Source organism: Chiloscyllium plagiosum, unplaced genomic scaffold (genome assembly GCF_037043375.1).
Source record: "Chiloscyllium plagiosum isolate Xiang-an unplaced genomic scaffold, Cpla_swu_hap1 HiC_scaffold_13, whole genome shotgun sequence".
Classification (NCBI taxonomy): Eukaryota; Metazoa; Chordata; class Chondrichthyes; order Orectolobiformes; family Hemiscylliidae; genus Chiloscyllium; species Chiloscyllium plagiosum.
The window spans coordinates 78,766,959-78,827,906 of NW_028270151.1; the positions used below are offsets into that span (position 1 = coordinate 78,766,959).

The following is a 60,948-nucleotide window of genomic DNA, read 5'->3' on the forward strand; positions in this document are numbered from 1 at the left end:
CTGGCTCAAAATATGAAATGTTCAATAGCATTGGATCTGTATGCATAAACAATGAGACCAAGCAAGATTGAATAATAAATTTTTATGACAGAAATGGAATCCCCTCACCTTGCTATACTTGTACCTCTCTGAAAGAAACCTGCACTGCTTCATTCAAATACACTTTCAATTTTTTTTTTCAAAACATTTATCAACTTCTTGATTTCTACACTTTTCTGGTCGGGCATTTTCTGGTCCCAGGAATGGTGCCTCAGTGGTTAGCCCTGCTGCCTCACAGCACCAGGGTCCCAGGTTCAATTCCAGCCTCGGGTGACTGTCTGTGTGGAGTTTGCACATTCTCCCTGTGTTTGCATGGGTTTCCCTCCCACAGTCCAAAGATGTGCAGGTCAGGTGAATTGGCCACGCTAAATTGTCCATAGTGTTTAGGTGCATTAGTCAAAGGGAATTAGGTCTGGGTGGGTTACTCTTCGCAGGGCCGGTGTGGACTGGTTGGGCCGAAGGGCCTGTTTCCACACTGTAAGGAATCTAATCTAAAAAAAAGTCCTCCTTATATTAATAATAACGTATCTCTCAAACCTCCAGTGGGCTTTTGCTATTAATCTTTACAAGCATCTTTGTTGAAATTTTAACTTGTTTGTGGTGTCTGGAAAACTGCAAATATCACCAAAAGCACCGGAAGTCCCTTCTGCCACCTTGTATTAAGAATGCAAAAAGATGGCAAAACTGGCTCAATTAATTTTTTTATATAATCAAGGTATTCTGTGACTAGTGGATTGTTATAGGGATCAGTGTTGGGCCCACAATTATTGACAATCCGTATTACTGTCTTGGATGAGGAAAGTGAATGCACAATCAGCAAGTTTGTGGATCATATAAAAATAGATGGGAAGTCAAGTGGTCAGGATAACACAAAAAAAGTGTTAAAAATCACACAACACCAAGTTATAGTCCAACAGGTTTATTTGGAAGTACTAGCTTTCGGAGTGCTGCACCTTCATCAGGTAGTTGTTAAGATGAAGGAGCAGCGCACTGAAAGTTAGTACTTGCAAATAAACCTGTTGGACTATAATGTGATGGTGTGTGATTTTTAACTGTATCCACCCCAGTCCAAAACCAGAACTTCCACAACAAAGAATTTGCACAGTGATATTGAGAGGTTAAGCAAACATTTGGCAAATGTGAGGTGACGCTGTTTGGCAGGAGGAAAAAGAAGACCTAAATATTATTTAAATAGAAAAAAGAAACTACAGAAAGCTGCAGCACAGAAGGATTTGTGAGTCCTCATGCATAAATGACAAAAGGAAACATACAATTCAGGAGGTAATAGGGTAGGCAACTGGAATGATTAGATTACTTTCAGTGTGGAAACAGGCCCTCCAGCCCAACAAGTTCACACCGACCCTCTGAAGAGCATCCCACCCAGACCCATTCCCCTAGACTAATGCACCTAACGCTATGGGCAATTCACCTAACATTACAGGCAATTTAGTGTGGCCAATTCACCTAACCTGCACATCTTTTGGACTGTGGGAGGAAACCGGAGCATCCAGAGAAAACCCATGCAGACACAGGGAGAATGTGCAAACTCCACACAGACAGTTGCCCAAGGCGGGCATTGAACCTGGGACTCTGGCGCTGTGAGGCAGCAGTGCTAACCACTGTGCCACCGTGCTGCCCCACATTGACCTTTATACCAAAGCAAAAGGAGCTTGACAATAGGGAAGTCAAAAAAAGAACAGGGAAGTCATAAAACAATACAAGAACACCAGTTAGACTACAAGTGGAATACTGTTAACTGTTCTCCTTATCTTCTGGCATTAGAGACAGTCCACAGAAGGTCACTATGTTGATCTGGGTGTAGAGAGATTGTCTTATGAGGAGAGGTTGAGTAGGTTGAGCTGGTACTCTTAGAGTTTGGAAGAATAAGAGAACACCCTAGCGAAAAACACAAGTTTCTCAGAGGACTTGACAGGGTAGAGACAGGCAGGTCTTTTTCCCCATATGGTACACTTTAGGACTGAGAGGGCATCATCTCAGAATAAGGGGAACAGAATTGAGAAGGATTTTTTCTCCCTCTCTCAGTGAAGTGAATCTGTGGCATTCTTTACAACAGAGGCTGTACTGTTGAATATTCAAGGCGGAGATAGACAGATTTTTAATCAAGTGATTGCACATTTAAGGCAACTATGAAGAGGGAATTCTTGTCTCAAAGTGTAATGAATCTGTTGAATTCTTTACTGCAGTGGGCTGTTGAGCTGTTTTCTTTAAGTATATTTGAGGCTAAGATAAAAATGTTTAACTACAAAGGGAATCAAAGATTATGGGGAAAAGATTGGAAAACAGAGTGAAAGATGATCAAGTCAACCATGATCTCACTGAAGGGCTGAACAGAATCAATAGACTGAATGGGCTACTTCTGTTCTTATGTCTTATGGTCCATGAGCTTTGCTTATTAATGACTGTCCTTGTAAAAGCTGTGCATTGTATGCCAATGCGAATTATGTAAATAAACCAATTTTGGCTTAAAGACTTGATAGAATACCTTTCAGTAACTCTGAGCACGTTTCTTAATTCGGTATCCAGTTTCTGAAGGAAGAATTCCCTGTTTTGTACCTGTGGGACTGCCTTCATTTAACAGATATTGAGCGGAAAGAGGTGAAGTTGAAAAATGTGGTGCTGGAAAAACACAGCAGGCCAGGCAGCATCCGAGGAGCAGGTGAATCGACGTTTCGGGCATAAGCCCTTCTTCAGGAATGAGGCACACCAGCCTCATTCCTGAAGAAGGGCTTATGCCCGAAATGTCGATTCTCCTGCTCCTCGGATGCTGCCTGGCCTGCTGTGTTTTTCCAGCACCACATTTTTCAACTCTGGTCTCCAGCATCTGCCGTCCTCACTTTCTCCCGGAAAGAGGTGAAACCTGGATGAAGGGGTACTTGAGGTCTGTTTATTTGAATTGGGTCTGTCAATTCTCCAAGATGATCTGACTTTCTCCATAAATTATGCAGAAACTTACGAGAAAAATCTTGAGCTAATCATAAATGAAAGTGGGCTGTTTAGCCTATTTGTTTATAAAAAGTCTCACAGGGGGTTTAAAAGGTTGTTTGATGGATTGTGCAAGTGGAGCTGGGAGACTATGTGAGAAATTATCCTGGAATATATCCAACCAGTGCTGATAACATTAATTAGAATGACGAAAGGAAGCAGCCAAAGAGAAGATTTATCAAAAAAAATGAACAAAACGGTGTTGGGACCGTGAATTAAAGGAGAGTTTTTGTCTGTGCAGAGTAAATTGTTAGGAGCATTTCCCTACAATATATTCTCGCTAAGTATGCAAGTGCAGATTGTGAGCTGGTGAGAAACTTGAAGTTTGAATCTATTCACCTCATTCTGAACTTACCCTGGAGCATTTCTGCAAGAAATACAATAAGGGACTTTGTCATTTGAAGCATGCTTCCTTAATTAACTGGGAGTTACATGAACTTTTTTAAAAGAGTTGCTAGATAAAGGAGAAAGAAAGGTTCAAATCAGAGTGTTCTCTGCATTGCAACTTATGCAATTTATTTGACACAACCACAGTTGCAAGTGTTCCTGACATTAATGTAAAGAAAGGCAGGTGGAATTGCACAGCGAAACCCAAAAGGGAGTAAAGTGAGCAGAATGGAATCTGCAATCATAGCCATATTGAAGCAATACATTTCAGCTTTGAGGTTTCACATTTCCAAACCATAATGGGGAGGGGAGAGCAGGAAGGGTCATGGTAGACGGTACTGCCACAACGGGACTCTATTTAAGGGGATAATATGCAAAAGGAGTTTGGGGCTCTTGCAGTGCATTATTAATATCCCTGTCTCTGAGCCATGAAACCTGGGTTCAAGCTCCACCTGCTCCAGAGGTGTGCAATAACATTCCTCAACAGATTGATTACAAAATATCTACAGAAGGAAATTGGAGAAGCCAGAAAACTACATATGATGGATGCTACATATTGTGAAAGTGCAGCATTCCGATTTCATGATTCATCAGACATTTATTATTGGGTACCATGAGGACCAGGAGAGATTTATCGCCCAGCGATAGGGGGAAAACCTCTGCAGTTCTCATCAGGAGAAATAGCAGAGGAGATGAATAGCTTGCGTTAAATACACATCAACAACTCAACCAGATATTGACAGGCATGTCACACATAAAAGAGATGGTGAAGAAGCCCAACTTGATCATAAGTGGAACAGGAAAAGGAATTGGGAGAATGTTTGCCATGGAGAGAAAATGGCTATCTCTGTGTAGCTCCACGTGTGGCTTTCAAATGAGTCCATGCCAGCTGCGTGGACTTTGAATCTAATCATGCTATTATGACCAGAACCCTTGATGAGTGTTGGGAGATTCCAATTAACGTAGTGCAAAGCTGGACTCTGTAGTGGTGCCATTAAACCATCATTAATTGTTATAAAAACCCAGCTGGTTCCTTAATATCCTTCAGAGAAAGAAATCTGCCATCTCTGCCCGATCGGGCCTTCACGTAACTCCAGACCCACAGCAATGCAGTTGGCTTTTCAATGCCCTCTGAAATGGTTTGGAAGCCTCTAAGGCCAAGGCCAATAAGGATGAGTAACAAATGCTGCTCTCACCAGCAACAGTCATATCCATTAACATTTACTACTGTACCTTCCCTGGCAAGACTGGTGCAATTTTGAAGTGAATTCCTCCTTCCTCAGATTTGAAGGCATTCCCTGCCTTCAGATTTGTGGCCTCTCCCTGTGCTGTTGTGCTGACGAAGGTTTCCAACAGACAGCAGCCACCACTCGGCCCCAGGCCACATGACAGAGCTGCTATCTGCTATTGGCCACAGGGCATGGCAACAGCAGCAGACCTGCAGCCTGTAGGTCCCACACCAACAGGTTAGAGCCAGCCTCAAGGTACCAGTCAGAGCCAGCATTGGCAGCCACAACCCTCTCCAGTCTGTGAGGTACCCCTGCTAAGTCTAAGCTCACAGCCACCCACCTCTCCTGTCTCTCCTTTCCTCCCCGTCTGTTCTCCCCTCATTCTGTTCCCTGCTCTCCCACTCCATTCCCCATCTTCTGTCTACCTCTTCCTCCCTACTCCTCTCTGCCTCCTCTCCCCTCACTCCTCTTTGCCTTTCCTCTCCCACGTCTCACTGTTTCATCTATTCCCACTCCTCCCTGCTTTGTTTCCTCCCACTCCTCTCCGCCTTTTCTCCCCTCGCTCATATAGTCATAGTGTCATACAGCATAGAATCAGACCCTTTGGTTCAACCAATCCATGTCAACTATAATCCCAAACTAAACTAGCTCCACCTGCCCGTGCTTGATCCATATTCCTTCAAACATTTCTTATTCATGTATTTGTCTGAATATCTTTTAAATATTGGAACTGTAACACATCCACCATTTCCTCTGGAAGTTCATTCTACACACAAACTACTCTCTGTCTAAAAAATTGCCCTCATGTTTTTTATAATCCCTCTCCTCTCAATTTAAAACTATGACTCCTTGTCTTGAAATTCTTCACCCTAGGGAAAAGACACCTACCATTTACCTTATTTGTACCCCTTATTATTTCATAAATCTCTATAAGATCATCCCTCAACTCTTACGCTTAATTTAAAAAAAGCCCCAGCCTACTCAGCCTCTCCTTATGACTTTAGCATAGAATTAACATAGAATCCCATCATTGTGGAAACAGGCCATTTGGCCCAACAAGTCCACACTGACCCTCCAAAGAGTAATCCACCCAGATCCATTCCTCTCCCTATTACTCTACATTTACCCCTAACAAATGCACTTAAACCCTCCATTTCTGGCAACATCTTGGTAAATCTTGTCTGAACCATCTATACACTGTATTCTAGAAGAGGCCTCACTAACATCCTGTACAACCTCAACAGAACATATCAACTCCTATACTCAAAGGTCTGAGCAATGAAGGCAAGCATGCTAAATGCCTTCTTAACCACTCTGTCTACCTGTCACGCAAACTTCAAAGAATTATCTATCTGAACCCACAGGTGTCTCTGTACTACAACAGTAACCAGGGCCCTATTTTTTAATTGTTTAAGTCCTGCCCTTGTTAATTTTACTAAAATGCAGAACCTCACATTTATCCAAATTAAACTTCATTTGCCACTCTTTAGTCCATTGACCCAATTGATCAAGGTCTCTTTGTAATCTTAGATCATCATCTTCACTTTCCACTATATGACCAATTTTGGTAATATCTGCAAACTTACTAACCATGCCTTCTATATTCTCATCTAAATCACTTATGTAAATGGTATAATTGTTTTTTTTCCTCTTTGCCTCTTCTCCTCTCACTCCTCTCTGCCTCTTCTCCTCCACTCCGCTCTGTCTCCTTTCCCCTCAGTCACTACTACCTCAGGAGGTGGAAGGCCAGTTTAAAAAATTCTATCGAGCCTTAATTGAAGCCGGTAATAGCCAAAACAAACAAACAGGAGTGTGTCCAGGAACCCTGACCTTCAACACATTTAGCCCTCGGTGATGCTGCAAGTAACATATCACAAATTGGGTGTGCATTGTTGGAATTACAGATGGTAAAGTAAAAACTATTTTATAGTGAAACCATATTAATCAAAACTCTGTTGTTTGAAGCTTTGCCTATTTGAGGGCTACCTGTGTTTCAGTCATCTCAACAGTATGACTGGATGCAGGCGTAACTGTTCTCCAAACTGAGGATCCAGAGTAAGGAGTTAATGCCTTAGACTGAGGTACGGAAGTACTCCTTTGCTCAGAAGGTGGTGAATTATCTACCATAAAAGGCTGTGAACGTCAAATCACTGAATGTACTTAAGGAAGAAATAGATTTCTAAAAGAGAAAGTGTCTAGCATTTAAGACGTAGGAACAGGAGAAGGACATTCAGCCCCTTGAGTCTGCTCTGCCATTTAATAGACAATCCGCAGGCCAAGGGGTATTGGGAGACTGTGGACGTATAGCATTAAGATAGAGAATTCACCACGATCATATTGAAAAGCAGAGTGGATTCGATGGACCAAGTGGCTCTCTCCAGCTCCCATCTCATATGCTTCCATGTTTATGTTGCAGTATAACTTGTAGCATACCTTTAATGTGAAGATTTGTACCTCCGTCACCATGCAGCTTTGGATCTGAGGGATGCAGCCAAGACAGCAACAATGTGCACTCCTGGACCAAGCTTAAAGTAAGTGCGATGTCCATTCATAAAAACAAGTTCTGCCAACTCAAGTCCTTTTGATCACTAATTTCCCTCAGATCAGCCTTTGATATCTTTTCCAGTGGTCATAGAGTCATGTGGTCATAGAGTCATAGAGATGTACAGCACGGAAACAGACCCTTCGGTCCAACCCATCCATGCCGACCAGATATTCCAACCCAATCTAGTCCCATCTGCCAGCACCCGGCCCATTTCCCGGTTGGAGGGAGAGGCTGAACAGGCTGGGGCTGTTTTCCCTGGAGCGTCAGAGGCTGAGGGGTGACCTTATAGAGGTTTACAAAATCATGAGGGGCATGGATAGGATAAATAGACAAAGCCTTTTTCCTGGAGTGGGGGAGTCCAGAACTAGAGTGCATAGGTTTAGGGTGAGATGAGAAAGATATAAAAGAGACCTAAGGGGCAACTTTTTCATGCCGAGGATGATACATGTATGGTGTGAGCTGCCAGAGGAACTAGTGGAGGCTGGTACAATTGCAACATTTAAGAGTCATTTGGATGGGTATATCTATAGGGTGGTGGATGTACTTTCACAACAACATATTTGTATGAGTAAGCATTTGGCTTTTTGTTGCTTTTAAAATATGTTCTCATCCAATGACATGTATAAAATGACATAATTTTATAGACGCAGCATTCTTTTGTCATAGCTGAGCGCTGTTTGTGCGTATGAAGCTTTCTTGTTCCATAGTGTTGATACTAACTCTGCTGTTTTGTTTGCCCTTTGTGTTGGCTTGTTCAAACCTAACAGCACAGCTGGTGGAATTACATCTAATTAATACAATTTGGAGTTGAAAGTCAAATTCAGTCATAGTGGCTACCAGTAATTTTCAGAAAGATCAATTTGGTTCACTGTTTGCCCTTTAAGGAAAGAAATCAGTTGTCCTTACCTGATCTGGCCTACATGTGACTCTAGACCCACAGTAATGTGATTAACATTGTCCTTTGAGGCTGTCTAGTGAGTTACTGAGTAGGTGACAAAGATATTGTTGAGGATTTTGGCCAAGTTAAAGACAATGGTAGCTAGATATAACACGTGGAAGAAGAAAGGGTCAAATCTGGAACCTCAGTTTGGAAAGTCAATGTTGCAAATAATTAGCTTCACCCTGAAATAGTGGGCAGATTAGTTGAAAATAGGAATTTTATTGCCTGGGCTTTGAAGTTTTCAATACAATTGTTGCTGTCATCTTTTACCTCCAGAAAGACAAAGTCTTAAAACTTGCAAATGGCACATACCAGTCTGACTTGTTTTGTGTACTTCAAAAATGAACCAGTACATTCATTTCCAGATATGATTTTACTTCAAAACTGTTTCTTTTCATTCCATCATGAGTAAATGCATGCTACCATGCCAAAGACACTCTCCCATAATTCCAAGACAGGTACAAATCAAAGAAGGAAACTAGGACCAAAAATATAGACTTGGAAAGGAGACAAGAAAGTTAAAAAAAATTGCAGTGTGGAAATAGTGGAAAAAAACACAAGCACAAAAGGGAGGGTGAAGTAAAAATGGAATTTCACTAAATGCTTAAATAATCCACCTTTATTTATCAACTAACCTGACCACTTCAGGAAATGATGGGAAATCCCCATCACGCCCCTCGGGAATACAACTGTTCCTTCTCTGCATTCTTTGTGGTCGAAACAAAGATTTATTTGAACGTGTCTCAGGTAGACCGAGTTTCACTAAGTGCACTTGTGAAATATGACCCAGGCAGGTTAAGGGTCACTTTTGTGGCTCATTCTGCCAGCTTTCTAATCTCTAGACTTTATAAAGGAGAGAGAGTGCACCTAAGTCTCATCACAACCTACTGCATAGCTGGTTGGTGACAGAAGTTGTTCTCGATTCCTTCAATCCACAGATTGGCACGATGATTTTATGCTACGCTGTTATACTCTTGGGAATTATTTGTGAGTATTAATGCTATTTGTTTTGCTAGCATTCATCTGAACCTAGTGCTCAAATATGTTATTCACCGCCACATGCAATTATTTATCTTAAACTCTTTAATTCTCAAAGCCTAGCACATCAATTGAACTTCCTCTGAATTCCAAGTGACTACAATTCAAGATAATTCAGTGTTTGATAATGCTTTGGGATTTTTTGAAGTTATGTAAAGAATTTTAGCAATGTACATTTCTTGGCTATGTTTTAACAGACAGCCCATGTTCTTTCATTGCCGATTCTCTCTACCAAGTTTTTGCTGATGTGTGTTATTACAATTATTTTATTTTCTATATTTATTGCAGCTCTCTTGTGCGTTGCTGTCTCGTCTTCATTTCTTCCTTCCTTGCTTCCTTCCTTCCTTCCTTTCTTTTTCTCTCTTATATATTACAACCATTGCTTTCTCTTACATAATTACTGTCTTTCACTTCCTTTAGAGTTATTCCTATTACCCACTATCTCACTATCTTTCTCTATTTCCTGTATAAACATGATATTTTCCACGTCTTTCCTGTATAACTGCTGTTCTCTCTCTCCAGGGTCAATTCGTTCTTGTCACTCTCTGCTTAAGCTTGATACACTCACTTTCCACTGTATACTTCTATTTTCTCTGTTTTAGGAACGTATGAACATAGGAATTAGGAGCAGGAATATTTAATGCAGCCCTTCAACTCTGCTCCACCATTTAACATGATCAAAGCTGATCTTATCCTAGTCTCACCTCCACTCTCTTGCCTGCTCCCCATAGCCCTTTGTCCCACTATTCCTCAGAAACATATCTATTTCTTTCTTTAATATGTGGATTGATTCCGCACTCTGGGGCAGTCAGTTCATAAGATTCACAACCCTCTGAGAGCAGTACTTTCTCCTTTTCTCAGTTTTGAAACCACCTTCTATCACTCTATATCTATGACCTCCACCTTTCTCTACTCTCACTACCTCTTATTCTTCCTGTATTATGACTGTTCTCTCTCTATTCTCCTTCATGTCCATTGGCATGATTGCTCAACGCGCTCCCCAAAACCAAAATTACCTGATCATTGCCAAATTGCAGACTGCGAGTCTTTGCTGCGATTGGATTGGTTACCGTATTTCCTACATGTTACATTGTAACGCATGCTGGGTTGTTCTGAGCTTCTGAAATGGCAAGTAACTGTTAAACTTCCTTTGTTTTAATTTTCTCTTTTTTCTCTTTTCCACCTGCATAATAGCTGTGTATAATATCTCTCTATTGTATAATCAATACCTTTAAATCACTTATATAAATGTTCTGTCAATTTCAAATATGATTACTTTGTTTTAAGCATTTTTCTTTCTCTCCTGTTAAATGCTACTTCCAGTATTCACATTTATAATCAATGTCCTGTAATAATAAGCATGGTGCTCTTTGTCCCCCATCCCCATTATGCTCTGAGCTATATACAATGGCTAGACTCTTGATCTTTCTCTCTTTCCTTTTATTTCCTGTTCTACTTCAATGTTGTAATTGTTATTAAATTTTCTTTTCCAGCCCTTTCATTTGCCGGTATGTCAAATATCACATGGTGTACAATCTCCGAAGCAGAATTATCAAAATGCAACGATTTGGGAAAGGCAATGTCGCACGAACCCTTTATCTTCCAATGTATAAAGAAAGACAGTGATGAAGCATGTCTGACTGCTATCAAGGTAGGGATTTACTCTATTTAGATGTAGTCTAATAATTTTGTTACAACGTTACCAAGCCTACAGAAGCAGATGTATGCGAATCCGTGGCAGTAGCTCCAATATTATAATTCACCAATACCCACAGGATAACTGTACACATGCTTGCAGATTCTCTGTTTAACTGAATGAGGTTCTGGTACTGGAGAAACTTGCTCAGTGAGAATGGCCTAGTGTGTACTTGACATTCTTCATCAGGTGTGGTGTTGGAATAGCACTGCAGGTCAGGCAGCATTCAAGGAGCAGGAGAGTTGATGTTTCCGGCATAAGCCCTTCATCAGGAATGTAGAGGGGGCATGGCCAAGGGGGCTGAGGTAAATGGGAGTGGGTAGCTAATGGGGGGAGGGATAATGCAGCGTTTAATAGATAAGTGGAGGGAAGGTAGCTAAGAAGGTGATAGGTGGATGAGGATGGGGGTGATGGTGTTATGTCAGAGCGGAGGGTGGAGTGGATAGGTGGGAAGGAAGATGGACAGGTAGGACAGTTCAAGAGGGCGGTGCCAAGTTGGAGGGTTGGATCTGGGATAAGGTGGGGGAGGGGAAATGAGGAAACTGGCAAAATTGACATTGATTCCATGTGTTTGGAGGGTCCCAAGGTGGAAGATGAGGTGTACTTCTTCCAGGCATTGGTTGGCTTTGCTTTGGTGGTGGAGGAGGCCCAGGACTTGCGTGTCCTTAGCGGAGTGAGAGGGGGATTTGAAGTGCTTGGCCCCAGGGCAGTGGGGTGGTTTGGTGTCCCGGAGATGTTCTTTGAAATGTTCCACAAGTTGGTGTCCTGTCTCCCAAGTGTACAGGAGACCAAATCAAGAGCAGCAGACACAGTAGATGATGTGTGTGGAGGCACAGGAAAATCTCTGTTGGGTGTGGAAGGATCCTTTGGGGCCTTGGACACATGCGAGGGGGGAGGTGTGGGCACAGGCTTTACACCTCTTGCAGGGCCAAGGGAAGTTGCCAGGAGTGGAGGGTGTGTTGGTGGGGGGCATGGACCGAATGAGGGAGTCGCGGAGGGAATGTTCTCTGCGGATTGCTGAAAGGGGTAGGGAGTGAAATATATCTCTGGTAGTGGGGTCTGACTGTAGAAATGGTGGAGGATGATGCGTTGTATCTGGAAATTGCTGGGGTGGAAGGTGAGGACCAGGGGTGATCTGTCGTTGTTGCGATTGGAGGGGTGGGATTCAAGGGGGGAGGTTGGGGAAGAGGAGGAGATGCATTGGAGAGCATTGTTGACCAACTAGGAGGGGAAATTGCTGTTCCTGATGTAGGAGGCCACCTGGGATGTCCTGGAGTGGAATTGCTCCTCCGGGGCACAGATGTGACAGAGGCGGAGGAATTGGGAATAAGGGATAGCGTTTTTACAGGAAGCAGGTTGGGAGGAGGTGTAATCCAGGTAGCTGTGGGAGTTGGTGGGTTTGAAGTAATTGCCCATGTTGAGTCGGTCTCCAGAAGTGGAGATGGAGAGGTGCAGGGAGGGGAGGGAGGTGTCCTAGATGGTCCAGATGAAGTTGAGGTCAGGTTGGAAGGTGTTTGTGAAGTTGATGAACTGTTCAACCTCCTCGTGGGAGCACAAGGTGGTGCTGTTACAGTCATCGATGTAGCGGAGAAAAAGGTGGGGAATGGTGCCGGTGTACCTGCAGAAGATGGACTGTTCCACATACCCGATGAAGAGGCAGGCATAGCTGGGGCCCATGCGGGTGCCCATGGCTACCCCCCTTGAACTGTCCATCTTCCTTCCCACCCATCCGCTCCACCCTATGCTCCGGCCTATTATCATCACTCCCAACATCACCTACCAATCGCATTCCCAGCTACCTGCCCCCTAGCTCCACCCCCACTCCCCTATTTACCTCTCAGCCCCCTTGGCTCCCCCACCCCACATTCCTGATGAGGGGCTTATGCCTGAAACATCGACTCTCCTGCTCCTCGAATGCTGCCTGACCTGCTGTGTTTTTCCAGCACCACACGTTTTGACTCTGATCTCCAGCATTTGCAGTCCCCACTGTCTCCTATTCTTCATCAGGTGTCATTTTTGGCATCCTTCGAGATCATGGCTCACTGACTTTCGTCATTGCAGCCAATACCTCGGTACTATCCCAACCTGTTTTGAGCTGCTGGCGTATTTCATATTTTATCTCTTACTTGCCGTGCTCACGTGACCAGAAATTGCAAATCTGAATGAGACAGCAGCTCTTAAAATGCTGTAATGTGTTCGAAGTGCTGGTGGGGATGGGAGGATTGTGGAGGTGCGGAGTTGATGTCAGAAACATGGATTGATATCCTTGAAAGCAGAGTGGTGGATAGTCACCACTGACTCATATTCTGAGGTGTTCATAATTAGATACCACATAGGTTATGATATAACAGTGTCTATAATGCTGATCTTGGGTGGTGCTTTCCTCTCACCATCAGCCTGCTAAACATGGTGTGCTTGGTTCTGTTGATGCCTCTTTCCCACAGCAATTGGATGCTGTCTCTACATCCACAATCATTCATTTTAATGCACCTTTTCACAATTTATTCTGCCCATCTCAAAGCTTACATTGTTGAATCACTGAATCCAAATTTGGCCTCAGTCATTGATGTGGTAATTGTGCGTTCAGTTCACTCACTTTGTTAGCAATGTAGGGATGAGCTTTTATTTATTGACTCTGCATTTCTTCTAACTGAGTAATGGGAGTGGATAGTTGCTGTCTGTCATTGTCCACCTTTCTTCTGCTTCTTTTTCATATCTGTTCTGCTATTCAATATGACCTTGGCTAACCTTGCTCCCCATATCGCTTGGTTTCCCAAGAGGTTAACAGTCTGTCTATTTTAGCTTCAAGCTGCCAGAGGAAGTGGTGGAGGCTGGTACAATTGCAACATTTAAAAGACATTTGGATCGGTATATGTATAGGAAGGGTTTGGAGGGATATGGCCCGGGTGCTGGCAGGTGGGACTAGATTGGGTTGGGATATCTGGTTGGCATGGACGGGTTGGACCAAAAGGTCTGTTTCCATGCTGTATATCTCTACAACTCTATGACTAAATGATAGCACATTCCTAACTTCCTGAGTAGAGAATTACCTTTTGAGAAATTTAATTTCTCCTTATCTCTATCCTAAAAGATCGATTGCTGATCTGAAGCTGTGTCCAATTGTTCTAGACTCAGATAATTCGGAATGGAGGTCAGAAAAACAACTTTGCACTCGGGGCACTATAGAAATTCTCAGGGAAGGGTCAGTCGATCTGAAATGTTAACACTGATTTCTCTCCACAGATACAGCCAGACCTGCTGAGCTTTTTTTTTGTTTCAATTTCTGTTTTTGTTTGTGATAGAAATTCTCTTCTCTCAAATCCACAGATGCTCAGTGAATTGCAACATTCAAGACAGGCATAGATTTTTGTTTTGGTAATGATATTCATAGAATCGTAGAATCCCTAAAGTGTGGAAACAGGCCATTTGTCCCAACAAGTCCACACTGACCCTCCGAAGAGTATCTCACCCAGACCCATTCTCCTATCCGATTACTCTACATTTCCCCTGACTAATGCACCTAACCTTCACATCCCTGAACACTATATGCAATTTAGCACTGCTAATTCACCTAACTTGCGCATCTTTGGCTGTGGGAGGAAAACAGACTACCCGGAGGAAACCCGCACAGACACAGGGAGAATGCGCAAACTCCACATAGACAGTCACCTGAGGCTGGAATTGAACCCAGGTCCCTGGTCCTATGAGGCAGCAGTGCTAACTACTGATCCACCAGGGAAAAGCCAATAGTTGCTTCCTGAAGCTGAGAGACTGATCAGTCATGATCTAACACAATGGTTCTTGAAGAGTGGTCTGCAAGCCAATGATAATTCACAAGGGTCTTCTAAATACAAGCTCCTGATGTATGATGCCATCATCAAGCGAACCGGAAATTCTTAAAATCACACAACTAGACTAGCTGCCATATCAGTGAGACAAGTCCCAACCACCTGATGAAGGAGCAGTGCTCTGAAAGCTAGTGCTTCCAAATTAATCTGTTGGACTATAACCTGGTGATGTGTGATTTTTAACTTTGTACACCCCAGTCCAACACCGGCGTCTCCGAATCAAGTCTTTGTAAGTGTGAGTAACATGAAGGCAGTTTTCTGAGCAAGGTATCTGTTATAACAAGCAACTGTGGATTTTCAATACTCAATGGGGCTGAAAACAAGGAAGGGGAATCTGATGAACCCAGATTGCAGCATGAGACTGAACCTCCATTGCTTGGAATCAGACATTGCCTCCTTGGTGTCTCAACAAAGGAGCTTCTATCTTGCCATTACTTCTGATGAGAGTCAAACTAAAGTGGATGGAGTAACGCTGCTTAGTAGTCCATTGGACCAGCCTTCCCTCCCTTTGCCCCCTTCCACAAGTGATCAACACATGCCCATTCGAGAACCACTGAACTTCAGTGGCCCTGGATGACTAATTCTGCTCCTGATACTTTTCTACATTTCTAGCTCATGCAGGATTTCTGGAGAGGCGGGAATACAATTGATGGGAACAAAGGAAGTGATGTACTCAATCACTGCATTGAGTGGAAAGAAGGCACTTTTTTTATATTAACGCTGTGCACATTTCTCATTCTCAGAATAGAGAAGCAGATGCTATAACTGTGGATGGTGGAGATATCTACAAGGGAGGCCTAGTGCCCGAACCACGCCTGAAACCAATTGCAGCCGAGAATACCACTGGTAATCGCTTATGAAATGCTGACAGCAAATGATTGTGATGCCTGCATTTTATGTATAATACTAATTATAAAATGACTAACCCCCTGAATCTGCTGAGATACATCTGTTGAGGACTGAGATGAGGAGAAATATCTTCATTAAGAGATTATTAAGTCTATAGAACTCTCTGCCACAGAAAGTGGTTGAGGCCAAAACATTGAATGTTTTCAAGAAAGAATTGGGTACAATCTTTAGGGCTAAAGGGATCAAAAGGTATGGGGAAAAAGAGAGGACACAGGTATGGAGTTGAATGATCAGCCATGATCATAGTGAAGCAGACTTGAAGGGCCAAATGGCCTACTCTTGCCTATAATTTCTACATTCATGTCTTCCAATGGCACCCACAGTTCTTCTACTACCCAGATCTGTCTTCTATTGCCAAAGTAGAACCCAACACACCATCACTGTCTGATCACACGAGGCACTGTGAATTGTGAGACCAATGTTTTGTCTGTGATTAAGAAAGGTTAGACTTGGCGGCATCTGATGTGACCATCAATCAGGCGTGACAGTTGCAACTCACAGATATGTAAAATCGCCAAATGGGAATGCTGATTTCAGCAATCTCGAATTGTGAACTCCTGCTCTTACCGCCTGCTTCCCTTTTTATTGAGAATTATTGCTGCGTCTTTTATCTTAGTTGGATCTCTGTAAAACCCTAACTGTTGCTGTGTATCATTTCCTTGTCCCAAGAATGGCAATTGGTGCATTGCTCCAACATAGACCTTCTCAATTTGAAGTCAGCTGAGGGATTTCTGCATGTGGTCATTTTTAGGGTTACAATAATGCATTGTAAAGAAGAGTATTTCAATTAGACTTTGAGACTGTGTTCTAACCATTGAGGAGTAGATAATGGGTAACTGAGTCCCATTTCTTATATAAAATGAAGATGTCTGTGCCAATCTTTATAATAAAGGCAGCTAGCCTGGTAATAAAAGAGTTGCAGATACATAAATATTTTCTAACTTGACCACAACCTGGATATATGATGCATGTGAACGTAGAAAAATGACAAGTCAAGGCCAGTTTTTCCATCATACTTCACCCACACTCATGGTGGTTGGAGTATTATAATGCAAAAAATCCCATCTTTCAGCCACTATGTAATCCCTTGGGAGGAAGAAAGATCCCACAGCTAACGAAGGAAAACAAAATCTGGGCAATTTCTGTCTGTAATTCCAGCTAAGCAGCAATCGTAATAGCCTTTGACAGATTGACAGATTTTGGTTCGATGTGGAGGTGTTGGCGTTGTACTGAGGTGGACATAGTTAAAAGTCACACGACACCAGGTTATAGTCCAACAGGTGTATTTGAAAATACAAGTTTTTGTACAGCAATCTAGGTTTGTTCAATATATCGTTTCAGTTGCATGACACTATGATCTTTTGCTATAAGTTCGGTGTCTTATGATCCTGCTCCACAGCTACCTGATGAAGGAGCACCGTTCCGAAAGTTTGTACCTCCACATAACCCTGTTGGACTGTAACTTGGTATGGTGTGATTTTTAACTTCATTTTTTCTCAATCCTCTGTTCATCATTTTTTAAGGCACCAAGCGATATTATCACTTCAAATTTATTTCCGGAGCTATCTTCAAAGTTTTTGAGTGCCTTATTCTCTCAGTTCTACTATACATTTATAATAAAAATCAATGCAGTACAGGCATGGGCAGTGATTCCAATATGATTGACAGTGCATTGTATATTACAGAGGGCTCCTGTTATTATGCTGTAGCAGTAGTAAAGCAAAGGAGTGACTTTGGCTTCCATGGTCTACTGGGCAAAAGATCCTGTCACACTGGCATTGGTAAATCTGCTGGCTGGGTCATCCCGATAGGAACCATTCTTAGATACAACTTGACATCTTGGAACAGAACGTCTCCAATTGAGGAAGGTAAAATGTTGTCTTTCATTGTTAAAATCTTTGCAAATTTAATAACGTTTGAGTTATTTTGTCTGATTTCATTTGTGGAGAATTGAGCTTAGTTGTTGGGAGACAGATTTCACATAACTTTGATCCACGTTAATGTGTTACCTCCTGGTAAAAGGTATGGTGAGTTATGATGAATGAAATAGAATCTCAAAATGAGATAGAAAAAAATAATTGGGAGTAATGGTACATCTGTCAATATGTAGCTCACATGGGGGAATAATTATAAAGTTAATCTAGTTCTGTGACATGGAAATAGTTCAACATTTTCAAAAATTCTTTCTATACTGGGTCTGTCATTAGATTCTCCCTCAGTGAAGATTACTGGTCTAACATAAATATTTCAATCCAGAAAAAAAACTTTCTTTTGTTATTTCTCCATCTCTTTTATTCTCTCTATCCCTTTGATTTTGCTTTCTTTCCTTTGTTTCTCATTTATTTACTTCCTTTTCCTTTCTCTTTACCTTTCTTATTCCTTCTATTTTGCCTCCCTCACCTTCCATCCCTTTTGTCTCATACTTTTCTATACCCATCTTCCATTTCTGCCACTAGATTAGATTATCTACAGTGTAGAAACAGGCCATTCAGTCCAACAAGTTCACACCGACCCTCTGAAGAGTAACCCACCCAGACCCATTTCCCTCTGATTAACGCACCAAACACTGTGGACAATTTAGCAAGGCCAATTCACCTGACCGGCACATCTTTGGATCATGGGAGGAAACCCACGCAGTCACAGGGAGAATGTGCAAACTCCACACAGACAGTTGCTCAAAGCTAGAATCGAACCTGGGTCCCTGGCACTGTGAGGCAGCAGTGCTAACCACTGAGCCACTGTGCCACCCCATTCTTTCTGCTTCTCGCTCCAATCTTATTCTTTTCTTTTTGTCTTCTATATCCTTTCTTTGTTTTACTTTTAATCTCACTCTCCTGTCCATCAGCTTTTGTTCTTTCTTTAATCATCCTTTCTTTCCCCTTCTTTCCTGCTCTCTTTCTTTCCTCTGTATTTCATGGGAATCATTGGCAAGTCCAACATTTATTGCCCTTGAGAGGGTGATGCTGAGCTGCCTTCTTAAGCTGATGTAGTTCATGTGGTATGCATGTGCCATTTTGACCTAGTAACACCAAAGGAATCAAGTCAGGATGGGGAGTGACTTGGAGAGGAATCTCCAGCTGATGATGCCCCCATGTGTCTAGTTCCCTTCTCCATTTCATAGAATCCCTACAATGCGGAAGCAGGCTATATCAACCCTCCAAAGATTATCCCACCCAGACCCACGCCATCCTACCCAAACCCTGTAACTTTGCATTTCCCATGCCTAATCCACCCAGCCTGCACATCTCTGGAGACTATGGGCAATTTAGCGTGGCCAACCCACCTAACCCGCACATCTTAAGACTGTGGGAGGAACCCAGGCTGAAACCCACACAGACACGGGGTGAATGTGCAAATTCCATACAGACAGCTACCCAAGGGCAGAATTGAACCCAGGCCCCTGGCAGGAAACAGTGCTAACCACTGATCCACTATGTCATTTAGATGGCACAATTTGTGGTTTGTGAGGTGCTGTTGAAAAAGCCTTGGTGAAGTGCAGCCATGTACCTTAGAGATGTTTGTCTCCCTCTGTCCATGCTTTTTTAAAAATCTTTTTCTGTGTTTCTTTGTCTCTTCCTCTTCCTACTTCTCTCTAATCTCAGCTTTAACTGGTTGATACAAACTAACTTTTTTTTTTGTCATTCAATCATTACTTGCTTTTGTCTCTCTCCAGATCTTTGCTTTGCTTTCTTCTACCTTGCCTCTATTTTTTCCTGTCTTTTGTTCCATTTTATTCCCTCCTTTTCTTTCCTGCTTCTCTATTTCTAATAGAGTCATAGAGTCAAAGATATGTATAGCAGGGAAACAGACCTTTTGGGCCAACTCATCCATGCTGACCAGATATCCCAAATTAAATTAGCTCCATTTGCCAGCATGTGGCCCATATCCCTTTAAACCTTCCCTATTTATGTACCCATCCAGACGCCTTTTAAATGCTGTAATTGTACTAGCCCCCACCACCTCCTCTGGCAGCTCATTCCATACATCCATCACTCTCTGCATGAAAATAGGTGCTCCTTAGGTCCCTTTTAAATGTTTTCTCTCTCACCTTAAACCTATGCCGTCTAATTTTGGACTCTGCTACCCTGAGAAAAAGACTTTGGCTATTTACTCTATCCATGCTCCTCATGATTTTATAAACCTCTATAAGGTCACGACTCAGTCTCTGACGGTCCAGGGAGAATAGACCCAGCCTATTCAGCTTCTCCCTGTAGCTCATACCCTCTAACCCTGGCAACATCATTGCAAATATTTTCTGTACTTCTTCAAGTTTTACAATGTCTTTCCTATAGCAAGGAGACCAGAATTGAACACACTTATCCTAAAGTGGCCTAACCAGTGTTCTGTACAGCCATCCAACTCCTATACTCAATGCACTGACCAATAAAGGAAAGCATACCAAACACCTCCTTCATTTATCTGTCTACCTGTGACTCTACTTGCAGGGAATTATTAACCTGCACTCCAAGGTCTCTTTGTAAGTCACCACTCCCCAAGACCTTACCATTAAGTGTATAAGTCCTGCCTTGATTTACCTTACCAAAATGCAGCACCTCACATTTATCTAAATGAAACTTCATTTGCCACTCCTTGGCCCGTTGGCCCATCTGATCAAGATCATGCTGTACTCTGACATTAGCTTCTTTGCTTTTGAGCTGATTTTTTTCTTTGAAGAGATGGCTGAATGGCAGCAAAAGGATGAGTGAACAAGCTGTGATGGGACCAGATGAGGTTGTGGAACATGGGATAAGAAGTAAACTGGATCTTCAGGCTAACAGTGGGAGGGATTATACCACAGCTGTCACTGGAGCAATGGACATTTGGAACAATAAACTGGGGTTTACACACCAGAAAGCAAAAGTGAGGACTGCAGATGCTGGAAACCAGAGTTTAGATTAGAGTGGTGCTGGAAAAGGACAACAGGTCAGGCAGCATCAGAGTAGCAGGAAAATCGATGTTTTGGGCAAAAGCCCTTCATCAGGAATCCTGATGAAGGGCTTTTGCCCGAAAAGTCAATTTTCCTGCTCCTTGGATGCTTCCTGACCTGCTGTGCTTTTCCAGCACCACTCTGATCTAAACTCTTTACACACCAGAAACCTATCTTAATTAAGACCTTTTGGTTTACTATAATGAAGTATTTGTCTTTCAATTCCTGTGTAAGTGTTTGCTCAGCCATGCATGGCAATCTTTTCACTTATATGTTTGTTCACATTTTGCTTCCAGTTGTACGAAAGTTCTTCTCCTCCAGCTGTGTCCCAGGTGCCAGTCCAGATTTCCCTGAGCTGTGTGCACTGTGCAACGGAACAGGGGAGAACCATTGCAAGAGATCACATGTTGAACCCTACTACGATTACTCTGGAGCATTTCAGTAGGTATTCCTCATATCGGAAGACAGGGTTTATCGGAACTGTCTCCAGAGTAGCAAATTTGATTTATCTGATTATTAGGTGCACTTAGTCAAATTAAATTCAAATTTGTTCCTCTTTAATTGTTTGGTATTGAAGACCTCTGAGCAATGAATATCATGGAATCACAATATCATGATCACGAGAGGACTGAAATAAAAACAAAGAATACTCAAATACTCCTCAGGTCAGGCAGCATCTGTGGAGCAGGAAGTGTATGAACATGCAAACTAAAGTCAGGAATAGCCTTCTCTTCATTCAATATAGTAATGGGTGCTCTGGTTGTGAACTGAAGTCCACTTACTTGCCGACACCCAACATTCTTTAACTCCCTCATTTGTCAAGAATCTGTATATATCTGCCTGAGAAATATTCAATGAGCCTGCCTCCAACATTCCTTTATGAAGAGTCTTCAGTCTCAAATGGGAGATCCCTTTTTAAACTGTCTCCCATTCTCTCGAGGTAAAGGAACCATAATTTGAGCACCCACCCTGTCAAGACCACTCAGATCACATATGTTTCAGTAAAATCGCCTTTCACTCTTCTGAATTCCTTTCAACTAATCTCTCCAGACATTCTCCATAAGTTAACCCCCTCATCCCGGGAATTGATAATGTGAACCTTCTCTGCACTGCAGCAAAGCAATTATGTTCTTTCTTTAAAAGGGCAAACTGTACATAGTACTCCAGATGTGGTCTCACAACATGGTACACAATGACAGCAAGACATTCCTTCCAATTAAATTCTTTTATCCCTGCAACAAATGACAACATTCTATTTACATTCTTAATCACCTGCTTGCCAACATGTTAACTTTTCATGATTCATGTTCCAGGACACCCAGATCCCTCTGTACCTCAGTTCTGTAATCTCTTTCCATTTAAATAATCCAGTTATACAGCACAGAATCAGACTCTTCGGTCCAACCAGTCTATGGTGAAAATAATCCCAAGATAAACCAGTCCCACCTTTCTGCTCCTGGCCCATATCCCTCCAAACCTTTCCCATTCATGTACTTATCCAAATGTCTTTAAACCGTTCTAATTGTGGCTGCTTTCTTATTCTTCGTGCCAAGTTCATTTTTTACCCATGTTATGCACCATTTGCTAAATTTTTGCTCATTCACTTTACTAATCTACATCCCTTTGTAACCTCTTTCAGTTTTCTTCATAACTTACTTCATTACCTACTTTTGTGTCATCAACATATCTATCCGCCATCCATTCAGTCCCTCTTCCCACTCACTGATGTAAATTGTAAATAGTTGAGGCCTTGGGATTGAGCTCTGTGGCATTCTACTTGTTATATCTTGCTAGTCATAAATGATCCATTTATGCCAAGATTCTGTATCCTATAAACGCAATGTAACAGATCTGTTACAACCTAATATGTTATGCTGTACACCAGAGCTCTTATTTTGTGTTCAATGTGGCATCTTGTCAAGACCTTTTGGAAATCTAAGTCCACTACAACAACAGACTTCTCTTTATCTATATTGCTTGTAGCTTGACCAAGTCAAGTTTCTTTTTCTTTTTCATTGGTTTCTGCACTATCTGCTTCAGGCCCAGTCTGACAGGTATGACCTGACAGCCTGATCATTAGTGCTGCTACTAAGCTTTATAAACAGCTCTTTATAAAGCTGTTTATCGGTACCTGGGACTACGATGTTGTGGCCATCACGGAAACGTGGATAGAAGAGGGACAGGAATGGTTGTTGGGAGGTTCCTGGTTACAGATGTTTCAGTAAGATTAGGGAGGGTGGTAAAAAAGGAGGGGAGGTGGCGTTGCTAATTAGGAATGGTATAACGGCTGCAGAAAGGCAGTTCGAGGGGGATCTGCCTTTGGAGGTAGTATGGGCTGAAGTCAGAAATAGGAAAGGTGCAGTCACCTTGTTGGGTGTTTACTATAGGCCCCCCAATAGCAGCAGAGATGTGGAGAAACAGATTGGGAGACAGATTTTGGAAAGGTGCAGAAGCCACAGGGTAGTAGTCATGGGTGATTTCAACTTCCCAAATATTGATTGGAAGCTCTTTAGATCAAGTAGATTGGATGGGGCGGTGTTTGCGCAGTGTGTCCAGGAAGCTTTTCTAACTCAGTATGTAGATTGTCCGACCAGAGGGGAGGCCATTTTGGATTTGGTACTCGGTAATGAACCGGGACAAGTGATGGGCTTGTTAGTGGGTGAACATTTTGGTGATGGTGACCACAATTCTGTGACTTTCACCTTGGTTATGGAGAGAGATAGGTGCATGCAACAGGGTAGGTTTTACAATTGGGGGAAGGGTAATTACGATGCTGTAAGACTGGATCTGAGGAGCATAAGTTGGGAGCATAGGCTGTCGGGGAAGGATGTCGTGGAAATGTGGAACTTTTTCAAGGAACAGATACGACGTGTCCTTGATATGTATGTACCTGTCAGGCAGGAAAGAAATGGTCATGTGAGGGAACCTTGGTTGACAAGGGAGGTTGAATGTCTTGTAAAGAGGAAGAAGGAGGCTTACATAAGGTTGAGGAAACAGGGTTCAGACAGAGCAGTGGAGGGATACAGGATAGCCAGAAGGGACCTGAAGAAAGGGATTAGGAGAGCCAAGAGAGGACATGAAAAATCTTTGGCGGATAGGATCAAGGATAACCCCAAGGCCTTTTATGCGTATGTGAGAAACATGAGAATGACGAGAATGAGGATAGGTCCGATCAAGGACAGTAGTGGGAGACTGTGTATTGAGTCGGAAGAGATAGGAGAGGTCTTGAATGAGTACTTTTCTTCAGTATTTACGAACGAGAGGGACCGTATTGTTGAAGAGGAGAGTGTGAAACGGACTGGTAAGCTAGAGGAGATACTTGTTAGGAAGCAAGATGTGTTGGACATTTTGAACAACTTGAGGATAGACAAGGCCCCCGGGCCTGACGGGATATATCCTAGGATTATGTGGGAAGCAAGAGAGGAAATTGCAGTACCGTTGGCAATGATCTTTTTGTCTTCACTGTCAACGGGGGTGGTACCAGGGGACTGGAGAGTGGCGAATGTTGTGCCCCTGTTCAAAAAAGGGAATAGGGATAACCCCAGGAATTACAGGCCAGTTAGTCTTACTTCGGTGGTAGGCAAAGTAATGGAAAGGGTACTGAGGGATAGGATTTATGAGTATTTGGAAAGACACTGCTTGATTAGGGACAGCCAGCACGGATTTGTGAAGGGTAGGTCTTGCCTTACAAGTCTTATTGAATTCTTTGAGGACGTGACCAAGCATGTGGATGAGGGTAGAGCAGTGGATGTAGTATACATGGATTTTAGTAAGGCATTTGATAAGGTTCCCCATGGTAGGCTTATGCGGAGAGTCAGGAGGCATGGGATAGAGGGAAATTTGACCAATTGGATAGAAAACTGGCTAACCGGTCAAAGTCAGAGAGTGGTGGTAGATGGTAAATATTCAGCCTGGAGCCCAGTTACAAGTGGAGTTCCGCAGGGATCAGTTCTGGGTCCTCTGCTGTTTGTAATTTTTATTAATGATTTGGATGAGGGAGTCGAAGGGTGGGTCAGTAAATTTGCAGATGATACGAAGATTGGTGGAGTTGTGGATAGTGAGGAGGGCTGTTGTCGGCTGCAAAGAGACTTAGATATGATGCAGAGCTGGGCTGAGGAGTGGCAGATGGAGTTCAACCCTGCCAAGTGTGAGGTTGTCCATTTTGGAAAGACAAATAAGAATGCGGAATACAGGGTTAACGGTAGGGTTCTTAGTGAGGTGGAGGAACAGAGGGATCTTGGGGTCTATGTTCATAGATCTTTGAAAGTTGCCACTCAGGTGGATAGAGCTTGTAAGAAGGCCTATGGTGTATTAGCATTCATTAGCAGAGGGATTGAATTCAAGAGTCATGAAGTGATGTTGCAATTGTACAGGACTTTGGTAAGGCCACATTTGGAGTACTGTGTGCAGTTCTGGTCGCCTCACTTTAGGAAAGATGTGGAAGCTTTGGAGAGGGTGCAGAGAAGATTTACCAGGATGTTGCCTGGAATGGAGAATAGGTCGTACGAGGATAGGTTGAGAGTGCTAGGCCTTTTCTCGTTGGAATGGCGAAGGATGAGGGGTGACTTGATAGAGGTTTATAAGATGATCAGAGGAATAGATAGAGTAGACAGTCAGAAACTTTTTCCCTGGGTACAACAGAGTGTTACAAGGGGACATAAATTTAAGGTGAAGGGTGGAAGGTATAGGGGAGATGTCAGGGGTGGGTACTTTACCCAGAGAGTAGTGGGGGATAGAATGCGCTGCCTGTGGGAGTGGTAGAGTCGGAATCTTTGGTGACCGTTAAGCGGCAATTGGATAGGTACATGGATGGGTGCTTAAGCTAGGACAAATGTTCGGCACAACATCGTGGGCCGAAGGGCCTGTTCTGTGCTGTATTGTTCTATGTTCTATGTTCTATATCCCAAAACCCTAACTGTGATTTTCCATTTTTTTCAATCTTTGCTTCCTGGTGTATTCCTGTAACCCCCCCTTCCTTTATTTGCAATTCTGTTGTATAGATATTATTCTGGAACTCCCTACCTAAGACCATTTACTGTTTTACTGCTTTAAGTTAAAAGATATTTCTTTAAGGAAGATTTTGGCCACCCCGTAACCAACCAAACTCCACCACTGACCCGTGACCCCACTTCATTCTCTCTCTTTTCAGATTAGATTAGATTAGATTTTCTACAGTGTGGAAGAAGACCCTTCGGCCCAACTAGTCCACACCGACCCTCTGAAGAGTAACCCACCCAGACCCATTCCCCTTATTTACCCCTGACTAATGCACTAACGCTATGGGCGATTTAGCATGACCTGATGGCATTTTTCAACAAGTTACTACTTAAATGCAAGTTGTCATACCCAACCATGGATTACATGTTGAAAGTTTGAAGGAGGCTTCCTTTCTGTATTGTACCTCACCTGGCTGCTGGTGTGAGGGGAGCCGAAATGGGACTTTGTCATTTTATTTTTAAAAAAAGTATTCATTCAGGAGATGTGGGCCAGCATTTAACACCCATCCATAATTGCTGGAAGCCGGTGAGCTGCCTTTGTGAAATGCAGCTGTCCACTTGATAAATAAGTTTGTAAACTGCTCTTAATGATTTACTGGTCTGTATGGTTGCATCCTTCTAGATGTTTGAAAGACGATGCTGGTGATGTGGCCTTTGTAAAACATAGCACAGTGCCAGGTAGGTGGATCTGAACAAACCACTTGAGTCCTTCTCTTAGACAAAGACTGTTTTACAGCTGGTGAGCAAAGAGAAACCTCAGCATGGGGTTGGAAGGGGAGGCAAATGGGGGAGGTATGCAGGAAGCCTTGACCACAGTCATGTGGAGTCTGGAGGTCAAAAGGGATGCCATCTTAAGTATGTTGACTTTGCCTTTATCTCACAAGGATACACTGATCTGCATCAAAGTGTTCTCTAGGTCAGTCATCGCAGTGATGATGGCGAAAGGGATCATGAATGTAGGGAACCCCATCCAAAGCTGCTTCAGTTCTTGCCCACTGCATTTGCCAGAATCCCATGTGCCACCTTGTCTCCTGAGGGCTGCATCTACAGTTGCTGGTGGAACAGTTTTCAATGGGGTCCTAACTAGCAAGAGGTATGAGCACTCTGCCTCCATGTCTGCTGATACCATGGGAGTTATACAATGGAGGGGGAGAAGTTAAAATTTTCGCAATTGCACAAATGAGTGAGTAATAAAAAATGTGATAAAAGACTGTTTGATTAAATTTCATCAAGGCTATACTTTGGAATCACTTTCCTATCTTGCCCATTTCATTGCTCTTTAACTTCTTTGGTGTTGAACAGGAAAATATCAAATAGTGAGGACCAATGAATGATGGGGACAGGAGTGATCTTTAGGATTGTTTTGTATCAAAATTAGTGGCAGAAGGAATGAGAAGACCCACCAATATATGTTCTTCTGATTTAAATCATCTCTCCAACTTAATGGAGTCCTGAATGCTGAGTAGCATATCAGCTGGTGCATATTACTACCTGCCCCTGATGTTAGGTGTGGCTGTACACAGGTTTGCATCTGTGATTGGTCTCAGTGATTTGTGACAATGAAATTGTGTTGTGACTGTGTCAGTTTGTTGTCTCTGTGACTGTAACAGTTTGTTGTCTCTGTGATTGTGTCAGTGTGTTGTCTCTATGACTAACAGTTTGTCTCTGTGACTGTAACAGTTTGTTGTCTCTGTGACTGTAACAGTGTGTTGTCTCTGTGACTGTAACAGTTTGTTGTCTCTGTGACTGCGTCCGTGTGTTGTCTCTGTGACTGTGTCAGTGTGTTGTCTCTGTGACTAACAGTTTGTCTCTGTGACTGTAACAGTTTGTTGTCTCTGTGACTGTGTCAGTGTGTTGTCTCTGTGACTAACAGTTTGTCTCTGTGACTGTAACAGTTTGTTGTCTCTGTGACAGGAACAGTTTGTTGTCTATGTGACTGTGTCAGTGTGTTGTCTCTGTGGCTGTAACAGTGTGTTGTCTCTGTGACTGTATCAGTTTGTTGTCTCTGTGACCATAACAGTGTGTCATCTCTGTGCGTGTATCAGTGTGTCGGCTCTGTGACTGTAACAGTGTGTCAACTCTATGACTGTATCAGTGTGTTGTCTCTGTGACTGTAACAGTGTGTTGTCTCTGTGACTGTATCAGTTTGTTGTCTCTGTGACCATAACAGTGTGTCATCTCTGTGAGTGTATCAGTGTGTCGGCTCTGTGACTGGAACAGTGTGTTGACTCTATGACTGTATCAGTATATCGTCTCTGTGACTGTAACAGTGTGTTGTCTCAGTGACTGTATCAGTTTGTTGTCTCCGTGACAGTAACAGTTTATTGTCTCTGTGACTGTATCAGTGTATCGTCTCTGTGACTGTAACAGTGTGTTGTCTCTGTGACTGTATCAGTGTGTAGTCTCAGTGACTGTATCAGTTTGTTGTCTCAGTGACAGTAACAGTTTGTTGTCTCTGTGATTGTAACAGTGTGTCGTCTCTGTGACTGTTACAGTGTGTTGTCTCTGTGACTGTATCAGTTTGTTGGCTCTGTGACAGTAACAGTTTGTTGTCTCTGTGATTGTAACAGTGTGTCGTCTCTGTGACTGTTACAGTGTGTTGTCTCTGTGACTGTATCAGTTTGTTGGCTCTGTGACAGTAACAGTTTGTTGTCTCTGTGATTGTAACAGTGTGTCGTCTCGGTAACTGTTACAGTGTGTTGTCTCTGTGACAGTAACAGTTTGTTGTCTCTGTGACAGTAACAGTTTATTGTCTCTGTGACTGTATCAGTGTATCGTCTCTGTGACTGTAACAGTGTGTTGTCTCTGTGACTGTATCAGTGTGTTGTCTCAGTGACTGTATCAGTTTGTTGTCTCAGTGACAGTAACAGTTTGTTGTCTCTGTGATTGTAACAGTGTGTTGTCTCTCTGACTATAGCAGTGTGTTGTCTCTGTGACTAACAGTTTGTTGTCTCTGTGACTGTAACAGTGTGTTGTCTCTGTGACTGTATCAGTGTGTTGTCTCTGTGACTGTAACAGTGTGTTGTCTCTGTGACTGTGTCAGTGTGTTGTCTCTGTGACTGTATCAGTGTGTTGACTCTGTGACTGTATCAGTGTGTCGTCTCTGCGACTGTAACAGTGTGTTGTCTCTGTGACTGTATCAGTTTGTTGTCTATGTGACTAAAAGTGTGTTGTCTCTGTGACTGTATCAGTGTGTTGTCTCTGTGACTAACAGTGTGTTGTCTCTGTGACAGTAACAGTTTGTTGTCTCTATGACTGTGTCAGTGTGTTGTCTCTGTGACAGTAACGGTTTGTTGTCTCTGTGACTGTATCAGTGGTGTTGACTCTGTGACTGTAATAGTATGTTGTCTCTGTGACTGTAACAGTGTATTGTCTCTGTGACAGTAACAGTTTGTTGTCTCTGTAACTGTATCAGTGTGTTGTCTCTGTGACTGTATCAGTGTGTTGTCTCTGCGACTGTATCAGTTTGTAGTCTCTGTGACAGTAACAGTGTATTGTTTCTGTGACAGTAACAGTTTGTTGTCTCTGTGACTGTATCAGTGTGTTGACTCTGTGACTGTAACAGTATGTTGTCTCTGTGACTGTAACAGTGGATTGTTTATGTGACAGTAATAGTTTGTTGTCTCTGTGACTGTATCAGTGTGTTGTGTCTGTGACTGTAACTGTGTTGTCTGTGTGACTGTAACAGTGTGTTGTCTCTGTGACTGTATCAGTGTGTCGGCTCTGTGACTATAACAGTGTGTCGTTTCTGTGACTGTATCAGTGTGTCGTCTCTGTGACTGTAACAGTGTGTTGACTCTGTAATTGTAACAGTGTGTTGTCACTGTGACTGTGTCAGTTTGTTGTCTCTGTGACTGTATCAGTGTGTTGTCTCTGTGACTGTGTCAGTTTGTTGTCTCTGTGACTGTATCAGTGTTTTGTCTCTGTGACTGTAACTGTGTGTTGTCTCTGTGACTGTATCAGTTAGTTGTCTCTGTGACTGTAACAGTGTGTTGTCTTTGTGAGCGTATCAGTGTGTTGTCTATCTGACTGTGTCAGTGTGTTGTCTCTGTGACTGTAACAGTGTGTTGTCTTTGTGAGCGTATCAGTGTGTTGTCTATGTGACTGTATCAGTGTGTTGTCTCTGTGACAGTAACAGTTTGTTGTCTCTGTGACTGTAACAGTGTGTTGTCTTTGTGAGCGTATCAGTGTGTTGTCTATGTGACTGTGTCAGTGTGTTGTCTCTGTGACTGTAACAGTTTGTTGTCTGTGACTGTATCAGTGTGTTGTCTCTGTGACTGTAACAGTGTGTTGTCTCTGTGACTGTAGCATTGTGTTGTCTCTGTGACAGTAACAGTGTGTTGTGTCTGTGACTGTATCAGTGTGTTGTCTCTGTGACTGCAACAGTGTGTTGTCTCTGTGACTGTAACAGTGTGTTGTCTCTGTGACTGTAACAGTGTGTTGTCTCTGTGACTGTATCAGTATGTTGTCGCTGTGACTGTATCAGTGTGTTGTCTCTGTGACTGTATCAGTGTGTTGTCTCTGTGACTGTAACAGTGTGTTGTCTCTGTGAATGTAACAGTGTGTTTGCTCTGTGACTGTGTCAGTGTGTTTGCTCTGTGACTGTATCAGTGTGTTGTCTCTGTGACTGTGTCAGTGTGTTGTCTCTGTGACTGTAGCAGTGTGTTGTCTCTGTGACTGTAGCAGTGTGTTGTCTCTGTGACAGTAACAGTGTGTTGTCTCTGTGACTGTGTCAGTGTGTTGTCTCTGTGACTGTATCAGTTTGTCTCTGTGATTGTAACAGTGTGTTTGCTCTGTGACTGTATCAGTGTGTTGTCTCTGTGACTGTGTCAGTGTGTTGTCTCTGTGACTGTAGCAGTGTGTTGTCTCTGTGACTGTAGCAGTGTGTTGTCTCTGTGACAGTAACAGTGTGTTGTCTCTGTGACTGTAACAGTGTGTTGTCTCTGTGACTGTATCAGTTTGTCTCTGTGATTGTAACAGTGTGCTTGCTCTGTGACTGTGTCAGTGTGTTGTCTCTGTGACTGTGTCAGTTTGTTTTCTCTGTGACTGTAGCAGTGTGTTCTATCTGTGACTGTAACAGTGTGTTGTGTCTGTGACTGTAGCAGTGTGTTGTCTCTGTGACTGTGTCAGTTTGTTGTCTCTGTGACAGTAACAGTGTGTTGTCTCTGTGACTGTAACAGTCTGTTGTCTCTGTGACTGTAACAGTGTGCTTGCTCTGCGACTGTGTCAGTGTGTTGTCTCTGTGACTGTAACAGTGTGCTTGCTCTGCGACTGTATCAGTGTGTTGTCTCTGTGACTGTAACAATCTGTTGTCTCTGTGACTGTAACACTGTGCTTGCTCAGCGACTGTGTCAGTGTGTTGTCTCTGTGACTGGAACAGTGTGCTTGCTCTGCGACTGTGTCAGTGTGTTGTCTCTGTGACTGTAACAGTGTGCTTGCTCTGCGACTGTATCAGTGTGTTGTCTCTGTGACTGTGTGCTGAATTGTTTGCACTTTTGTTTGTAAATGCTCACATTTACTATCAATCAATATTTACCAACATGTAACTGTTATTGGTGAGGCGGGTTGCTGGATTGGGCAATGGTGCACAAAACTATCTGATCATTCATCTTTCCCAATCCTGTGACTAGCTGCTGAGAGGCAAAACTATGAGCTTCTGTGCCTGAATGGTACCCGAAAGCCAGTGGAAGATTACAAGGAATGTTACTGGGCTAAAGTGCCTGGTCATGCTGTGCTGGTAAGAAGTGGGAGTGCTGATGATGAGAAGACCAGGGAGATTCGGAGATTCCTAACAAGAGCTCAGGTATGACTGAGTGGTGAATAGCATTCTTAAGTTGTCCTCTTCAACCTATCCTTCAATGTCAGCTCCACTTTTTGGTCAAATCCAGACTCTGAAAAGAGAGAATGCCACATAGTCCTGTGATTGGGTAGCTGGTCCATTAATAAAGCCTTTGGTGAAGATCATGGAATTGTGGCAACTTCCGCTAATTGTTTCCATACCACACATAACTGCACGGAGGGCACATTCATGCTTACCCCTTTTCTTTTCTGTTCTTTCTTCCAGAAGAACATACATAGTAGGTTTCCTTCTGAGACCTAAATGTTTCACCAGCAGATTATTTCAGATGGCAGGGCTTCCCCACTCCCCACCCACCAGTTGAAGAGAGCCCATTGATATCAGCTGCCCCACAGCAATTCAGCTTAGATTCCTCACAGTGTAGAGTCAGGCCCTTCGGCCCAACAAGTTCACACCGAACCTCGGAAGAGTAACCCGCCCAGACCCATTTCCCTCTGACTAATGCACTGAACACTATGGGCAATCTCCCATGGCCAATTCACCTGACCTGCACATCTTTGGATTGTGAGAGGAAACTGGAGTGCCTCCACACAGACACGGGGAGAATGTGCAACTCCACACAGACAGTCACCCGAGGCTGGAACCGAACCTGGGTCCCTGGCGCTGTGACGCAGTAGTGCTAAACACTGAGCCACTGTGCTGCCCTGATATAATTGAATGACTTGCTGACAGATACTAACAAATCATGTTGATCACACAGACTGGACTGGTTAAGGACACCAGCCCTGCTTGGCAGGGGAATAGTTCAGAGTGCCTCCACATTTGGAGAACTGGAATTGTATGTAGGGTCCTGGGTGGTGTTATGGACCAGGCCCGACCCCTCACAACATTTTTAGGCAGGTAGCCCAGACCCTAACTTTGCTATTTGATTTACATAAGTATAAAGCAGATTTTCCTGGAGAGTATTAGCTGGTCAGACTACTGAATTTTAAACAAAACAGAATTTATTTACATGATAATGGAACTAGACACAAAGAGTAGAAAATAGAGTACCAAAATTAATCCTATTCACACCCGACAGGCAATCCCAACTTAATGATGCTGTTCCAAAATACTTGCAACAATCCCAATAAACACCCCTTGGCATAAAAGGTACAAATGAAATGAAGCCATACAGGTTTGAAGTCAGAAGAGGAGAGAGAATAGAACAAAGAACAAAGAACAAAGAAAATTTACAGCCCAGGAACAGGCCCTTCGGCCCTCCAAGCCTGAGCCGATCCAAATCCACTGTCAAAACCTATCGTTTAATTCCTAAGCATCTGTATCCCTCTGCTCCTCACCTACTCATGCATCTGTCCAGACGCACCTTAAATGTACCTACTGTGTCTGCCTCTACCTCCTCTACTGGCAACATGTTCCATGCATCTACCACCCTCTGTGTAAAGTACTTTCTGCGTATATCCCCCTTAAACTTTTCACATCTCATCTTGAAAGTGTGACCTCTTGTTAGTGAATCCTTCACCCTGGAGGAAAAAAAACTAATCTCTATCTACACTGTCTATACCCTTCATGATTTTGTAGAACTCAATCAGGTCTCCCCTCAATCACCTTTTTTCTAATGAAAACAATCCTAACCTACTCAACCTCTCTTCATAGCTAGCACCTTCCATATCAGGCAACATCTTTGTAAACCTTCTCTGCACCCTCTCCAAAGCGTCCACATTCTTTTGGTAATGTGGTGACCAGAACTGTGCCCAGTATTCAAAATGCGGCCAAACCAATGTCTTGTACAGTTTTAATATGACCAGCCAGCTCTTCTACTCAATAACCCGTCCAATGAAGGCAAGCATACCATATGCCTTCTTGACCACTCTATCCACCTGTGCAGCCACTTTCAGGGTACAATGGACCTGAACTCCCAGATCTCTCTGCTCATCAACCTTTCCAAGGCTCTTCTGTTTACAGTATAGTTCACTCTCAAAGTAGACTTCCCAAAATGCATCACCTCACATTTGCCCAGATTGAACCCCATTTGCTACTTCTCCGCCCAACTCTCCAGTCAATTCCATCTATATTCTCCTGTATTCTTTGACAGTCCCCTATGCTTTCTGCTACTCCACCAATCTTCGTGTCATCTGCAAACTTACTGATCAGACCAACAATTCCCTCTTCCAGATCACTTATGTATATTACACACAACAGTGGTCCCAGCACTGACCCCTGTGGAACACCACTGGTCACCTTTCTCCATTTCAAGAAACTGCCTTCAACTACTACTCTCTGTCTCCTGTTGCTCAGCCAGTTCTTTATCCCCCTAGCTAGAACACCCTGCACACCATGTGACATCACTTTCTCCATTAGTTTACCACGGGGAACCCTTTCAAACACCTTTCTAAAGTCCACGTATATGACATCTACAGCCCTTCCTTCATTTATCAACTTGGTCACTTCCTCAAAGAACTCTATTAATTTGATAAGGCAGAATCTACCCCACACAAAGCCATGTTGCCTATCACTGATAAGCCTATTCTTTTCCAAATATAAGTAGATTTTATCTCTCAATACCTACTCCTGCAACTTTCCCACCATTAATGTCAGGCTCACAGGTCTGTAGTTACCTGGAATATCCCTACTACCCTTCCTATACAGGGGGACAACATGAGCAACCCTCCAGTCCTCCGACACCTCACCTATGTTTACAGATGCTATAAAGATATTGATCAGGGCCCCAATTATTTCCCCTCTAGCCTCCCTCAGCAACCTGGGATAGATCCCATCTAGTCCTGGGGATTTGTCCACCTTAATATCCTTTAGCCGACCCAACACATCTCTCTTTATGTCAACGTGATCCAGAGTAAACAAACTTCTATCTCTAATCTCAGCATTCATCACCTCTCGTTCCTCGGTGAACACTGATGCAAAGTAATCATTGAGAATCTCACTCATTTTCTCAGGTTTGACACAAAACCTTCCTTCCTCATCCTTTAGTGGACCAACCCTTTCTCTAGTTATCCTCTTGCTTATTATATAAGAATACAAGGCCTTGGGATTCTCCTTAATTCTGTTCATTATAATTATTTCACGATCCCTTTTAGCTTGCTTGATTCCTATTTTAAAATTGGTCTTGCTCTCCTGATATTCCTCCAAGGCCCATTCTGTTCTCAGCTGCCTGGACCTTATGTATGCTTCCCTTTTTCTTTTGGCTAGAGTCATGGAGTCATAGAGATGTACAACATGGAAACATACCCTTCGGTACAACCTGTCCATGCCAACCAGATATCCCAACCCAATCTAGTCCCACATGTCAGCACCCGGCCCATATCCCTCCAAACCCATCCAGATGCCTCTTAAATGGTGCAATTGTACCAGCCTTCACCACTTCCTCTGGCAGCTCATTCCATACATGTACCACCCTCTGTGTGTAAAAGTTGCCCCTTGTCTCTTTTATATTCTAACAGTGGCCTAACCAATGTCCTGTACAGCCGCATCATGACCTCCCAACTCCTGTACTCAATACACTGACCAATAAAGGAAAGCATACCAAACGCCTTCTTCACTATCCTGTCTACCTGCGACTCCACTTTCAAGGAGCTATGAACCTGCACTCCAAGGTCTCTTTGTTCAACAACACTCCCTAGGACCTTACCATTAAGTGTATAAGTCCTGCTAAGATTTGCTTTCCCAAAATGCAGCAACTCACATTTATTCTGAATTAAACTCCATCTGCCACTTCTCAGCCCATTGGCCCATCTGGTCAAGATCCTGTTGTAATCTGAGGTAACCCTGTTTGCTGTCTGCTACACCTCCAATTTTGGTGTCATCTGCAAACCTACGAACTGTACCTCTTATTCTCGCATCCAAATCATATATGTGAATGACAAAAAGTAGAGGACCCAGCACCGATCCTTGTGGCACTCCACTGGTCACAGGCCTCCAGTCTGAAAAACAACCCTCCACCACCACCCTCTGTCTTCTACCTTTGAGCCAGTTCTGTATCCAATCTCCTGTCATCCACGGTTCACGAATCTTGCCTTTCCTGTCCCTTCTTTTCAAAGGGACATGCCTATCCTGCACTACCTTCAACCTATCTTTGAAAGCCTTCCAGATATCAAATGTGGGCTTTCCTTCAAATAGCTGTGTCCAATCCACATTTCCCAGCTCCTGCTTAATTTTGATATAATTAGCCTTGGCCAATTTAGTACTTGTCCCTGAGGACTTCCCTCATCTTTGTCTATGAGTATTCTAAAACCTACAGAATTGTGGTCACTATTCCCAAAGAAATCCCCCACTGCAACTTCTACCACCTGGCCTGGCTCATTCCCCAACACCAGGTCCAATATGGCTCCTTCCCTTGTTGAACTATTGACATACTGCTCTAGAAAACTTTCCTGGATGCTCCTTACAAATTCTGCCTCATCCAGACCTCTGACACTCAGTGTATCCCAGTCAATGTTGGGAAAATTAAAATCTCCCACCACCATCACCCTGTTGCCTCTATATTTTTCCATAATCTGTTTACCTATTTGTTCTTCAACCTCATGCTCACCATTAGGAGGCCTGAAATACAGCCTAACCAATGTAACTGCACCCTTCTTATTTCTCAGCTCCACCCATAATGCCTCACTGCCCAAATACTCCATACTTTCCTTCTTTAGCACAGCTGTGATATCATCCCTGACCAGCAATGCAACTTCTCCCTGATCTGCCTGAAGCATCTATGTCCTGGAACATTTAGTTGCCAATCATGCCCTTCCTTCAACCAAGTTTTTGTGACCGCAATAACGTCATACTTCCAGGCACCAGTCCAAGCCCTAAGTTCATCTGCCTTACCCACTATACTCCTTGCATTAAAGTATATGCACTTCAGGCCACCAGTTCATCTGCTCTCTGCCTACTCTTCCCCTTGGTAATGCTAACTTCATGATCCTTACAGTCTCCAGTTTCCACCTCACTGTCTAGTAGTCTTCCCTTCTGGTTCCCAGCCCCCTGCCACATTAGTTTAAAACCTTCCCAACAGCAGTAGCAAAAACTCTCCCAAGGACATTAGTTCCAGTCTGGTTCAGGTGTAGACCGTCTAATTTGTAATGGTCTCACCTTCCCCAGAACCGGTCGCCATTTCCCACAAATCTGAACCCCTCCCTCCTACACTATCCCTCATGCCACGTGTTCATCCTGCCTATTCTTTCATTTCTACGCTGGCTAGCACGTGGCACTGGTAGCAATCCCGAGATCACTACCTTTGAGGTCCTCCTCTGTAACTTCTCTCCTAGCTCCCTGAATTCTGCTTTCAGGACCTCATCTCATTTTTCACTTATATCATTGGTGCCTATATGCACCACGACAAATGGTACTTTCTCACCAAGACAGCAGCTAAACTCAACTGACTAATCTAAACCAAGGCTAGCTATGTAGCTAGCTAGCCACTCCTCTTTGATTATACGTTTTTAAAGACTTGAAAGCCTTCTACCGGAGGCATTATCTGTTAGATGTAAACAAAATGAGCCCCAATAAACCATCCAAATCCAGTCTAGTTAGAGCCTGGCCAACTACTCCCTCTCCAGAAAAAAACTTAAGAGCCATGGTAACTTTGAGAAAGGACCAGCTTTGTCACAGTGGCTTGCCATAGCTATGTGACCCTGACCCCTGATGAAGGGCTTTTGCCTGAAACATCGATTTTCCTGCTCCTCGGATGCTGCCTGAACCTGCTGTGCTTTTCCAGCACCACTCTAATCTAGACTCTAACATAATTTGTTTACACTATTGACTGGGGCCAGCTGGCAAGAACTAGTGAGAGGAGGAGAGGTTCTGGGATTGAGAGACCCGTGAGGGCAAGGTTAATGGGGGTATGATTTTGAGTGGTGGGGGCATTCTCTAGTGGACAGAATAGTACCCAGTTGTCATCCCTCTTGCCTTCCATCAGCTGTTGGGCTACCTTTAGAACCTTGATAGGTCCAGGGTTGGATGGGGTCCAAGTTAAATGTTGTGACATTGACAGAGGACCAATTTCAAATTTGAGATTACACTCTTCACAAAGCAGATATGAGTTTTATTCATGAAGAGTCCATCCCTGGGATCTGTATCCAACAGTTCTCTCTGCACTTGCTGGCTTACTTTTGGTCATTTCCAGCATTTTCTGTTTCTGTTGTTCAGATGTTCAGCTTTTAAGTTTTAATCTTTTGCTTTTAAGTAGAGGATCTTTGTGCGCAGATTAGCGAACTCTTGGCTCTGAATGTTAGATTTGATCACCAAAAGTGAGTCAAAACATCATTACCTGCTTTTAAATGTTCTTGCAATATTATTGCATTGAAAATGTGGCCAAGATGAATTGTATCTGCATGAATTAAAAAAAAATAAATCATGCTTGCATTTTAAGAGACTTTATATATGGACTGCTGATTTTTTCCATGTGTTTTCAAGGAATTATTTGCGTCATCAAGTAAAAACTCTTTCAAACTCTTTGACTCAACAAAATATGGACAAAAGAACTTGATGTTCAAAGATTCAACAGAGAACCTCATACAGCTCCCAAATGGGATGGACTCTTTGCTATATCTCGGCAGTGAATATGCAAATGCTATACGGACTCTTCAAAATGGTAAGTGTTTGATGCAGATTAATATTAAACAGTGATTTCCTAGTACATGTGCCAGGATGTGGCTGCTGACTTCTTCTGCAAGTCAAGGGATTGGGGCAAGGTCCCATAATGTGATGAGGATGTCCATGCTTGAGATTTTGGGCAAGACTGTTGCACAGGGACCTCCTCAGGGCCATGAATGTAACTGTCTATCAGCATACACACACACACGTGCATGTACAATCAGATCGTGTGCATGAACTTGATTGTCTTTCAGACAACAAAAAGCAAATTAGGTTTAGGTTTAGATTTTTTTTATCTGGGACCTTCATTAGCAATTGCTATCAAACTGTATTTTTTGAACTGCGATCAAGCTTGGTTTAAGTACGGTGAAGAGAGCTCCAAGTATAGTTCCACAGCTGATGCCTCGGATCATGGAGAAAGCATTGTCTTCTGAAAGCAATATCACAACTGTAGCCCTGTGCATTACCTCCAACATCCATTGTTATATCACCATCAATGTGGTTGTGTGATTTTTAATCTTATCAGTGTAGTAGGTAGTGGTGGTGCAAAGGATGCCTGAATTTCTGTGGCAACATACCTGCATGTTGCAGTATAGAGCTATGGTAGTATGGTAGATCCAATGATCTTTCAATCACACAAACAACCAGGGATCTTTCCCTCTCTTACTGCCTGCCATAGACATGTCTTGGAGGGATTTGTAGGTTTATATTCAGTCTGTTTAGCTACAGTACTGACAGGATGCTTTCTGTAGCCTTCAAGTTCAGGGATGATACTTAAACCCAGAGCTTCTGGTTCAGAGGAAGAATGTCATGCACCATTATGTCAGTGGCAGAAAAGTGACCATCAATAATTCTGGAGCTCAGCCCTATTAAGGTGAGTGGTGCGAACACTACAAAACATTTTGAATTGCTTTTTTAAAAAAAAACATATATAGATACTTATTATGTTCCACATCACCTGATTTTTCCTGAGCCCGTCTATGTCTTATTGTTTTTGATGAAGACAAAATTGGGAAAGCAACGCTCTGCTCAATCCCAACAAGGATCCTTGGTGAGGAATCTATTAAGAAGACCTCAGTTGATTTTTCATCTGCCTGGTCCTGGGGCGTTCTTTACACTGAAATCTGCTATCCACAATAATAATGTTTTGTGCAATAGTGAATAAATAACTTAAGGCTTGACGTGATAAATGGAGAAGGGGTGGTGATGTTAGGGCTATGGTTCTTAAAGCTGTACCTCATTGGGATTTGTTGTGACTTAGGCCTGTGTCCGCTATAACTTCACCAGTGAAGACTAATACCCATGATTAGTCAACAAATATTGTTGTTATTCTATCTTCTTATTGCTAGGTTGGTACTTGTTGAGGTCCCTGTTTTAGACCGTGAACCAGAGTGAGAGACAGAGATAGTAAATGGCCTTCATTTGTCCTGAAGCAACAGCATTGAGTGGAAATGGCTTGCTTATACCATACCATAACAGACAGCTCAGGAACCGGTTCACCAAACATCTCAGCCAGGCCCACAGGGGCCGACCACACCTCCCAGTCACCACCCATTTTAATTCCCCCTCCCACTCCCTTTCCAACATGTCCATCCTTGGCCTCCTCCATTGCTACAGTGAACCACACTGCATATTGGAGGAACAATGCCTCATCTTCTGACTGGGCAGCCTCCAGCCCAGTGGACTCAACATTGAGTTCTCCAATTTCAAATAGCCTCCCTTCTCATCCCCCCGACTCCATTCCCAGCTCCTCCCCCTCCCTTCCACTCCTCGTCACCAACTGGACTCATTCTTCCCATTGGCCAATCAGGACATACCCCCTAACTGTCTTCACCTGTCCCCACCTCACCACTCTGCCCCTGCCACCCCCTTTATCTGCAGCTCCCCCCAAACCCACCCCCAGTCCTGAAGAAGGGTTACACCCTCGACTTCTCCACTTCCTGATGCTCCCTGGCTTGCTGTGTTCTTCCAACCTCCTGCTTGTCTAGCTCAGTAACATGATCAACATTTTCAAGACACAGCTCTCAATACATTAAAAGATTTAACCTTTATAGGATGCAGTTATCTGTCTAACATTTACAGGTTGCAGTTAGCAGTTCATTGAAAAGTACTTGAAACTGACCCATTTGATAGGTACTTGAGAATTATCTGGTTGGTTAAGTGGTTCAAACCAAATGTAAGCACTCTCTGGTTACCTCCTGCTGTGCGCTTAAGGGCTTTTACTATGTTAAATGTCACACCCAGCTGCTCTCTTTAGTTCCCTTTTTATCACTATTGTTGCCACAGGAATGTTTGATTCTGATCTAATTAATTCTCCCCTTTGATTCTTTCCTATCCTTTGGGTTTCTGCTGAACCCCACAATACTGGAGGAGCTCATCGGACTTTGGAATTGTGAAATGAAAAGAGGCCAATGTTCATAAAGTTGCAATGTGAAATATAGACTCTTTTGCCCTGTATTGCTAGTTCCACAGTGACTTTACCCAATGCAGTGACTGCCAGACAATGATATTCCCAATTCCTTCATTGTATTATCGAATGCTGGAGATCCTAGTTTGTCAGTTTGTGCGCGTTATTAACAAATCATTTTGACAAGGACTCATAGATTGAATACCTGTTGCGGTCTTTCAATTATAATTTGCTAAAGGATTATAACAACCAATTCAAACACTTGTATTGCAGAAAGTGAGAGTCACTCGAATCCTTCAGAGATACACTGGTGTACCATTGGAGACCTTGAACAACAGAAGTGTAACACCTGGGGGGCAGTAAAATGTGTAATGGGCCTCAGTGCTGAAGACTGCATCAAAAAGATTATGGTAAATGACAGCAATGCTATACCCAATTTGTCTTAGGGAACTGATTGAATGTTCTGTTTGTAAAATTAACATTCTTCCATCATTTTGACCTGAGTTTCAGTCCAACCCAAGTGAGTTAAATTTCATTTTGATTGCTAGAAGCTTAACTGAACCAGGTATATTACCAGCATGGCTAATGGAACAGGGCAGTAACTGGCTACTCTGTGACAACAACAGACTAAACTCTCGGGTCCTCAAAGTCTTGCCACCATTTATAGCTCAGACAAAAAGGTGATGGAACACTGAATGGGTCTTGTCACAATATGGGTCAAGGAATTCAATGCCATTCAAAATAAGCAGCTTATCTGACTGAGCCTCATATCACTGGAGTCAAAAATCACCCAGCTCTGCCAGAGGGGTAGCAGTAAGTACAGTACAGAGATACCACAGAAGGACGGTGACCCTGCTGAGGTCACTTTGACAGTAATTGTCCCACCCACAATTTGTACAGCTGAGCAGAAAAGCTGGTGACGCCATTGTCTCCCAGTCACACAGCATTGTATTTTGGATGGCTACTGCTATTCCTTCATTGTCGTTGGGCCAATATCTTAGAATTCTTCACCAAACACCATCACCATAATGACTTTAAGTGTTTCAAGGAGAAAGCCATTTTGTCAGGCGCCACTAGGAATGGACACAAAAATGCAGCCTTGGCAGCATCGCTCCATTCCAAGAATAAAGTAACATGGGATAGGTTGACTTTACCATCGTTACACTGTTCATTTCAAGATACACTTTTCCTTTTAGCTTTGTTATTCTAAGAATGATTCCAAGTCCAAATTCACTAACTGCCTCCTCCCCTCTTCAACATCCACCTTCCAAAAATTAGCAACCTCTCATTCTTGCCTTCTTACTCACAAGCAAGCCCCATCATGCAATGCCTCCAGTTCCCAAAGATTCTTGAATCGGAACTTGATAAATTATCTTTATTTGTTACACAAAGATCTTATGGATGCTGACTGTCCCTGAAGCCTCCAGTTCATCATTATTTCAGAATAGCCTCAATAGCAACAAATAGCTTAAGGAAATCTGTAAACATCTTGGCCCATTGACCACGTCATGATCCTGAGCTAGATTCATAGTGGAGAGTGGAAGATTGGAATCTTCCCACACTGAATGATTAACTTCAAGTTTGGAGAGAAGCCTTTGGATCTGTTCTACAGAAGAGGGGAAAGAGACAGAGAGAGAGATTCTAATTAAAATTTATGATTGCAGTTTGGAGATGCTGATGCAGCAAGTCTTGATGGCGGGGAGGTCTATACTGCAGGAAAGTGCGGTCTTGTCCCAGTCATGGCAGAGTATTATAATAAAAGTAAGTGTCTTTCATACGATTTCAAACTGTTATAGTTATCATGCGATTTTGGGGTTTAAACAGCATTTGGAAAGGATCCTTGTGTCAACATGACTGGGACCTGAGCTCAATTGGTCCATCTCAAGCTAACCCACTATGGAAAATGCATTGTATTTGACAAGGAGTAAATAATCTCATGTATGTTAAGGGGCAGTGAGGGGAAAATCTGTCTGTATTGCGTGCACTGTTGAACCTGGCTCTTGGAAATGAGGTTGGTCAAATTGATCAAATGTGAATGAGGGATTATTTAGGAAACAGTGATCATTGTATCGTAAGGTTTGGGAATAAGGTGGGAAATGTCAAAGAAAAGTAAAAAAACATGAATTGGTGGACACCTGACATCAACGGGTAAGGGTGGAGCGAGGCAAGATTGACTGGAATGAGTAGTGGGTGGGCAAAAGATCTGAACAGTGGGTTACCCTCAAAGAGCGGATAGTTCAGATAAAGTCAAGGAGTACTGCCTGTAACGGGACAAGTAAATCCAGAGCTCCGTGGATGGCAAAGGAGACAGAAAGTAAGAAAAAGTGAAAGAGAGTGCCTCTGACAGGCGACAGGTAGAAAATACAATTGAGAACTAAGCGGAATACAGAAGGGAGGTGACAAAATAAATAAGAGAAACAAAGAAAAATAATGAGAAAGCTGCCTACCAGAAGGGGAATCTCAAAATCTTCCAAAGGAGAATAAATCATAGAAGAGTGGTTAAAAAGAGGTGTAGGGTCAATTAGAGACCATAAAGAGGATTTACAAATGGAGATAATGGGCATGGCTGAATTGTCAAATGAACATTCCATCACCAAAGAAGGAGATACTACCTGGGGCATGACAATAGAAGATAAATTTCTATCACAAGAAGGGTTCCAAATTGAAAAGAAAGAAGCAATAGATAGACTGTTGGTACTTAAAGTTGACAAGGCACTGGGACTGGTGGAGAAGCATCTGAGGATATTGACAGAAGAGTGGAGATTGCAGAGACATTGGTCAAACCTGATAGTTGAAAATGTGTTGCTGGAAAAGCGCAGCAGGTCAGGCAGCATCCAAGGAGCAGGAGAATCGACATTTCGGGCATGAGCCCTTCTTCAGGAAGGGCTGAAGGAAACCTGAGCGAGCCCAGCAAAGGCAGAGCTGCTAGAAGGTTGAAAATTCCAAACATCATGCCCTTGTTCAAGAAAGGATGTAAGGATAAGATCCAGGAATTGTAGACCAATGAGTGTGATTCAGTGGTGGGAAACTTCTAGAAACAACAATTTGAGAATTAGTAGTCACATGGGAAAAGATATATGATAAGGAAAAGTCCACATGAATTTCTAAAGGGGAAATAGTGTTTAGGTAACCTGCTGGAGTTTTATTTTGGAAGAGTTATCAGCAAGATTGAATGAGGGAAAAGTTATTGATGAGGTGTACATGGATTCCCAGAAGGTGTTGGGTACAGTGCCACAAAACAGGTCTATGAGGAAAGTTATAGGTCATGACATAAAAAGGGATTTATACATATATTAATGATCTAGATTTAGCAAGGGACAATTTCAAAGTTTGCAGATGACACAAAACTCTAAAGACTTGTAACCTGTGAAGAGGACAGTGTAGAACTCCAAAAGGACATTGACAAGTCGGTGCAGCGGGCAAAAAGACAGCAGATGGAATTCAATGCAGAAAAGTGTGAACTTTTGCATTCTGATACGAAGAACATTGAAAGGCAATAGAAAACAGGGCATACAATTTTAAGGAAGAGGGTGAAGGGGAGCTTGCTGGAGCAGAGGGACCTGGGTGTATACATATACAATTGGTTGAAAGTAGCAGGACAGGTGGAGAGAACAGTAAGTAAAGCAATAAAACATCTTTGGCTTTATTAATAGTGGTATACTGTGCAACTGTATGAAGGTGATGTTGAGACAAAAATTGAAATTGCTGGAGCGACTCAGCAGGTCTGAAGTAATGTTGAATTGCACAAAACACTTGTGAAACCTCAGCTGGAGGATTGTGTACAGTCCTGGGAGAATATGTATGAAAAATGCAAATGCACTGGAGAGTTCAGAAGTGATCTACAAGAATGGTCCCAAAGATGTAGAACTTCAATGATGAGGATAAATTGAAGAAGTTGGGATTCATCTTCTTGAAGAGAAGGAGGCTAAGAGGAGACCCAAAAGAGGTTTCCAAAAACATGACAGGGATGGATAGAGTCGCAGAAAGTGATCCTGCTCATAAAGGTGTCAGGAACCAGATGACACACATTGAAAGCGATTTGCAAAAGGAGCAAATGTGATGTGAGAAAAAAAACTACTTGTAAGTGTGATAAGGGCAGTTTCAATAAGGTATTTGAGATGGCATTATATAATTATTTGGATAGAAATAATGTGCAAGGATATGAAGGAAAGAAACCAGAAATTGGCAGAAGGTAGTGATGCTCAGTTGAACAGCTATTACAGCCATGATGGACTGAGTGGCCTCTTTCTGCACCTGCAGAAAATCTCTGATTCTGTCATTCTATGATGCATCGGCAACTTCAGTCTTGCTTCTTGAAATGATGGCATAATGCCCAATGAGACAGCTCCAGTCTCTCCTGATAGCATAGAATATTGTATCTGAACTTAGTCAGGAAATTCCACCTCCTACAGTATCTCTTGTACTTATTATTGCATTAGGGCTGAAAGGTTTGAACAATTATGTACTTTGCAGATCATTGAGGAATTCTAACTGAAATGCCAGAGGAAACATGAAGTGTCCTATAGCCTTCTGGGGAATAGCTCAACATCTCATTTTAATGCAGCTTCTGAATACCATAAAGACATAAAACTTATATGAAAGTCCAAACGTTTATCAAAATCAATATAATTCTAGAAGTGTAATGCTCAGGGACAATTCCCTGGAGAGATTTTCCTGGATCCAGTTGGATTTCCTAGAGGCAGCCATGTGCTTTGAGGTTCTTTGCCTGCCATTTCATGGACAACAGATGCAAAGATGTGATTGGTGTTTACAATTTTCTTTCCTTTCTTCTCGCAGCTAATCTTGAGCCATGCAAATCCACAGGCATGAATGACCAAATCAAGATACGTAAGTTTTCAAACCTACACTATTCTGTCAAGTCCTACTGACTTGGTGTGATCACTATTGATGGGCTCCTCACTGTCCAAATAAATACAATATATCTGCTTAGCTGCCAGTGAGTTCCATACATTTCTTCATGCTGTTACCTGGCAAATTCCTGGTCCAGTCCATAAGGTATAACCATAAGACTATAACGTATTGGAGCAATTTGTCCATTTAGTACACTGAGTCTGCTTGCCATTTGATCATGGCTGATTTGTTTCTCAACCCTACTTTCCTGCTTTTGTGTGTAAAACACCATTTCCCAGATTGTTATGGACCAAAAGTTCCCTACACATTAGCCCTTGTATAGTGTTGCACGAACATTGGGATTTTGTTGAGACATAAGAACTAGTAGCAAGAGTAGGAAATTCAGCCCTTAGGGCCTGCTCTGTCATTTAATACAATCATGGCTGATCTCATCTTGGCCTCACCTCCACTTTCCTGCCCACTCTCCATAACCCTTCAACTCATTACTAATTAAAAATCTGTCTCTCTCCTCCATAAAGATACTCAATGTCCCAGCATCCTCCACACTGTGGGGTAGCGAATTCCACAGATTTACAATCTTTGAGAGTAGTAATTTCTCCTCATCTCTGTTTAAAATCTCCTATCCCTTATTCTAAAACTGTGATCTCTCATTCTAGATTGCCACATGTGAGGTAACGTCTGCTCTATGTCAATATTTTGTCCATCTCATAAACAGACGTCTGGATGTTTATTAATAACATTAACTACTGACAATGTTACACAATCTCAGCCTTACACATTGTCCAGGTTCTGTGCTTATTATTGTTACTGCAACTACAGAAACAGCAGCTGAGAACCAGTAACATATGCTGGAATATCACCTTGTGGTGGTCTTAAAGATAAACTACCTGTCTGGTCTACAGCATATGCAATAATGTAACATCTCCTCTTTTACTTTAAAGAAAGAGAGCGCTTTTCCAAGGATGTATATTGACACATTATCTCTTCATAACGAAGAAAACATTCTGGATGTATAACATGACTAGATCTATTATTTATACAGTCAGTTCAGGAGACAGAAAGGAGTAGGAAGAGATGGAGGGTGTCCCTACACTAAGTAGCAGTGCCACAACCTGATTGTGCAGAAAGAAGCATCTAACTCCTTGAGTACTGCACTGAGAAAATGCACAAAAAATTCCTGGCAATTTCTACTTATTTTAAAACTCACCTGCTTTTTAGAGTTAAAATCAGGCCGAAAGTATGTTCCAATTGTTATAACAGTCCCCAGGCAAGTATCCCCAATTTGTTACGATTCTGGATGGACCATCTCCAAACGGTTCTGCTCCCAAGGGAAAAGGGGTGAAGTAGTTCCCCTTCTTAATTCAACTCCTCTCTCAGTTTGTTACAGCAGGTTAACTTATAAAGGATCCTCTTTCTCAATCCAAATTTGTTTATGTTTGCCAGGGAGCCAAACTGATCAGTCTTTCTTGAGTTAAAGAAAAGGTGAGATTAGTAGCTATTAAACACAATAAAATAAAATAAAATCAGTCTCTAGGTTCTGTGAATGATAGATAGTGGACTGTTGTGACCACTGAGTTGGACGATGATGGTAATGCTGACACTAGCCACGGAGCAGTTGATTAGCTGACAAGCTTCTGTTCTCTTGCCTTCTTGAGAGCAGCTTCACTGACTTGCCTGGCCTCCATTATTCAGAGTGAGAAAGAGTCCTTCATTACCCATGACACCAAAGTGTCTCAAGCTGTGACCTTACTGTAGGTCACTGTGGCATATCAACCCACTAACACACACAGACTAGTTGATGTAATTATTTTATTTTCAAGCCTTTTGTTTATATACTCCTGGAAAGGTAAGTACAAAGATGTCTACACTTTGGGACACAGTACACAGGAGGTATCTTTCTGCTGTCAAGGATGGTGAGCTGTTCATTACTACAGTGACCACAGGAATTCACAGTCCAGTTTGTTTTAAATTGCATCTCTTCCCTTTGAAGGATAGCTGTTTGAAGTTCCTTTGGCACCTTCAGGTACAACATTCCAAGATTCCTCTCAAGACTAAGTGTGATTCACATAGGGTTTTGCCAAATAGCCACTACATTTACATCTGCAGCGATAGAGTTATGCTCATGATGAAATATTTGAGTGGAGTTTAAGCTGCCCCGTTGTTAACTTTTAGTTTCAGAACCCATTCGAACATAGCATCTGTGCTTGAACAATCTAAAACCAAGCCTATCCCTAGCTGCCTTACTGTCCTGAATACTGCTCTGCTCTAAATATGTATCCTCTTTTCCACTGAGAATATTACATTGTTTGTATTCTTTCACAGCCTCTTACTTTGCTGTGGCGGTTGTAAAGAATACTAGCCTGAACTGGGAGACACTGAGAGGGAAAAAGTCCTGTCACACAGCTGTTGGCCGGACTGCTGGCTGGAACATTCCGATGGGATACCTGATTTCAGAGAGGAAAATCAACGCTTGCGATGTTTTTAATTGTAAGTGTGATTCCTCATGTTTAAAAGCTAATAAATGTTCATGTTAAAGAGTAAAGTTAAAAGTAAACAGTTCTCTCTCCATGCAAATGGATGGCTCTGTCTCATGTGTTAGAAAAGGGCTCCAAGGTTTTGACCAGGTGACAATAAATGGATGGAAGCTTTAGGGAGCCAGGAGGAGAGTATTTTTGCCTTTGGCCTGGTCTTGTAGCCATTGTTTTTATTGGTGAGTCCAGCTATGTTTCTGGTCAAACCCAAGATTTTGATAGTGGGGGACTCAGTTATGGTAATGCAATTTGGATCACAAAGGATAGTGTCTAGATTGTCTCTTATTGGATGGTCATAGCCTGGAATTTGTGTGGCATGAATTGCTGCAGACTTGTGTGGCAAGTTACTTGCCACTTGTCAGCCTAAGCCTGGATGTTGTCCAGATCTTGTTACATTTAGACACGGGTTGCTTCAGCATCTGAGGAGTCACAAATGGTGCTGAGCATTTGTACCACCATCGGTGATTTTCCCCACTTCTAACCTAATGGTGGAGGGAAGTCAGTGATGGAGCAGCTGAAGATGGCTGGGCATAGGACACTACTCTGAGGAACTCCTGTAGAGATGTTCTGGAGCAGAGATGACTGACCTTTAACAACCACAACTATCCTTCTTGGTGCCAAGTATGACTACAATTAGCAGAGAGTTTTCTCCCATACCCATGATTCCAGTTTTACTAGTGCTCCTTGATAGCACACTCAGTCTAATGTGGCCTCAATGTCCAGGGCTGCCAGTCACACTCTGAAATTCAGCTCTTTTGTCTATTGTTGAACCAAGGCTGTAATGAAGTCAGGAGCTGAGTGGCCCTGGTGGAACCCAAACTGGGAGTCACTGAGCAGGTTATTGCTGAGCAGGTGCTGCTTGATAGCACTGGGTTGACCACTGCCATCACTTTACTGATGATCGAGAGGAGACTAATGGGGCAGTAATTGGCCGGGGTGGATTTGTCCTGCTTTTTATGTACAGGACACACCTGGGCAATTTGCTACATTGCCAGATAGCTGCCAGTATTGTTGCTCTGCTGGGAGAGTTTGGCTAGGGGAGCAAAATGTTCTGCAGCACAACTCTTCAGTTTTTGCCCGGATGTTGTCACGGCCCATATCCTTTGCAGTATCCAATGCCTCCAACCATTTCTTAACATCACGTGAGTGAATCGAATCAAGGAAGTGTTGAATTGTCCACCTTCATTCATGACTGGATGTGGCATGACTCCAGAATTTAGATCTATTCCATTGGTTGTGAGATCACTTAGCTCTTCTTTTTCAGCTATGCCCGTTGCTGCTCCTGGCATGCCCTTCTGCATACTCCATTGAATCAAGGTTGATCCCTTGCTTGTAGGTAATGGTTGGGTGCGGAATATGCTGGACCATGAGGTTTGCAGATTCTGCTTAAGTACAATTCCCTGAGTAGGAGATCAATGGGAATGTTCATCAGGATCTAACATGACAATCTGATTGGTTTATAGTGGCAGTGATTGGCGTGGGCTATTGTTTTGTGCTGCAGCGCAATTGCGTGATATTACAGATCAATAAGCAATGTTATAAACATTGACACATTTAGTGTCACAGGCCAAAAAAGAATTTAGAGATGAAGTTAACTCCTAATTAAATCTTTTTGAATTAAGCAACATATTTCAGTCAGAGCTGTGCCCCTGGAGCGAATGCTGCCCTGCACCCAAATCTGTGCTCTCTGTGTATTGGAAATGAAAGTCAAAATTCAACGGCACCAACAGACAAATGTGTGGCCAACAGCAATGAGAGGTACTACAGCTACAGCGGCGCCTTCAGGTAAGGAAACAAATCACATGTATACAGGTGCTTTTGTAACCCTCCAAAGAGCTTTCCAGCTGTGTTGTTTGAAGTGTGGTCATTGTGTTATTGCAGCCAATCTGTACTCAGTACTGTCCCACCAATAGCAATGAGATATGGACAGAATTAGCTGTTTCTGAGATTGACTGTGGAATAAATCTTGGCTGAGATGCCATAGCAAACTCTGCTTTTCTTCAAGAATGGGACTATAAGAGCAGGAGAAGGTCACTTAGCCCTGTGACACTATTCTGCCATACACTGAGATTTTGTCTCATCGATGACTAAATTTCAAAACCCTGCCATTGTTGCCCTATTTCCTTTTTCTGTTGAAAAGGCATCAACTTGAAAAGTTAAATGTTTCTGTCTCCACAGGTGTTGCCTGACCTGCTCATTCTATTCGAAATTGAGATTTCACAACAACTGCAGTTTTCTTTAAACCTCAGTTATAGAAGTCCCTCAATCCTGGTTTAAAAATGATCATTTGATCCAACATTAACTTGTACACCAGAAGATACCGTACATACTCGAGTAATAGTCAATTTTTTTGACTACTTTTTAAGGTTAAATTTACAGAGTCGACGATTACATGAATACTACTTTTGAGTGGCTGAAATTTATGCCTGTCAAAATTCATACCATATCATATCATTAGCAGAAGCCCAACTGATCACTAAATGAATGAAGGGAAAAAAGAATGATTGATGGTAATACTGAAAACCCAGAGCGGAACTCAACAGCCAGTGGACTGGAAGACCGGGAGTGGCGTGGAATGACTGGCAGACTGAAAGATTGGAGTGGGACGTGATCGCAGCACACTGACTCAAATGTTGATCTGGTAGCTGCGAAGAACTAGAGTTGACTTTTACGTGAGATATATGGAAAATTCCAGATTATTTGGCCAAAAATAGGGGTCGACCTTTACATGAGATGGACTATTACTCGAGTATATACTGTAAATGTTTTGAACAGAGTCCAACACCACACTTTTAGTGAGAGCTTTGTTTCAGTTAATGGCATTCCATAAAATCACACCCATTTTATCTACATCAAAGGGTTCAGAGATGTTATTATGCACCATATTGAACTCAGGCCTCCTGGCTCAGAGATAAGGTTATTACCACTGTGCTGCTAGAGGTCGCCACCCACCCCATCACACCAAGTATTTTCACATATTCAGAAGTGCTGTTATACACCCCATCACGAAATCACCCACGGTATATTTTAAACTACTCACCACCACCTGTTCTTCAGTTAGTTTGTTTACTTGCAAAGCCTATTAAGGACAATGCAGACCATTGAGGGTGAGGGAGATGTAGGGAGCAGGGCTAAATCAAAATAGAGTTGGAAGGGGACATGCCCCCTGAGCTGCCCACATCTCCCTAAAGGCATCGAGTGTATCAGTGGACACTGCATGCTCCCTCTCCAACTTCACCCAACACGAACATAGCTGCTGAAGAGGGGCAGTCAACTGCTATGAACCCCATGGATTATTAACTCCCCACATTAGCTGCAATCAATTAGCCCTTAATTAATATGCTTGATCCCCAATTCCATTAGGGTCTCAAACATTTTTTCCAAATCACATGAAGTGATATCGCATTAAATATCATTTGTGGAAGAGAGTACAAAACCACAACCCCTCTTTGCATTGATTATTTATGCTTGCAGAGAAAGTGAGGACTGCAGATGCTGTACATCGGAATCAAAAAGTATGGTGCTGGAAACGCACAGCTGGTCAGGCAGCATCCAAGGCCCAGGAGAGTCAATGTTTTGAGCATAAGCTCTTCACCCCATTCCAGATGAAGAGCTTATGCTCGTGATGTCGACTCTCCTGCTCCTTGGATGCTGCCTGACCAGTTGTCCTTCTCCAGCACCACACGTTTTGACTCATTTACGCCTGCCATTACTGGGAATAAGAAGAGTCCTTGATTGAATGTCATCTTTGAACAACAACACCTCTGACAGTGCTGAACTCCTTTGGGACTGAAGCAACAACCTGGTTTTTGTGCCCAGACTTCCAGAGTGGGTTTTGAACTCACAACCTTCAACTCAGCGATATGGGTGCAAAAGGATGACTTGTTAGTTATTAATTTGGAGTGAGCTGCCAAATACTATGGTGGAACAAAGACAAAAGCAGATCATAGTGGATGCATAGGCAGTAGAACTTTAGCACACAGCTGAATGCTGGCTTGGTGAAAAAGCTTGGTACAATGTAGAGGGAAAGCAATCTGACAGATAAGTGCCTGCTGCTGGAAAACGTGGATGTGATTAAGGTTATTGATAGGACTCAACTTGGACATAATATTTAGCAGGATCAAACTGCCTGCTGCCATTACAGAGAGGAATTTTAACCAAGCTTTCTGCTGAGGAAACTGATGGGATCGGGTGCAATGTAAGTTTGCCAAACCAAACAGTGTTGTTCTCCATTGAAGCCAACATGGAACATTGGATGAGTATATGTGTTTCTTACCTGGTGAGCTAGGGTAAACTTGCCCACTCACTGTCTAATTATATTTTATGAAGGGCCACACAGGTGGGATACCAGAGGGCTGCATTGTATGAATTGGAGTCAGCCTGTATTAAAGAGGAAGAGTGAAAATTGGGGAAGGGAAGCATTGAATGCAGTCTCCTTGAAATTCTGATATCTGAATAAGTTCATCCCAATCTCCTCCAGGTGCCTTGTGGAAGTAGGTGATGTTGCATTTGTTAAACATACCACGGTGTCGGAGAACACTGACGGTACGTAATATTCTTGGAAACTTTTCATTGTTCGTGAGTGAGTGAGTGAGTGAATTAAATGGATCTCACACATGCTCGTGGCTTAAGGTGTCATAACAGATTTCACCTGCAGCATGAATGCCTGACAGAGTTTAATCAAACAATTGTGGTTTGGAGACTGAGAGACAGAGAAATTGAAAGGCTGAAAGTGAATACATGCCAAGGCTAACAATTAATATGAAAGAAAATAATTGGGGCATTTAGAAGTATTCAAAAGGTAAAAGAATCATTATAGGGTATCATCCTTCCTGAATAAATGAGGGAGATTAGTTATGAAGAACAAAGACATAAAGGAGACAAAACATTTCTACAATTTTAATAGTGGCAAGAATGCAGGAGGATAGCAAACAATCATTGATAGTTCACTGTATAAAATTATTGGCTCTGAAATAATGAACAGAAATAAGTTAGATAAGTAACTGGCTAGCACGTACCCTTGATGGCAGAAGGAAGTTAGAGATGTGATGACTTGTACCTTCACCCTTGGATCATTTGATCAGGATTCAGTGCCCAGGAACACCATGCAGATAATGAAGGGTACAGCTCCCTCCTGTAATTCAGTGAGGATTTAGAACTGCATGCCCAACTAACAACATCAATATTTTATTCAGTTGTGTTTATCAGATTTAATAATATTTCCTGGAAGAATGGGCCAATTAGATAGGAAATTGGAATGCGGTATATGTAAGACATTTGCATTTCCCCAAAATCTTTGAAATCTCTCACAAAGGGCTTGATAGGAAAATTCAGGAGATGGTGTTAGTGGGTAACTATTGGAATTCTTTTCACTTGTAGGTAATGGAAAGCTTAACTGGAATCAGAATCTGAAATCTTCAGATTATCACCTCTTGTGCAAAGATGGTACTACAGCCCCAATTGATCAGTTTATGAACTGCCATTTGGCTGATGCCCCATCACATGCTGTTATGACCCGATCAGATAAGAGAGCAAAAGTTCTCCAACTGTTGAAGAATGAGCAGGTGAGTATTTTATTGGTCAGTTTTAGGAAATGCTGATGGGATTTTGAGAAAAACAACAGACATAAAAACAGACTGGAAATCTTCAATGGTTGCATAAAAAAGAAATGTTTGATTAAAATTAACGTGGCTTCATTACAATTAGAGTCAGGAGAATTTATAATGGGAAACAGAGAAATGGCAGAGAAGTTAAATGGTTGCTTTATGTCTGTTTTCACCAAGAATGACACAAGAAAGCTCTAGAATTAGAAATCAAAGTGGCTAGGGTGAATGGGGTGTTGATGGAAATTAGTGTTTGTAAGAAGTGGTGAAATGAATAGGGCTGAATGTAGATACTATCCCTGGATCTGATGGTCTTCATCCCAGAGTGTTGAAAGAGGTAGCTGTAGAGTTAGTCAATGGATTAGTGATTACCTTCCTAAAGTCTATAGGTACGGAATGATTTCAGTGAATTGGAATGGAACATATGTTCTGCACCCCAAGCTATTTAAGAATGGAACAAGAGTGAAAGCAGAGAACTACAGATAAATACACACTTGGAAGATAATGATCTAACTGGAGATAGGAGGTGTGGATTTGTGAATGGGAAATTGTGTTTGACTAGCTTGTTTGAACATGTTGCTAACAAAATTGATAAAGAAGAGATGGTGGTTGTGGCATACTTAGACTTTCAGAAGGCTTTTGATAAAGTTCCCCACAGAAGTCTAGATAGAGAAATTAAAGATAAATTTGGAGTTGCCATAATCCCAAAGGAACATAGGCCACCTTTCTCATTGGAGAGAGAAGTGATTGCTGGTGGTTTAATCCAAGCTTCATCACAATAGAAAAATTAAAGCATACAGTAAAGGAGATAATGTGTTGGCATAGGTTAATGACTGGTGAACAGACAGAAAACAGGACAGGAACAAATGGGACATTCTCAAATTAACAAGTTGTGATTTGTGAGATGGTGTAAATACCCATAACACAAATGTGATTTGCATTTGGGAACTGAACGTAATATTTCCCAATTTGCTGATGCTACAAAGTGGTGTGATGAAAATATTAAGCAACTTCAGGAGGATTTGGACAGACTTAATGAATGGTTAAGGTCATGGCAGATGGAATATAATGTGGAAACATCTGAAGTTATCCATTTTGGTCAGTGAAACCAATATGCAGAATATTTATTAGATGGCAAGAGACTGAAAAGTGTAGATCTACAAAAGAATGCAGGCATCCTTATCAATAAGTCACTAAAGGCTAACGTGCAGGTACAGCAAGCGATCAGGAAGACTAATGGAATGTTAGTCTTTATTGCAAGAGGATTTGAATACAGGAGTAGAGAAGTTTTGCTTCAATCATTGTAGAGGTTGGTTAAACTGCATGTACAGTACTGTATGGAGTTTTGGTCTCCTTTTCTCAGAAAAGACTCTTTACATAGTGGGGAGAGCAATAAAAGGTTTATCGGACTTATTCCCAAGATGGCAGGACTGGTCTATGAAGAGGTAAAAACAATGACTGCAGATGCCGGAAACCAGATTCTGGATCAGTGGTGCTGGAAGAGCACAGCAATTCAGGTAGCATCCGACGAGCAGCAAAAATCGACGTTTCGGGCAAAAGCCCTTCATCAGGAATAAAGGCAGAGAGCCTGAAGCGTGGAGAGATAAGCTAGAGGAGGGTGGGGGTGGGGAGAAAGTAGCATAGAGTACAGTAGGTGAGTGGGGGAGGAGAAGAGCTTCAGGGCAGAGGAAATGACCTGGGAGTTGCAGTGGGCAAACTAGGCCCCTATTCACTAGAGTATCGATGAATGACAGATCTTATTGAAACGTAAGAAGTACTGAAAGGAACAGTCAGGGTACATGCAGGTAAGATATTTCCCCTGGTTAAAGCATCTAGAACTCTAATAACTGCACAAAATGTCACCAAATCACCTTTGTTTACTGGTAAACATACCTTGGCCCATTCAGAGCCACCACCCCACCAAAAACTGAGGTGGTTCAAAATCTCCTGGCTATATATATTTTTCTTTCTTTGTAGTGCTTATTTCTCCCCAGCAGCCATATCATGTGCATGTAGGTGTAGGACATAGTGAAGAAACATCATGTGCTGAAAGCTTCATTTTTATTTCACTACCAGGTAGAAAAAAAAACACTTGAGTGGCCAGTGGCAAGCAATGCCCTTCTCATCACAGGAGCAATGCCTATGTGAAAACATACATGAAGGGGAGGATAGGCATTAAGTCAAAAAAGTTAAATTGAAGGGGGAAATAAGGCACCCACAGTCCCAACCTGTCCCTAAATACCTCTAGGGCGTTAGTGGACACCACATGCTCCTTCTCCAGGGAGGCCCAGATGTAACCACAGAAGAGGGGCAGGTAGTCAGCCGTAACGACCTCCTCTACAGCCTGCTACCTTTCCTATTTTATTTTGTTTAACAGTATAGTTTACAAACTAACATTAACAGCCATATACAGAGAAACAGCAATTTACAAGGAAGAGGAGCAGTAAAAGCCAGATCCCAAACCAACAAACAGAGTCCCTTCTGGTACAGAGTTCATTACCATAAACAGTTCTTTTCCAAGTGTAGAGTCCATTCCCAGGAGTGGAGTCCACTCTAGTATACAAAGTGTATGGTAAGAAATGAAGTCCATTTCAAACTGCAGAGTCCACTGTCAAAAACAGAGTCCACAACCAAGGGCAAAGTCCACTCCTGAAGGCATCAAGTGTACACAGGTGCTCAGTCTCCCTAGAGTCCCAGACCACCCATAGAGAACTAGGCCCATTTACAGAAACACAGTGCATTGTAAAGGTGCAGTTAACTCACAGGGGTTTAGTCCACTCCCAAGCTCCAGGATGCAGTATCTCCCAACACACATGTTCAGTCTTTACAAATGCCTAATCTGCCAAAGAGCCAGGCCTACCCATAGAAACAGCTAAACTGGAAAGGTGCATTTTCTCACAGGGGCTCAGTCCAAACACCAAGAAAGTAAAAACACATTCCAAAGAAAACCAGAGTACAAGAGCTAAACCCTGCCAAAAAAGTGAAAAGACTAACACACAGGCTGTCACCAGTCAGCGAAACAACAGTTCCCCAATGAGAACAAACTTACACCTGAAACACATTGACTGTGGAAATCAACCAGTTTAGAAATTAGTCCTCAATTAAAAAAAAAAGCCAGTTGACAAATTGGCTGTGTAGATCATCCAGTTCAGGAATCAGGTTTCCCCCAAAAAACACAGAGCAACATACACTGGCTGTGGCAGGGAACTCTAACCTCCTGGTTGTATTTTCTTTTCCCTTTAGACCAACATTTCATCACTGAGGCACCCATTTATTTAGTTGTGCACAGTAAACTGGCTATGACCAGCCAGCTCAGAGTCAGTCCCCTACCTCCTGGTTATATCAGTCAGCCGGGGCTTTCCTGATTATCCCAGGTTAACAACCCCAATCAAGGACATTATAGTCAACAGGATCCAGCTGGTCCAATCACTACAAGAACAAAGCAGCATAATTTAAACATAAGGGAGACATTAATTATGTCCCATGTGAGGAGAAATATTATCGCTCAGAGGATTGTAAACCAATGGAATTCTCTAACAAAGAGGGCTTAGTCTTTGCGTATGTTTAAGGTGGAGGTTGATAAATTTCTGCTAAGCAATGAAGTACAGTTTTATGGGGAATGGAGTGATTAAAAGACATCAAATGATTCATTGAATGTGACTCCTGTCCCATAGAAGTGTGGTCACTTCTGAACAAATATTTTATTTCAAGGTGGATGATAAATGTTGTCAGAAATAGCCACACACCATGAAAGATTAAGAAGAAACCACCAGCCTTGTTGGTTTTCCCATTTTACAAGAGAGATTTATTAAAGACAGAGAGGTGTTGCTGACAGATCAAAAAAAATTCAGGCTGAGATGCTCTAAGTGTATCAGTGTGTATTAGTCATAAGTCAATGTCAGCATTGTTATTGAAAAAATTGGAGCTATTTAAAACTGAGATTGATAAATTTTTAATTCACAGCAGTGAAATGATTTGGAGTACAGACAGATTGAGGTACAGATCTGCTATGATATGGTTTTAAGGTGCAGCAAGCTTGAAGAGCTAAACAATGTTTTCCTAGTGGCAGATTCACATTCCAGACAATTGCAATGTGTTTACGGTCACCATCATTAACAGGTTTGCTTCAAATTCTAGTTGAAACATGGTCGTGGTGGATCTGAGGAAAACAACTTCTCCATGTTTGATTCAACAAAGTTTTCTGGGAAGGATCTCCTATTTAAAGACTCCACTCAATGCCTCATTGAAGTCCCAGATGGTGATTACAAAACGTACCTGGGTGACAGTTACATCAGTATAATGGAAGGACTCCAGTCCTGTGAACCCCTTGGTAATTATTATTGAGTTATAGACTTCACTAAACATGGCTTCTTTACTTCAGAATGTTGGATTTTTACTGGGAATGTAAAGCACGGATGAATGGGTTCAGAATAAATTTTTTCAGGCGATGCTATACTATGGGAGAATTAGTAAGGAAGCTTGCCTGCACTATTTAATGTAGGCTGCTTTCCATCAATCTTTGAGCTGAACTGGAATAGCAACAGAAGTAAGATCACAGTTGAACATTTCTGTTTGTGATGTGGTTCATTCAATTGTCAGTGGCCCAATCTATATTCATGGATATTGAGGGTAAGGGGCCCACTTACTTAGATCCCAGGATCTTTGGAGCTTCATTTAATGTAGCCTTTCATATTTAAAAAAACACACAACACCAGGTTATAGTCCAATAGGTTTATTTGGAAGCACTAGCTTTTGGAGCGCTGTTCCTTTATCCTTCCTAGACAAAGGAACAGCACTCCGAAAGCTGGTGCTTCCAAATAAACCTGTTGATTTATAACCTGGCATTGTGTGGTTTTTACTTTGTCCAGCCCAGTCCAACACCCGCACCTCCGCTCATGCCTTTCAGAGCATTATAGATCTGAATAGCTGAGATCTGGAAATGTAGGATAGTTCAGTCATCTGACATCATTGGATATTGGAGTTCAGCCAGGCATCGCAGTCTTCAGCAGAAAGACCACACATTGTAAAGGTGTACAAATTCTATGTTGATTTTGATGAGGTTACTAGATATTTTTCTGTCAGAACTCGAATTACTGCTCCAGTTGTGAAGTTTCCAAACTTGTCCTTTTTGTGCAGTTATCACATTATTCTCTAGTCTCCTGAACCAGAATCTGGCTCTTGCCTCATTGAGTTGACGTTGGCCAACATCTCTTGTGTTCAAAGCCCAGTCTTGATTGTGCTTCCAAAAGCGAAAATGCTGGAAAATCTCAGCAGGTCTGGCAGCATCTGTAAGGAGAGAAAAGAGCTGGTGTTTCGAATCTAACTGACCCTTTGTCAAAGGGCTTTGACAAAGGGTCAGTTAGACTTGAAACGTCAGCTCTTTTCTCTCCTTACAGATGCTGCCAGACCTCCTGAGACTTTCCAGCACTTTCTCTTTTGGTTTTTACTTGATTGTGCTTTCTTGGCTGCTCCAACCTTTCAGCTTTGCAGATGTGGACAACATGTTAGCTGTAGTGATGCTCAACAAATTCCCAAAGAAAGAAAGTTATGATTGCAACACAGATCTTCCTTGATTGAAAACAGTTTTTAATAACATAACCTCTATAACTCTATTGGATAAAACATACAAAAAATGGGACTAGTTTAAATTGTGAAAACTGGACAGCATGGAAAAGTTGGGCTGAAGGGCCTGTTTTCATGCTATCGACTTCTATATCTGTAATTTACCAGTTCATTAATCATCCATGGGGGAAAATAAGGAGGAAATTGGATTATGCGTTACTTTAAACCTTAATGCCAGAAGTGTCCAAATCTGCCCTGTACTAATGGGGTGAATTACAGGGTCACAGACTCAAGCTCATTCGTAATGGCTTAGATCTCAGTAAAAGCATGTTCTATTTACAAAATAGCATCAGAGGTTGTGATTCAGTTGGTTGGGAAATCATAAAATGTTGACTGCTGATTTTTGAACTGTTGCTCGAATTCTGGGGCTGAGTGGTGTTGGAACAATGCAAAATTGTGATTTCAAACCAGGCAATACTTAACCCAGACAGTCTTGGTGGGCAATGTACTTACTGGGTTGGGATGGTATCAAAGATATATTTTGTGACTAACTTATGCTAGAAAGGTGACACTGGGTGTTTGAAATGTAATTGCTATGTTTCTCACTCATAATCTCCTTCACCTATAAGAACACAAGAGAAACTACATAAACATAAGCGCTCCATTGCTACAGGGGGCATTTACAGTGAGGACCTTTACAGCAACATTCTAAGCATCTGTTCTTCCCTATTTCAGAGCTTCTGGAAGCTTGTTCCTTTAAAACCTGCTGAAGCCCATAGTGATGACTTTGGGAGGACTTTCCAACGATGACCAGGAATTTCTTCATTCTTTCCATTGATGCCTGTCCAACTGCAATGATGTTCATGTAATGCTTGCTTGAATAGTCTTCTGTATGTAACAGATTTGCTATAGATAATGATGAGCTACGCTGCTATTGAAAACATAGTTGATTCTAACCCTATAACACAAAATAAAATATCCATGGTAATAATTCAGACTTTCTCGGCTATTTTTATACAGCAACTTTACTTTGACTTGATCATTAATTCACCAATGATACATTTATTTCATTTTTACATAATTCCTTCCAGTTAGATTTCTTACTCCTGCCAACTCACAACTCCAAGAGGTTAGGGCAATTGCATTTCTTATTTTAGTTTGCTTCTTATTTTGAGTAATCCATCACCAAGCTCTACGTTCTAAGTCCTGATTACTCTTTTCCAAGTCATTGGGAGAATGGCAGAAACTTGCTCTCCTTAGAGGAGGGAAGATTATGGGGAGATTTAATCGAGATATTCAAATGAAAAGGTGTCTACACAGAGATAAATAGGTAAAATAGCAGCACTTCCATTTGATGGAAGGGTCTGGAAATAGAGAGCATTAATTTAAGGTCTAATAGTGACACAAAGAAGATTTATTTCATGCAGTGAATTGTTACAATCTGGAAAGGATGAGTTGTGAGTTGAATGAAGGCAGATTCAGTAAGGGTTTTCAGACAGGAGTAGATAAGTGCTTGAAAAGAAAACAATAAAAAGGCTACAGGGAAAAGGTGGGTGAGTGAACCTGCTGTTGCAGAGTGGGTGCAGAGTCAACAAGGCAAATGATCTTCTGAGCTCTAATCATTCCATGAAAACAAGACCCTCCCTGCTCTTGCCTCATGTAGCTTACTGACCTACCAGAGGGTGAATGCTAACTCTTCCACCTTTCTTCGAAAAATAACTCAACTGGCTAAGGAAAATGAAAGACAGATTAGAATTGATAGAATGGAAGGTCATAGCAAGCAAAGACAGAGATGGAGAAACTAGGAGAATGGAATAGAATCCTTACTGGGGGTGCAGGTGTAGAGATTAGCCAACATAGCTGTCGGGATTGGTGGGCTGATTGAGAAACCCAGCCGGTTAGCAGAATCTGTGGAGGGAAACACAGTTCATGTCTGAATCTATTGACTTTTAGAGTTGACTCTGTTTACTCTGCACAGTTGCTGCCAGACCCTCTGAGTTTCTCCAGAACTTTCTGTTTTC

General features: G+C 42.3%; 1 protein-coding gene across 1 annotated transcript; it reads left to right on the forward strand.

Moving 5' to 3' along the window:
• The first annotated feature begins 8,972 nt into the window (after positions 1-8,972).
• LOC122555749 (serotransferrin-B-like) lies at positions 8,973-59,918 on the forward strand. The gene is made up of 17 exons (XM_043701832.2): positions 8,973-9,130; positions 10,675-10,832; positions 15,469-15,571; positions 17,320-17,502; positions 20,858-21,002; positions 26,181-26,236; positions 31,189-31,361; positions 37,773-37,950; positions 40,633-40,769; positions 42,024-42,120; positions 45,157-45,207; positions 47,554-47,718; positions 49,385-49,547; positions 52,243-52,307; positions 53,142-53,326; positions 57,503-57,695; positions 59,663-59,918. Exons 1-17 carry the CDS (start codon positions 9,091-9,093, stop codon positions 59,695-59,697), a joined length of 2,127 nt encoding a protein of 708 aa, XP_043557767.2. The 5' UTR covers positions 8,973-9,090; the 3' UTR covers positions 59,698-59,918.
• Positions 59,919-60,948: the final 1,030 nt, after the last annotated feature.

Coding starts and splice junctions, on each gene's coding strand:
- LOC122555749 (XM_043701832.2), top strand. CDS start 9,091: ATGATTTTATGCTACGCTGTTATACTCTTGGGAATTATTT. Junction 17,503..20,857: donor AACGTCTCCAATTGAGGAAG/GTAAAATGTTGT, acceptor TTTTGCTTCCAG/TTGTACGAAAGTTCTTCTCC. Junction 53,327..57,502: donor AACTGTTGAAGAATGAGCAG/GTGAGTATTTTA, acceptor TTCAAATTCTAG/TTGAAACATGGTCGTGGTGG.